Genomic DNA, 63,454 nt, shown 5'->3' with positions numbered 1-63,454 from the left:
CTGGCGTATGTGACACTTGCTGAAGTTCAGCTTGAGGTTATAGCTTGTAGCTCTCGCCACTACTTTGCGCAGTATCACGTCATGCTCCTGCATCGTGGGTGCTGCTATTAGGATGTCATCCATCACGCCCGTGGCGCCATCAATGTTCTCCAGCATTTGGTCCATGATGCGCTGAAAAATTTCAGGGGCGCATTTTATACCGAACGGCAGTCTCAGCCATCTAAACCTGCCTATTGGTGTGTTAAAGGTTGTAAGCAGGGACGATGCTTCATCTAACTCTATCTGCAGGAAGCCTGATTTTGCATCCAAAACTGAGAATACTTTTGCACCAGGCATGGTGGATATGACCACTTCTATGGTGCGCTTAGGGTAATGCTCCCTCTTTATGGCCTTGTTTAAATCACTTGGATCGATGCAAATCCTAATTTTGTCATTACGTGTGACAACGACCATAGAGCTAACCCACTCTGTCGGTTGGTCTACTTTGACAATGTGACTGTCCTTGATCATCTCATGAAGTTTCTCAATTATCTTAGCTCTGAGTGCTACTGGTTGTCGGCGCACTGGATGCACAACACCTTTCGCATCTGGATCAATCTTTATGCTGTATTTGCCTGGTAAAGTGCCTGTGGTGCATGTCAGTTCAGGAAACTCCTTCCGTCCAGCTGGTGCATGTGTGTTGAGGTTCAGAGCAGCTTCAGTGTTAGTGCTCACCTTATTTCCATTAGCAACATCCTGCAACGAGTCCAGCCGAACAATCAGACCAAGGGCCTCAGCTGTAGTGCCACTGAGCACGTTTTCCTGAACAATGTCCACAATTTCCAGCTCTGCTTCTGTTTCACGTTCCTTGTATTTCAGGGGAAGGTCAACTGCAGCAACTGGCTTCACCTTGTGGTTTGAATAGGAGCGCAGCACCTTGTTCGAGCGCTTCAGTTCACCTGAGTGCATTAATAACTGAAAACAGTCCAGTGTCAGTGTATTACACTTTGCACCTGTGTCTATTCTAAACTGCACTTCCTGGGACAGAACACTAATGTCTACAATCCACTTGTCATCTGCCACAATTGCCATTGGAACATCATCTAATGTCAGGTTTATTTCCAGTATTTCTTCTTTCAGCGTGTCCTCTGGCTCCACACTCACTGTGCTCACGCCACGGCTGCGGCAAACTGCTGCCCAGTGGTTTGGCTTGTGACAGCAGGAACATACAGAGCCTTTAGCTGGGCACTGTCCTTGATTCCATGCGTGTTGTGGGTGTTTCCCGCATTTTGGACAATTTTTGAATTTGCTACCTGTCTGTTTTTGAGCGGCCTTTGTCGGTGCATTGTGACCATGTGATTTTTTATTAGCATACGCTGTGTGTTTTGTTCTTATAGCCACTGCTGTCACTTGTGAGTCCTCCTCTCTAACAATTCTCATTTGCTTTTGTGACATTTCGAACTGCTGGGAAATTTCAATAGCTTTAGCCAGAGTCAGATCCTCACCTTTGTCCAACAGCCTTTCTTGGACACGTTTTTCTTTAACTCCTGCTATTATAGCATCAATCAACATGTCATCTGAGTCAGCATACTCACAGTCCATTAGGAGTAGCTTAAGATCCTTCAAAAAGCGGTCAAAGCTCTCAGTTGCACCTTGTTTCCTCTGCTTGAAACGATGCCTGGCTATTCTTTTATTCTTTCTTGGCCTGATGTAGTTGGCAAACTTATCCAAAACTTTAGTCGGGTCTTCTCTCTCACCCTCCGCCCACGTCAGTGTCTTGTAAATTTCTCTGCCTTGTTCGCCGATCCACGTTCCCAGCCAGCCGGCTTTCTGTTTAGCTTCAAGCGCCGAGAGTGGACCGTCAAAAACGAAACTCACGTGGCAGCGCGTGGTCGGGTGGTCAAACTGCGTGTTCATGGCTGCGTGTACTGTTCTTGACAGACTTCTGACACCATGTGATATACTCACTTTGAGTATATAATGTGGAGACACAATAACGAGGCAGTAATGCAGAGAACTTGAGTTTTACTACTCACGAGTTGGCGCGCACACACACGACAATACAGTATGCAGCGAGGGACACACAGGTAAAACAGTACGGAAGCTCAAAGGCAAATGCGAACTCGCAACAATACATTACAGTGATAAGCTCCGCCTCCGGACGTTCGGCAGCGTTACCTCGGCCTGTCCTGATGAAATGATCCCTTGGCTCAGACGTCGCTGTCATTAGATGCTCGGTGTGATCCATAGATTTGTTGTTGACGTGTTATTTTGTTTTAAATGGAAACGTTTTGACCTGACAGTTTGAAAGTTTGTATATTATTGTTTTTTTTATTTTAACCTGGAATTTTAGATTTATATTAAGGTCACACGGTCATTGTATCTGTATTTAAATATAATATGTATATATTAGATATGTAGAGTTACACATTATATATTTATTGAGTAGTATATGTAAACATATATATGTATATATATATATATATATATATATATATATACTGTATATACTACTCTACAATGCTGTAATATATCTATTTTCCACATTGTATTATCTGCATTGTATATTTTAATAGAAATAAATTAATAAATGAAGTTAAATATTTAAAATGTAAAATAATATATATATATATATATATATATATATATATATATATATATATATATATATATATATATATATATATATATATATACATATGTATATATATATATATTAGCTGATAGCACAGTAACATCCAAAGCTCTCTCTATGTGCTCCGGTCGCCGTCTCCACCATTCATTCACCCGCACGCACGCATGTAAAAACAAACACGAGGGCGGACCCGTCTCCACTCCGCCCCTCGCTCGTGCTCACTCACTCATGTTCACACGCTGAGTGTTAGACGGGTTGATGCACATTCTTACTCTGGACGAACACTTTGTCGGAAGTCGGGTTTGGTTTGAGCTATCTTGCGCGAACTGTTAGCATTGCACGGAACGATGAGAACGCTCGTGTTTGTCTTCTGTTCTCTGGGTTATTTTGGAGCGACACAACAGGACGAGACTAAAGGTAAGGAAACAGCGTGTGAGAAGTTAAGTCAATTATTTTTTACAGTAAAGCAGGTTACATTGCAGAGATTTAAAGGCACATATGTCCACTGTGGTGTTTAAGCCTGGTGTGTATGACGTGTGTGTGTGTGTGTGTGAGAGACTTGTGTGACAGTATGTAGGAGTATGACGTAAGACGCATTTCCACCGGCTCTACTCGCCTCGCGTTGCGTTGGGATTCGTGCACAGAGGCGGTCCTGGCGAGATTTACCCCCAAAAATGTGGTTTCTGTATTAAGATATGACATATTTATAGTTGGCAGCGACGGTATCGGAGGTGATCAGTGCGCGGAGCAGAGCAGCGTTACCTCGGCCTGTGCTGATGAAATGATCCGCTGACATCGCTGTCATTAGATGCTTGGTGTGATCGATAGATTTGTTGTTGACCCGTTATTTTGTTTTTAATGTAAACGTTTCGACCTGACAGTTTGAAAGTTTGGATATTATTAATGTTTTATTTATTTTGACTTTGAATGTCAGCTGAGATTGGCACAGCGTAACTCACATCAACATTCTCATTGGCCCAAGAGGCTCAGGTGACCTTCACTGAACATACAACTTCAAAATAAAAGCACAGAATAATAATAACAGTACTGTATATTTCTATAAAAATAAATTAATAAATTAAGTTAAATATTTAAAATGAGAAAATAATATATACATATTTATTAAAAGTATTTATTATTATTTATTTATTGTTCATTTATCAACACTCTTGATGAGGCTTAATCTAATGACTGCGATGTCTGAGCCAGCGGATCATTTCGTCAGGACAGGCCGAGGTAACGCTGCTCTGCCCCACGCACTGTACGCAGCGAGCGTCCGCTGAGGCAGGGCTGATCACCTTGGGGACATCACGCGCGCATACAATACTTTCTGGTGCGCACGAGAAACGTTTAGTTTTTGGGTTTTTTTCGATGTCCCTTTAGGGGCTCCGTAAAAAAGATTCCTGCAGTAAACTATTTCATATTTTACATACGAGTTTTGTTTTGCATCATGCTATTACCACCAGTGTTGGGCATCTTACTTTAAAAAAGTAATTAGTTATAGTTACAAATGACTTCTCCCAAAAAGTAATTGAGTTGGTTACTCTGTATGTGTATATATATATATATATATATATATATATATATATACACATATATATATATATATACATATATATGTATATATACACATATATACATATATATACATATATATACATACATATATATATATATATATATATATGTGTGTGTATATATGTGTATATATACATATATATGTATGTATATATATGTGTATATATATATATATATATACATATATTAAAAAGGAGATAAGGGCTTTCTCCAGGAATTAACTGGTTGTTGATAGAGCAGCAAGGTGTATGGGGTGTCTCCCCGTTAAAAGACATGGATGCAGATGTCCAGTTTAGTGGTGGATTTATTTGAACTGTGGTTCTATAATAAAGATAAAAGTATCAATCAGTACAGAACACCATGAATAATAATATAACATAATATTATAACCATAGACACAAAGGACTGTATCCAGTAATCAATAATATGATAAACATTCATTGTACACAATTACCTCACACGAGGCACAAAGCAACTGTGAGAGCACAATAAACCCAGGATGTGCAGGTGAAAGTTGAGAAACAATCAAGGGAAAATCACGAGCCATCCACCGCTACATCAGTTGGAAAAACGAAACCTAAACAGGATGGAGAAAAAGGTGAATCTAAAAAGCCTTCCCTGAACAAGGGAAGGCTGCTTACTTCGTCGGAGGTCGAGCCTTTGCCAACGGGTCTGAACTGTTTCCAGCTACATGGCATTGGTAAACGTCACACTGGTCAACATGTGCCTTAAGCTATAATAACCAATGTGCTTCTCTTTTTCTATCTGTTCTGAGAAACACATTCATTTTCTTTTATGTTTTTGAGGGCTGTTGAGCACATGAATGACACTCAGTTGAATGTTTACAAGACAATATTACATCCAGTCAAGTTTTTTGCAATGTCCCAGAGGCTAGCATTTTGTATTTATTTATAGCAACTAAGTGGTATGTGTTAATTTGTCAGCTGAGAACATAGGTATCTCCATAGTTATACTGTTTGTTTCACTATGTACTTTTTATTGAAGTTAAACTACCGAGCTCCTTACAGTAAGGATAAAGTCTAGTTTTTTCTATACTTTACTTTTTTCATTGTTCTATTTGTTGTTGTTAGTATGTCTTTATCTATCATTACTCTCAATGCCAGGGGGTTAAGAAATATTGTTAAGAGTAAAGCGTTGTTTTTGTTTGCCAAGCAGCACAAATCTGATTTCTGTTTCATTCAAGAGTCACACTCTGTTCCGGATGATGGTAGATTATGGAGATCCCAGTGGGGTAATGATCTGTGGCAGGCTCATGGATCTGATGATGGTAGATTATGGAGATCCCAGTGGGGTAATGATCTGTGGCGAGGCTCATGGATCTGATGATTGTAGATTATGGAATCCCAGTGGGGTAATGGTGCAGATTAGGCTCATGGATCTGATGATGTAATATGGAGATCCCAGTGGGGTAATGATCTGTGGCAGGCTCATGGATCTGATGATGGTGATTATGGAATCCAGTGGGTAATGGTCCAGGCTCATGGATGGCAGTGGGTAATGATCTGCAGCTCATGGATCTGATGATGGTAGATTATGGAATCCCAGTGGGGTAATGATCTGTGGCAGGCTCATGGATCTGATGATGGTAGATTATGGAGATCCCAGTGGGGTAATGTCTGGCAGGCTCATGGATCTGATGATGGTAGATTATGGAATCCCAGTGGGGTAATGGTCTGTGGCAGGCTCATGGATCTCAGTGGGTCTGATGATGGATCTGATGATGGTAGATTATGGAGATCCCAGTGGGTAATGATCTGTGGCTCAGGCTCATGGATCTGATGATGTGTAGATTATGGAATCCCCAGTGGGGTAATGGTCTGTGGCAGGCTCATGGATCTGATGATGGTAGATTATGGAGATCCCAGTGGGGTAATGATCTGTGAGCGGAGCTGGATCATGGATCCTGATGATGGAGATTCAGATCCCAGTGGGGTAATGGTCTGTGGCAGGCTCATGGATCTGATGATGGTAGATTATGGAATCCCAGTGGGGTAATGATCATGGATCTGATGATGGTAGATTAGATCCCAGTCTGTGGCAGGCTCATGGATCTGATGATGGTAGATTATGGAGATCCCAGTGGGGTAATTATCTATGGCAGGCTCATGGATCTGATGATGGTAGATTATGAATCCCAGTGGGGTAATGATCTCTGGCAGGCTCATGGATCTGATGATGGTAGATTATGGAGATCCCAGTGGGGTAATGATCTCTGGCAGGCTCATGGATCTGAACATTCTGCTGGTGTTGCAACTCTAAAATATAATTTTCCTGGGACTATTCTATTATCTGTCAGTGATACATCAAGTCATTTTATTTTTCAAGGGTTAACCATTGAAAACTTTACTTTGATAGTTATTAACATATATGGCTATAACTCTAACCATGAGAATGACATAGTACTTGAAACATTAGAGTAACATGTACAAAATACCCTGAATAACTTTCCAAATTCATGGATAGTAATAGGGATTTCAATATGATATTAGATCACAACATTGACTGTTGGCCTCCACGTGATTCCACTGCAGTAAATGAGAACTTAAAATGATTTATACAAAAATTTAACCTAATTGATGTATAGCGATTTAACAATCCTAACTTAAATGCTTTTACTTGGAGTAATAGAAGTGCCACCAGATGTTCATGACTACACTATTGGTTAGTTTCTGATCATTTGAATATTGATAAAATTTCAGTTAATATAATCACAACCCCATTAACGGATCATAATGCAGTCTCTATCTTTATCCCCCTGCACTGGAAATTAAACAGTTGCTTTTACATCACGAGGTGGTAAAATCAGACAAAAAAAACTAATAGTGGAATTTTGGAACAAAGCAAAGTCTGAGGATGCTTTTGGTTGCAACTGGGAACTCCTAAAATTTAAAACTGGCCAATATTTCAGGAATTTTGGTAGTATTTTATCCAAAAATCGTAAATTGGAAAAAGGGTGGTCTCTAACATAATCTCCTTGTACCAGAGGAACCCTGCAGATATATCAGAAGAGGAAAGACTTATTTTAATTTCAGAACAATTTGGAGAGATTTACTCCAGTAAAGCAAAAGGTGCCTTTATAATGTCAAGAAAAAGGTGGATTGAAGAGGGGGAACAGAACTCTTTTTTTTTTGGTATAGAAAGATATCATGGGAAGCTTAATTTAATCCAGCAATTTAATATCAACAATACTGTAACTGACAATCCAAAAAGCATAGCCGATTTCTGTTCGGACTTCTATAGAAATTTATACAAATTGAAATATTGCCAGCATTCATTCTTGAACTCTCTTATCGTCTCACCAGTCTCTCAAGATGATCGGAAACTCTGCGATGATCCCATAACCTTGCAGGAAGTTACATTTGCAATTGAACATTGTAAAACTAACAAATCTCCCGGAGTTGATGGCCTCTCTGCAGAGTTTTTTTCAGGCTTTTACGCAAGATTTAGCTCCCTTTCTACTTGAAGTAATATTTGAAAGTGTTGAAAAAGGTTCTCTACCTCCCTCACTTACCCAAGGCTTAATTACATTAATCCTCAAACCCAAAAAGGATCCACTATTTATTGATAATTGGCGACCTATTTCATTGCTAAACACTGACTACAAAATTTTTGCCTCAATAATTGCAAAACGATTAAAAAGTGTTTTCGACCCTATTATTGATGAAGTCCAATCAGGATTCATGAGAAAAACATATTTTAAATAATATTTGGCTTGTTTAAGATATAATTGATTATTTATATAATGTCCTGATGATATTTTTATCTTTTTCTTGGACTTCTATAAAGCCTTTGACACAGTAGAACATAACTTCATATTTCAAACTATTGAGAAATTTGGATTTGGTGATTTTTTTTTTGTAAAGCTGTGAGAACAATGTACTCCAAAGGCAATAGCTCTATCAGATTAAAGAATGGGACATCACCGAGATTTGACCTGCAAAGGGGCATCCGGCAGGGCTGCCCTGCCTCTCCCTACTTATTCATTTTATGTGCACAACTTCTTGCCACCCATATAAAAAATAGTGGTTTAAAAGGAATTTCAATCGCAGAAAGAGAAGTTATCTTCACCCAACTAGCAGACGATACTACATTATTAAAAAAAAATGCCAGCCAAGTGCCAATTGCTATCAAAACAATAGAATTATTTTCCACAGCTTCTGGACAAATGTGAACTTTTTCCCTTAAAGAAAGCGACATCTCCCAGGTCTGTAATATACCAATCAAAGATAAGATTACTTATCTAGGGATAACTATAATGAAAAATGAGGAGGAAAGATGTTCTGTAAACTTTAATTTGATTAGTGATAAGACAAAGCTTAATCAGTGGCTTCAGAGAGATTTATCGTTAAAAGGTCGAGTATTGTTGACAAAGGCAGAAGGTTTGTCCCGTCTTACATATGCAGCTATCGCCTTGTTTGTCAACAAAAAGCACTGAGCAGGCTCACCATTGATAAATTACTCTTCAATTGTATTTGTAAAAACATAAAATCTTATATAAGGCACCACATGAGTTAGGGCCGCGACTCTCCGACATTAATGCTGGCCCCACGTTCGGCTTTTTAAAAACACTGATTTACATAGTGACTCAAAGCGCACGAGTGTATGGCTGCTGGCTGGACTTCTGAAGGGACCATTGGCCCCCGGCTATCTTTACGTGATCAAATCTGACCCTCTTTAAAACAAACTTTGGGCACCCCTGATCTACAAATTCACAATTTAAGGATCAACACATCTGCCTAAAATATATATGAATATCAACATAAGTAATAATCAGCCAATACGATTATAAAGAATTGCCAAACATCGACCCAATTAATCTGAGACACTATTAATCTGTCTACCTCTAATTGTTATTTTAATAAAAAGACCTTCACTAACAGTAATGATGATAATTATAATCATAATGATATGATCTTGGAGGAATTGGAATCACTGGTTTTTGACATCACTGTTGAGCTCTCAGGCTAAAGTCAATAGAATGAAGTAGAAACATTTGTGTTCAGTAGTTTTCTATAGATGCATACAGTATAGCAGAGCAGTAAATATTGAACCTTTTAGAAATGATTTAACTGCTGCTTGAGAGTAAAAGACGTGTCATGTAAATGTTACCTGATTGCTCTGTTCAAATGTAACCATTCAAATATATTATGTTTTCTTTCAAACCCAGGTGTCTCCAGAACGTACGTCACAGAGGGGGAAGATGCCGTCCTTCACTGTTCTTCTGTAGAAAGCCTTGAGAACACGGTGGTAGACTGGAAGAACCAAAATAAAGAAGAGGTGTGCCTCTACGACAGAGGCCGGCACTGTGAGGACAGGCGGGACAATCAGGACGAGCAGTACAAAGGACGAGTGTCACTTTTCTACGACAAGCTGAAGAATGGAAACGCATCCTTGATCCTCAACAACACAAGGATTGAAGACACGGGGAATTACACCTGTATATTTCCACTTTTGAGTTCTGGAATCCAAAGCTCCACGATTGAGCTCATCGTCGGTGAGTCGTCGTCTTTTGACTTCTCCCTTCAGGGGTCACCACAGCAGGTCACCTCCACCTTCACCTTGTCCTCTTTCTTGTGTCCATCTTCTGTTCCACCATGTCCTCCTTCAAAATTTTCCTCCTGCCCTGCAGCTCAATCTTCTATACAGTAATCACTGTCCCTCCTCAAACCATCTCAACCTGGACTCTCCGCTGAAGCGCAGAGCTCTGTCTGCTCTGAGGTTGTGAGGTTATTAAAATGAATACATTATTGTGCATATTACTAACACACACACACACAAATCGTTTTTTTAGTCCACCTTTAAAAGTATTAAGCTGTTTATCACCAACACCTCTGTGACTGAGACAAGATCTCCAGAGTTACCTTGGTTTTGATTTGATGGAATCACAGGACAGTTTTTATCCATATAAACTGTGAGAATAGGAACACAAACCTACAGCTGCTGCCTCTTTTTGCATCAGTGTTTGCAATATTCACTTTATTCTTTAGGTGTGTGTGGACAGAGCTTTGATCTCACAAATAAAAGCGAGACATGGCTCCAACACTGTGAACAAATCTTTTAAATCGACTGATTCTAATGATTCAGTTACGCTGAAAACAACTGCTTTACACGTCACTAGTTTGTGTGATTGTCACGGCAGTTTCATGCAGCCATGACTCCGCCCACATCGAGGAGGAGCTATGAAGTCATAGAAAACGATACAAACCGGGTAGAGTTGAGCCGTGCAGGAACTGGATAAGTTGAAAAGTGACTCATTGTGTGAATTGTTGGGATTCCCTAATCTCTAATGTTGTTAAAAGTCAGCGCTGTCCCTTTACAGTCATCGTCCCTACATGTAAAGTTCCATCTCTCACCTCCTCGCTCCTCCTTTTCCTTCTGTTTCACTGACATGTGTCTCTCTCCTCTTCTGCCTTCAGCCAGCTCATTGTCGGTGAGTAGTTTGATAAAAACGGTAAAAACAAACATAATGGAGCTGTTGTGGTTGTTGCAATATACTGAGTATGTGCAATATACACACACAACAACAGCTCGAGTGAGTGTGAGCACTTGGCGCCATCTAGTGGACTGAAACATGAATTGTTTTTTTATGCTCAGTTAAAAGTTAAAACAAAATGTGATACCTGGTTTCTCAAAGACACACAAAATATTGCGATATGTCACTGAATTGATTTTACGATATAAAACGGTATTATCATTAGGTTTACGTTCTTGTTACACTGTTAGTTGGTGGAGTAACAACCACAGTTAAGCCGTTAGCTGAGCATGTGTGACATAACTTCTGTTAAAGTGGACATATTATACCCTATTTCCCCCATTAAAATAGTTCCCTGGTGTCCTAATGAACATGTCAGTGACATGCTTTGGTCAAAATACCATAAGGATGAAGCATCATAGCAGTTCAATAACCCTGCTAAACCCGCCCCTTTCAGAATGCTCGGTGTTCGTGCATGGTCCCTTTATATGCAAATGAGACACAGGCAAACACACACCCACTTCTTCCAGGGCGTTTCTGATTTGTCCTCTTTACAGCGCTTTACAGCTCTATTCGTCTCCCCCTCCCTCCACTAGTTCTCTGACAATATCAACATGGCAGCGTGCGCAGAAAACACCGAGAGTGCCGTCACAGGAAGAGACATCCTACATAAGGATTGAGCCGAACACTGCCCAACTGTAAATCAGTTAAAAACACTTAGGGACAGCACCGCTGATCGCCAGTGGCACACGGCGAGCTGAATAAACTGCATGTTGCTGTATCAGACTGGTGACTGTGCTCCGGGGACCTCGCCACTGCTGATCGCCACCGCTGACCAGCTCCGGTGATCCGGCGAGCTGGCGATCAGCGGTGCTGGCCCTATGCCCCTAACTGATTTTCACAGAGAGTGCAGCACCGCTGATCACCACTGCTGACCTGCTCCGGGCGGTTTAGGCAGATCGCCGCTCGCCGCTGGCGATCAGCGGTGACACAGAGAGTGTAGCTCCGCTGAACAGAGAGGGCAGCACGGCTGATCGCCACCGCTGATCGTCAGCGGCGAGCTGCATAAACAGCTGCTGTATATGACTGTATCAGACTGAGTCTGTGCTCCGGTCATGGAGAACGTACTGAACAAATATTTTTAATTAGGACGTGTCAGAATGGTCAGTTATGAGCTCTGGGTGACCTTTTCTTAACAATGTGTGTGTTTGTACGTCGCTGACTAAATACGGCGACCGCTGGCCACAGTCTGATGCGAGGTGGCGCAAACACACGTTTGCTGACTTTATCCGGCACATTAGCTTCATATATAAAATCCTCTGTAAAACACTGTGCTCCACTGTGCAGCCACCAACAGCACACTTGTCCCTCCGCGTTGACATAATACCGCTCTTCCTCCCTCGCCTGCACTCTCGCAGGGACAAGGTGGAGCTAAGGTGGAGCTCTCCAAGTAAACTTATTGGTGGGGCGGTAACATTCGTGGTGAAATGCGCATGCTGCCGTCATAAGCGCAGGGAATTCAACATCAAGTGTTTTATCGCCTATACTTACACTAAGGGGGACCACGAAAACATGACTGAGTATTCTTTTTCCACACTTTGGCAACTGGTAGGGCCTCCAGAGTCCCAAATATCAGTATTACAATGGTTAAAAAGTTGATTTTGCATAATATGTCCCCTTTAAAAGGAAGTTGTTTTTGTTTGTCTCCACTGCCACCTAGTGTTTGCTCATTGTGTCAACTCTTTAGTGTCAGCACTGTAAGTTACCATGGTGATCTAACCTGGTTAAAAGTTGCACTCGGCAAACACTGCTCACTCACTCTTACTTAGACACTAAAGTGACTTGTGTTGATTGTGTTGTGCTCGTCAATGTGTGGAATTGGGCTGCAACAGTGAATGGATGAATGGATTTTTATCAATAGTTATCAAAAACTAAAATTGTGTTCTCATTTTTTACAGCTTTTCACGTTTCTTTGATCCTCTGTGACTTTTTTTGAGGATGTTGTCAAATATTCCACCAGTTTCTGACATTCTATTCACCAAACAACTAATCGATTAATCAAGAAAATAACCATTTGTTGCAGCCCTACTCTGGCATGTGTTTATCCCTTTACGAGTTCAGTTACCAAATTAATATTTAACAAAAAAATAGATAGTGTAGCTAGTGTTCACTGTAAAAACATTAATTTTCGTTTCTTCCTTTTAGAGCGGGTCTACAAAAACCGATTTGGACTTAAAAAAGGTGAGTGATTAACTTAGTGACATTTCTTTATCACACGAAGATTGACCGGGCAGAAGATATTGTTGATCACTTAAAGAAACAACAACAACAACAACAACAACAACAACGTAGGGCTGCAACTATTGATTTGTTTTATATTATAATCAAGAGATTAATCTCTTGATTATTTTCTGGATTATTCGGTTACTTGGTCCATACAATGTCAGAAAATGTTGACCAGAGTTTTAAAAAGATACATTTTTTTGTCCACAAACCAAAATAAATCGTCTGTATCGGGTCAGATGAAGGTGAAGAAGCTGAAAACTCAAACCAACTAATCGACGATGAAAGTAGTAATAATAATAATTTGAGCGATCGATTTTTAATCGATTAATCGTTGCGTCAGTGACCTCATGAAAACCCAGGCTCATGTTACCTTATTCAGTGACACAATGTTTCCTGTAATTTTAATTCAGTTTTAGTTCTGTTGAACTTCTGCGATGTAGGGTTTCTATTTTTAGTTTGATGAGCTGACCCACAGAAAATGGTTCAACGTGTCTGGATGATGGATAACGACAGGAATATTACATTTCTCCTGCTGTTTGTAGGAGCCGTTCAGGCGCCATTCCTTGGAATATCTGACGTGACAGAGGCCGGCGTGGAGCTCCAGTGTGTGGTCAGAGGTTCTTCATCAAAGCCGAGTGTAGAGTGGCAGACGTGTGAAGGAACCTCTCTTAATTCAGAGGAGCCACTGGTCTCTGAGACACGAGGCCGTTACGACACCACGCTCCTCGTCACTGTGACGGAGACCAAGACCAACTGCTTCCGCTGCGTGGTCAAACAGGAGGACATTTACCACAGGATTGATGATGACATCACTGTGTCAGGTGAGACTCTCCTTAAACACATGTCAGGTCTTCATGTATGATGTTGTTGGTCTTTACCTCGTTGTTATGACCACTGTTCTGCTCATGCTGTCGTCTGTACATTTACATCCTGTTTGTTTTCTCTTTTCTTCAGAGAAACTCTTTGAGAAAAAGTCCTCCCACGATACTCAGTCCTCCCACAGCACAGTTGTTCTCGTAAGCATTACTGCAGTTGTCATAGGTGTGTTACTTCTGCTGGTTCTGGTTCTGGCTCTGATCTTCACAAGACGCAGAATTCGACGTAAGTTATTCAATATTTGATGGCATTTAAATATTAATTGAGCTGCATCTAACGATTCTTTTCATAATCAATCAGTAAATAATTTTCTACTATTAATCAATGAGTTGTTTGATCCAGAGAATGTCAGAAGATGTTGATCAGTGTTTTCCAAACCTTGATATTGTGACGTCCTCAAATGTCTTATTATGTCCACAAAGCAGCATGTTTCACTTTGAATGGTTTTGTTGTTTTGTTTATATGGAGCAGGGCTGCCGACATTAATCAACTATTAATTGATGACTGGACTCTCTGTCCGTCTGGAACTCGTTCCCCAAGTTTTCACCGTCGACATCCGACAAAATAACTGCAATTATCTAAAGTTTGTCAGATTCTAAATGTTAGATACTTAGAATTATAACTATACTTGTCACATGAAATGGTTGATGTTTATACTCCTGAGTCACTTTGTTGTTGCTTTGATGTGATTTGAGTTTGTGTGTGAATGTCATTAATGTGGAAAACTCTAACTGTAACACAACAGGGAACATGGAGAGAAACATACAGGACATGATATTGGACATCATATCCAGTAACATGACCTCAGGTAAATATAATGAACGTTTTATGTTTCATTCACTCATTTCACTCACTTTCCTGCTGGTTTGATGTGATTCTGTTTATGAGACGGAATATTTGCTGCTTCTTTTAGATCAAAACATTGGAAACGGAAGCACTGACACCAAGAACATGAGGAATGACACAGTGAAGACAGAGGAGGAGACAGAGAAGGAGACAGAGAAGGAGACCGAGGAGGAGACAGGGAGGAGACAGAGAAGGAGACAGAGGAAGACAGAGACAGAGGAGAAGACAGAGAGGAGACAGAGGAGAAGACAGCAGGAGAGACAGAGGAGGACAGAGGAGGAGACAGAGGAGAAGACAGAGAAGGAGACAGAGGGAGAGAGAAGGCAGAGGAGAAGACAGAGAAGGAGACAGAGGAGAAGACAGAGGAGGAGACAGGAGGAGAGAGAGACAGAAGGAGACAGAGAGGACAGAGGAGGAGACAGAGAAGGAGACAGAGGAGGAGGCAGAGGAGGAGACAGAGAAGGAGACCGAGGAGGAGAGGCTCTTGTCCAGTCACAGCTCAGGTAAACATGAGCAGGTGTTTCCTGCTTCATCAGTGTTTTTTTTAGTCAGAGAGTGTCGTCACTGAAGAGTCATGAGCGCGACGTCTGACACGAGAATCAAAGCCAACAAAAGTGAAAAAGACTTAAATATCCTGAAAACATACGTTCATCTGCAACATTTAGCAAAGCTAATGTGTAAAATGACGATCGTGACCACGTTCACTGGTATTTCACTTCAGTGAACAAATCTTTCTCATGATTCAGTTTCAGTGAAAACAACTGCTTTACAAGTCACTAGTTTGTGTTTGCGTCGCGTTATAAAACCACGTCACGACTGTTTCACGCAGCCGTTGCTATGACGACTCCGCCTACTTTGAGGAGGAGCTATGAAGCCGTGGAAAACAACGTGACTGATCTACTAGAACTTTTTTACTGAACACAAGCATGAGTTTAAAAACACATTGTCATATCATGTCTCTACTTTTGCACCTAATTATAGAGAATAGCATCAATAAGAGTGTCAATAATTCTCCGTATCAATAATGGTAAAGATACTTTCTGTCGTCTAACTTCAGCAGAACAGAAAATCACTTTCTACTTTCAAATGTTTTCCATACCGCTGTCATGACACACACACAGATGCTGATGCTCAGGCTCAGTGACTGCAGTATTTAATCAAATGTCCTGATGATCCGCTCACATCTGGACATCTGGACGTCCCCGTGTGTCACTACCACAGTGATGTATGTACACTGTAAACATTTATTTGTTGTTGTTAATGTCTATGTTTTATTTTCTCCTTTTTCTACAGGTTCAGCTTCTGACCCCGGGGCCAAAAGGAAAATAAAAATCCCACTTTGAATGTAAAAATAACCCAAACGATATGAAGTTAGTCATATGAGCTTCAAATGTTATCAGGTTTGTGTCTGTAGACGTGTTCAAAGTCGGTCTCTTGTGTCACGTACAAAGTTAAGAGGCGAATAATAAGGAACGCCCACTTCCTTATTACGAGTTCCCACCAAGTTTCGTGAAATTTGGTGGAACTTAATTTTGGCTTGCTCCATCCACCTTTGGCCTTAGGGGGAGCTATAGAGCTGTTATCTGTTCTTCCTTCAGATTATTATAATCTCTGGATTTGCAATCATTTTTGAGCGTTTTTTAACGTGCATAAAAACTCTTGAAATTTAGCATGGAGGTCAGGTCTGGTGAAAATGTGATATTGGCATAGTTCCCCGACCTGTGTGTTGCTCAAGGGCTCTATAGCGCCCCCTATAGTGAAAACAGAGGCTAAATTGAGTTGAGAATTGGGTGGAAAGATGTCACAGACCAAGACGAACAAAGCAGTTGACCGTAACCATGGCCTCAACTCAACAGGAAGTGGGCCATTTTGGCAATTTGCTCCCTACGAGTCAGAAAGTCGTCCGAGCTCGTTTGTTGCACCGACACAAAAACACACCATTTAGTCGACCATTTTGCCACAAAACAGGAAGTGCCCTACGACTTTGTCATACATTGACCGACACAACACACCGACCCTGAACATGTATACGTTAAGTATTATGATGCATATTTTATGTCTGTAGTGTTTCCTGTGTAACAGACGATCGATTCTAGAGCCGATGGAACAGCAATGAATCGTCCAAAGAGAATTTTATATAGATATATATATTTTATAACTCCAGCTGTCAAAGAGAGAAGCTAAAAGCTGCGTCGATCGCTGTGAATTTTTATTTTTTGTTGTTAATGAAATAATTTTTACATTTTTAAATCTGTTTTTAAACAGGTCAGTTTCTTTCAGTGTCAGTGAAAACACATTTCCTTTGATGCAATATTCTATATTACCTGTGTGTAAGCTCTTATTAGTCATAATTTAGTGCAATAATTAAAGTGAAGATGTAGATGAATGTCATGTTTCTGACGTCATTTAAAACACTGTGTCTCTTATGCTTCAATGCCCTTAAATCTACACACTGGTGCTTTAAAGACAATGTGTTTGCACTGTTACCCTTTATGTATTTAAGGAACATTTTTATGTAAAAAGAAAGCTGTGCCTTCTTTATGAACTGTATGTACATGAGTTACTTTAATAATGTAAAATGAATGTTTGTTTACTTCCTCTGTGTTGTTTCTTGAAAACTGAGCGCCAGGAAAACACAAACAATCACAATAACTATTTCACTGTCTCTTTCTTCAGCGTTTTCCTGAATTAAAGGTGCGTTAAACGATAATTGATGGTTGGTTCATTGATGTTCGGACATTGTTGTTTTTACTGTGACATCAGAAAATGTCCTTCAAACATCGAAAGAGCAAAAATACTTTAAAAAGAAACATGTGTCACATACTGAACACGAGAAATTGAAGACGTTTGCATTTAAAAATACTTATTACGGTGGCCCTGAAGTACAAATCACAACAACAAATCAGAGCCGACAACAACAAAAGAGAAACGACGTTAACGGTCCGTGTATCTTCTGGTCATTTGATTTTCACTCACAAGCTTTACAGTCCCGGCCTGTTCTGAGTAGTAATGCAGCAAACGTATATAAATTCAGATGATGGGACTCACAGTAATATGTTTATGGATACCAGCACACATTACAGGGGTTAAAGGGAACTATAGCGAACCGTGCTTAAAAGCAGCAACCTGCGACATAATGTATAAGTTGCTTAATAAAATTAAGCAAAACGAAATAAACAGCATCATTAAACAAAATAAGGAGAGATGGCAGAAACAATGGGAGGAGATGAAGTAGGGAAAGATGAACTTTACAGTATCCAAAGGAAAGTGAAGTGGCTAGGTACTGAGAGAGAGCAGAAAGAGAGAAAATATCAAGTGGTCATACAGGATTAAAACAACACATTATTTCTCATCAATAAACACAATACAGACAGATGTGATCACTGTCCATTCATCATGTTATTACACAATGTCAAATATCAAAGGCAGAGAAGTGATTAAGCTGAGAGACAGTTGGTAGATCGAGTGAGTGTTACAAGGAAATATCACTGCGTTTCTTAAAACACAAAAGTTGATTGGGGAGGACATAGGATGTGTGAGTATTGATGACATGAATGGGGTGTGAATGTATATGTTATTATATATTTTTTGTGTTTTGTAGTGTGTATGTCTGTATATATATATATATATATATATATATATATATATATATATATATATATGTATATATATATATATATAATTATTAGTATTATATTATATGATATTTTTTTCTTGTTTATTTATTTATTTTTCACTTTTAAGTAATAGTTCAGTTGGATTAACATTTTGATCCACACTTCATACCAGATGGTGGCGGTAATGCACCAAATCGTTGTTTGCCAACCGCCATTAAACCTCAAAAAAGAAGTCAGTGTGTTTTGTGTGTGTGAGCGACGGTGCACAGAGTGAGTTTAAATATACAGCGGGAGAAACGAGATAGATTAGCCGACAAAAGCTTATAACTGTACCAGAAGTGTTCGGGTTGCTTGTTGTGCCTGTTGAACCACTGTTCAGCCCTGGAGAACAACAGTGTCCTCCCCTACTCTCTCTAACTATGGTCGGGGAGCCGAGTAGGAAAGTTTAACACTAAATACAGAGTAAATTATCAGTTGCATCGATTTATTAGTGTTAGACGAGCGTCAGTTGTGTCTGTTTAACTGCTCACTTTTTCACTCTGGACTAACACTTTGTCGAAAGTCGGATTTGGTTTGAGCTAACTGTTAGCATTGCACTCTGATGCCTGATACGATGAAAACGCTCGTGTTTGTCCTCTGTTCTCTGGGTTGTTTTGGAGCAACACAACAGGACGGAACTAACGGTAAGAAAACGGTGTGGCACATTTTGTTATCAGAGAAGTTAAGTCAGTTATTTTTTTTACAGTAAAGCAAGTTTCATTGCAGAGATTTGTTTTTATTTTTTAAAAATGCCGGCGCGCATGAGTGCAGCGGCTTCTCCAGCTCCCGCAGTTATGCCCACATTAGTTGGTTTCACAGCCGACTGCGGTCAAGGGAGCCGTCATTCGTTTTTAACTCATTTTCAGAGCAGAGAGCTGCATGCTGCCAGCCGTTTTAGAGCATTTTGACCAATCTTTCAAGACCCACAGAATATTGTGTATGTATGAATACTATGACTATGTAAACTCTGAAAATGTAAATCATCTGAAAAAAAAAGGTTTGTTTCTACCTTTATCCGTTCACTAGTAATCGGCATTAGAACATGGGCTGATTTCACCAAAACCACAGTTTTTGACCAAAAAGCTGAGAAAATGAGCTTGTTGTGAAAAGAACCACGTCAGTGACTTTGGGGCAAAAAGTTTTTGCTTTAGTGTCACCTCAAACATCTGAACAGTGTTTTCCTTCTATAAAACAACAAATACAACACTGAAAAAGAGCTTTTGATGGGAAAACAATAATTTATTTACATATATACATATAAAACAATACATTAACAATTTCAACATCTGACAAAAATGTATGAACTTTTTACATGCTGACGCAGCTAAAGTGAATCACGTGTGTGTGTGTTTCAGTATTCCACAGAATAATTCAGCCTATTGTCATTAGTAGTGAAACACTCTCCTGCTTGCAAGACTACAAGACTTGCACCACATTTTTGTTTCACTGCGCTGGCCCCTGCGTGCGCAGACCCTACACCTCCTTGCCGGTCTGGACTTTTTACTGGTGTGCATAAGCCGTTCCAGTGTGTGTTTGGCTATATTGCCATCTAGCCTAGTATCTGGGTCACTTTTGTATGGGGCCCTTGGAGTACGTCGGCCTTCCTCCAAGGGCCCCATCCACCTGCAACTTCCTCCTCCTCTACCTGCTCCTCCACCTCATCTTCCTCCCCCACAAGTCGCTTTGCAGTCCAGGACTTCACAACACTGCGCATGAACTCCAAGAGGGTTTTACTCTCCCCTGGGTTCTTGGCTCTGTATAGGACATATGCATTGAACATACAGAGTTGGAACAGGTAGGCGACAAATTTCTTCGACCAGTTCAGTGACCTTCGGATGAAGGGGTAGTAGGCAATGTTTTGATCCAACTTATCCACCCCATTCATGGACAAGTTGTACGCAACAACACACTCCAGCTTAAACTGAGGAACCTTCTATTTGTGTCCCTTCTGCCACACGTCAACCCTCTGCATCTTGGTGGCAGGTTGTCACCATCTTCACCAACCGTTTGTCCTGCCACGCTACAGCCATCACCTTCTCATTGTGGCGCACAATTTTCCCCCCCGCCCCCAGGTCAGTTTTTGTCAGCTCTGTGATGAGCTTAGGTTCCCCCCTGTTCTTCCTCAATGTCCCACATACATTAGTTTCTGCTCCCAGTAAACGTTCACAGAGCGCTACAGAATTGTAGAAGTTATCCATAAAAAGGCAGATTACTTAGATCAAAAGTGATCCGCCCTCCCCCTAAAAAAAAAAAGTTGGCTAGTTAGCACGTTCGTACCTCCTTCATTTCTCTCTGGAGCATCTGGGGACGAGGCTCTGCTGCTCCTGCCTGATCCAGACGGCAACCACTCATCTGACGAATCCGGGTCAGGTTCGCTGAATTCATCTGACGCGGATTCGTCAGATGAGGTTGCCGTTAGTGACACGCGGCGCAAGAAAGGCTTCTCACCGCTGGGTCCCGGTTGATTGTCAGAGGCAGAAATGATTTAACTGCTGCTTTAGAGTAAAAGACGTGTCATGTAAATGTTACCTGATTGCTCTGTTCAAATGTAACCATTCAAATATATTATGTTTTCTTTCAAACCCAGGTGTCTCCAGAACGTACGTCAAGGAGGGGGAAGATGCCGTCCTTCACTGTTCTTCTGTAGAAAGCCTTGAGAACACGGTGGTAGACTGGAAGAACCAAAATAAAGAAGTGTTCCTCTACGACAGAGGCTGGCACTACGAGAACGGGCTGTGCTGTCAAGATGAGCAGTACATGGGACGAGCATCACTTTTCTACGACGAGCTGAAGAACGGAAACGCATCCTTGATCCTCAACAACACAAGGATTGAAGACACGGGGAATTACACCTGCATATTTCCACGTTCTGGAATCCAAAGCTCCACGATGGAGCTCATCGTCGGTGAGTCGTCGTCTTTTGACTTCTCCCTTCAGGGGTCACCACAGCAGGTCACCTCCACCTCCACCTTTTCCTCTTTCTTGTGTCTGTCTTCTGTTCCACCATGTCCTCCTTCAAAATTAATCTTAATTAATCTTCTCTGTGGTCTTCCTGTTTTTTCCTCCTGCCCTGCAGCTCAATCTTCTATACAATAATCACTGTCCCTCCTCAAACCATCTCAACCTGGACTCTCTGCTGAAGCACAGAGCTCTGTCTGCTCTGAGGTTGTGAGGTTATTAAAATGAATACTGTGCATATTATTTACACACACACACACAAATCGTTTTTTTTAGTTAGATCTCCAGAGTTACCTTGGTTTTGATTTGATGGAATCACAGGACAGTTTTTATCCATATAAACTGTGAGAATAGGAACACAAACCTACAGCTGCTGCTTCTTTTTGCATCAGTGTTTGCAATATTCACTTTATTCTTTAGGTGTGTGTGGACAGGACTTTGATCTCACAAATAAAAGCGAGACATGGCTCCAACACTGTGAACAAATCTTTTAAATCGAATGATCCTAATGATTCAGTTACGCTGAAAACAACTGCTTTACACGTCACTAGTTTGTGTGATTGTGTTATAAAAGCACGTCATGGCAGTTTCATGCAGCCGTGCTGTGATTCAATTCAATTCAATTTTATTTGTATAGCGCCAAATCATAACATACATTATCTCAAGGCACTGTACATAGACAACATCAAAGAGAGCAGAGAACCCAACAGTTCACACAATGAGCAAACACTAGGCATCAGTGGAGAGAAAAAACTCCCTCTTAACAGGAAGAAATCTCTGACAGAACCAGGCTCAGAGATGTGCGGTCATCTGCCTCGACCGGTTGGGGTGAAAGGAAAAATGGGGGACAGTGGAGAGGTGGGGGACAGAAAATGGGGGGAGAGAAAGGACAAGAGAGAGATGAGGTAGAGACAGAAGAGAGAGAGGGAGACCAGGAGCAGATACACAACAACTGTATCAAGTTACAAGTTTATACAGTTACTGATATCGACATTTTAATTATAACATAATAATAATGGTGACGATAAGCGTAGCCTCGAAAACTGGATCTTGATCCTGCAACCTGCATGATGAGAATACAGAGAGAGAGAGGGAAGGAAGGAAGGACATAAACTAGGGAGAGAAAGAGATAAGGTTAATGATATATAAGAAGTCATATTCATACCCTGAGTGTGAGAGAGTGAATGTGCGTGCACCACAGGAAAATCCCCCAGCAGTCTAGGTCTATAGCAGCATAACTAAGAGCTGGTCCAGGTTTCCCTGAACCAGCTCTAACTATACGCTTTATCAAAAAGGAAAGTTTTAAGTTTAACTTTAAATACAGAGAGAGTGTCCACCTCCCGAACTGTCATTGGGAGCTGGTTCCACAGGAGAGGAGGAGCCTGGTAACTGAAGGCTCTGCCTCCCATTCTACTCTTACAGACTCTGGGAACCACAAGTAAACCTGTATTTTGTGACCTATGTGGTCTGTTAGGGTGATAGGGTAAGACTAGGTCTTTCATGTATGAAGGGGCCTGACCATTAAGTGCTTTGTACGTGAGGAGGAGGATGATTTTAAATTGAATTCTGAACTGTACGAGGAGCCAGTGTAGAGAAGCTAACACTGGAGTTATATGGTCTCTCTTTCTAGTTCCTGTCAGAAAATTCCTGTTTGAATTCCTGTTTGAATTAACTGAAGGGTTCTAACGGAACATCCTGATAATAAGGAGTTACAGTAATCTAATCTAGATGTAACAAAAGCATGAACTAGTTTTTCAGCATCCTGTAAAGACAGAATGTTTCTAATTTTCATAATGTTCCGCAGGTGGAAGAAGGCTGTTCTGGAAATGAGTTTTATGTGTGAATCAAATGACATTTCCTGGTCAAAAGTAACTCCAAGGTTCCTCACAGTGGAACTGGAAGCCATGGTGATATCATCTAAAGTGACAATGTGATCAGAAAGTTTTTCTCTGAGGTGTTTAGGGCCGAGTATAAAAGTTTAAAAGTAGAAAGTTACAGGTCATAAACGACTTAATGTCTCTGAGACATTCCTAGAGTTGAACAACCTGATTTATTTCATCCGGCCTCATTGATAAATATAGCTGCGTGTCATCTGCATAACAATGAAAGTGTATATTGTGCTTTCTAATAATGTTCCCTAGAGGAAGCATATATAAGGTAAAAAGTATAGGCCCAAGCACTGAGCCCTGTGGAACTCCACAATTAACTTTTGTTTGTAGTGAGGCTTTATCATTGATATGAACAAACTGGAATCTATCAGATAAGTATGATTTAAACCAGCAGAGGGCAGCACCTGTGATCCCAAGAGTCTGCTCCAATCTCTGCAGTATAATATCATGATCAATGGTGTCAAATGCAGCACTAAGATCTAACAGGACAAGTAAAGAAACTAGACCATTATCTGACGCCAAGAGAAGATCATTACTAACTTTAACTAGTGCTGTTTCTGTGCTATGGTTTAATCTGACTGAAAATCTTCAAACAGGCCATTAATGCGCAAATATTCACATAGTTGATTAGCAACTGCCTTTTCTAAGATTTTAGAGACAAGAAATAATCTGGGTCAGGGGTCGCTTTTTTTTAAAAGGGGTTTAATAACTGCTACTTTAAACATCTGGGGCACATATCCAGTTAATAAGGATAGATTAATTTGAGTTAATATAGAGTTGTTAATTAAAGGAAACACATCTTTAAACAGTTTGGTGGGGATAGGATCTAACTGACAGGTTGATGGTTTGAATGATGAAACTAATGATGCTAACTCAGGGAGATCTATAGGGGAGAAACTGTCTAACTGTGCACCTGGTGCTTCTAAAGCTCTTGTGCTAGAAGATGAGTCAGTCCCAATATGAGGGAGGAGATGATCAATTTTTTCTGTAATTGATGTTATTTTATTCAAAAAAAAGTTCATAAAGTCATCACTGCTCAGTGTTAAAGGAATAGATGGTTCAGTGGAGCTGTGGCTCTGTGTCATCCTGGTTACAGTGCTGAAAAGAAATCTATGATTATTCTTATTTTCTTCAATTATAGAAGAATAATAGGCAACTCTAGCTTTGTGTAGGGCTTTTTTGTAAGCTCCAAAACCATCTTTCCAGGCTATATGAAGTTCCTCTAGGTTACTGGAACGTCATTTTCTTTCTAATCTACGTAACGTCTGTTTAAGAGCACAAGTATCAGAGTTAAACCATGGTGCTCGTCTCATCTGATTCACCACTTTCTTTTTCAGAGGGGCAACACAATCTAATGTAGTACACAGTGAGGCTGCTGTACTGTCAACAAGGTTATCTATGAGGATGGGAGTAAAATCACAAAAGGTACCTTCAGATATACTGACATATGGCACTGAGTTAAATAAAGGTTGCACTGTCTCTTTGAATGTATTATATTATTATCAGACAGTATTTCTTATTTATGTTATTGTAGTTCATTATTGTACAATTAAATGTGAGTAAATAATGGTCAGTAAGGAGAGGGTTTTGAGGAACTATGTTTAAATTATCAATATCAATACCATAAGTTAAAACAAGGTCGAGGGTGTGATTAAGGCAATGAGTTGGTTTATTAACGTGTTGAATAAAAGCTATTGATATCAACAGCGAGTTAAATGCGCAGCTAAGACTATCACGGTCAACATCTACATGGATGTTGATATCCCCTACAATTATGATTTTATTTGTCTTAAGCACTAACTCAGATAAGAACTCAGAGAACTCTGATAGAAACTCTGAATAAGGTGCAGGTGGACGATAAACTGTGATTATCATAATTGGTTTCTGTGATTTCCAACTAGGATGAGATAGATTAAGAATAAGGCTTTCAAACGATGAATATCCTGGTTTGGGCATGGGATTGATTAATAATCTAGTATTAAAAATGGCTGCTACACCTCCTCCTCGGCCTGAGCTTCTAGGAATATGGGTATTAGCATGAGTGGGTGGAGTTGATTCATTTAGACTAACGTAGTCTTCTTCATGTAACCAAGTTTCAGTTACACAGAATAAATCAATACAATTGTCAGAAATTAGATCATTTATTAAAACAGATTTTGAGGAGAGTGACCTAATATTTAATAGTCCTAGTCATTTGAAAGTGGTATTATTTGACTCTATTTTATTGTTGGTATTATAGCAGCTCATCCTAAAACTTCCGCTACTGAGGTTTCTAATTCCGGATAACCTGGTTGACGCGCTTCACATTGGCGATCGCTCTTTTTCTCCCTTTGAATGAATGTCCACGCTGTTCGTTGAGTTGCAATATATTGGCTTTATTGCTGTGCATGTATGTTTTCCATACATAAGGAAATTCCTTCAAACAATGCAAAACAGTCATGAGAAGCGCCTCCGCGGTACAGCGGTCGAAAACCGTTTGCCCTTCCGGGTCAAAAACCTAACAAGGACAGTGATAATGCCACCTAGAGAGGAGAAAATAAGTATTGAACGCGTCAACATTTTTCTTAGTAAATATATTTCCGATGGGGCTATTGGAATGAAATTTTCACCAGATGTCAGTAACAACCCAAGTTATCACACATACAAAGAAATAAAAACAAAGGAGTCCATAAATGAAGTTGTGTGTAATAAAGTGAAATGACACAGGGAGAAAGTATTGAATACACTTGCTGAAATTAATTTAATACTTAGTAGAAAAGCCTTTGTTGGTAATGACAGCTTCAAGACGCCTCCTGTATGGAGAAACTAGTCGCACACATTGATCAGCTGTGATTTTTGCCCATTCTTCCACACAAACTATCTTCAAATCTTGAAGGTTCCGGTGGCATCTTCTATGAACTCTGATCTTCAGTTCTTTCCAGAGGTTTTCAATTGGATTCAAGTCGTGTGATTGACTGTGCCACTCTGGTGGATGGCAGCAGATTCTTATCAAGAATATCTTGATACATTTCTCCATTCATCCTTCCTTCAATTACATGAAGTCTGCCAGTGCCAGATGCTGAAAAACAGCCCCACACCATGATGCTCCCACCTCCAAACTTCACTGTTGGTATGGTGTTTTTAGGGTGATGTGCAGCGCCTTTTCTCCTCCAAACGTATGACAGCCAAAGAGTTCAAATTTGGTCTCATCTGACCAGATTATATTTTCCCAGTATAACATTGGCTTGTCCAAATGTTGTGCAGCAAACTTTAACCGAGCTTCCACATGCCTTTTCTTGAGCAGTGGTGTCTTGCGTGGTGAGCGTGCATAGAGGCCATGGCAGTGGAGTGCATTACTAATTGTTTTTTTTGAAACAACTGTACCTGCTTCTTCAAGGTCTTTCTGAAGATCTCTGCGAGTGGTCCTTGGTTCTTGGACAACTCTACTAATTATTCTATGGACACCTCTGTCAGTAATCTTGCGAGGAGCACCTGGTCGTGGTCGGTTAATGGTGTAACGATGTTCTTTCCACTTCCGAATAATGGCTCCAACAGTGCTCACTGGAACATTCAGAAGTTTAGAAATATGTCTGTAACCGATGCCATTCGTATGTTTGTCTACAATAAGCTTGCGAAGGTCTTGGGACAGCTCTTTGCTTTTACCCATCTTGAAATGCTTCTTGAGTGTCACCTTGGTAATGAGAAACCTTTATAGGCCACCAATTAGGACTTATCCAGCTGATATTAATTTGCACTGATAGGGGGCAGGATTGCTTCCTAAATACTGACAGATTTCAGCTGGTTTATTGGCTTCCTGTGCCTTCTTGCACCTGTTTTTCTTCACGTGTTCAATACTTTTTCCCTGTGTCATTTCATGTACTTACACATAACTTTTGTCATGGACATTCATGTTTTTATTTCTTTGTATGTGTGGATAACGTGGGTTGTTACTGACATCTGGTGAAAATTTCATCCCAATAGCCCCATCGGAAATATATTTACTGAGAAAAATGTTGACGCGTTCAATACTTATTTTCTCCGCTGTATATACACCTGAGCTCCCCTTCTGAGAGCACAGCGACACCACACACACATTGAGTGAATTACACCAACCCTCATACCGCAATCAAACACATTCGGCTCCTATAGTTGGTATTAATCTTTATTAAGTTAGAATGTCTAACTCCTCTTCTGTTTGTTATTGATTTATTTACTTAGTTTTTACTTTAGTAGGTCGAGGGACAGACACAGTCTCTATGGGGTTTTTAATTCAAACTCGAAAAGAAGCACAGAGAAGCATAAAAGATTGCAACTCTGGTCTCAGCTCTGGATTGTCATGGGTTTCTAATAAAATGTCCTAAGCTGCTAGATAAGAGAGCTGCTCCATCCAAAGTGGGATGGACGCCGTCTCTCTTAGCCAGTTATCTAAAAACCCAATGACCCAATGTTGTTTTCTGGACACCACCTCGACAGCCAGCGATTGAATGACGACATGCGGCTATACATGTCATCACTGGTTACATTGGGCAAAGGACCAGAGAAGATTACGTTGTCAGACATAGATTGTGCGTACCTACACACAGACTTAACATTAACTTTAGTGACCTCCAATTGGCGTAATCGGGTGTCATTACTGCCGACGTGAATAATGACTTTACTGAATTTACGATTATCTGTAGCCAGCAGTTTCAGATAAGACTCTATGGCGCCCGCTCTGGCCCCGGGAAAACACCTGACTGTGGTCGCTGGCGTCACTATTTTCACTTTCCTCAGGATGGAGTCACCAATTACCAGAGTTGGTTTCACAGTCTGTGTGTGTGTGTGTGTGGTGCTGAGAGGGGAAAACTTGTTTGAGATGTGAACAGGTTGGTGGTGGACAGGACTCTTAGGCTTAACACTATGCCTCTTACTGCGGACAGTCACCCAGCTGCCTTGTTTGTCTCCCGGCTGCACGGGAGCTGCTGGGGGAGCTAATGCTATGTGGTCCGCACCGACTACTGGGGACTTGCTAACTGATTTAGCTTCTATGGTGCGGAGCCGAGTTTCTACTTCACTAAGCCTCGCCTCCACCCTAGCCAGCAAGCTACATTTTTTACAAGTACTTTTATCACTAAAGGAGGCAGAGGAGTAACTAAACATGTGGCACACAACACAGGACAGAGCAGGAGAAGGAGATGGAGAGAGAGAAGCCATCGCTGCGAAGCTAACTTTACGCTAGCAAAAAAAGAAACACCGTACGTGATCTACGTAAACGATAGAGTTTAAGCAAAAGTAGCGGGTGAAAGTATTAGTCTTAGTACTAGTATTAGTAATAAAACGAGTGTTTGTTCAGTGAAACGATAGTTCCAGTAGATATACAACTGCAGAGAGCGCAGGAGACACACAGCGTAACACCAGTGAAGCACAGGAAGTGACACAATACGTTACCGCCCACGTCGAGGAGGAGCTATGAAGTCATGGAAAACAATACCAAACCTGGTGGAGTTGAGCTGTGCAGGAACTGAATAAGTGGAAAAGTGACTCATTGTGTGAATTGTTGGGATTCTCTTATCTCTAATGTTGTTAAAAGTCAGCTCTGTCCCTTTACAGTCATCGTCCCTACATGTAAAGTTCCATCTCTCAAAATATCTCCTCACTGACGCTCTCGTCAGCCGCACTGTTTCATACCAAAACCACACCCCCAGAACGTGGACTGTGTTGTGATTGGCCAGCCAACGAGAGCTTTCCCACTGTCCTGTGATTGGCCAGGTACCTGGAAGTGACGTAATAGATAGGCCAGCTCTCAGATACACAGCTCCCCCTCTGGCACGGTGGATGCTCTAAATCTCAGCAGCTACAACGAGAGTAGTTCTTCTTCTTCTGCTGAATGTACGCAACCGGATGTGCCCGGACTAGTGCCTGCACCAGGAGGCGCTACAGTGGTGAGAGGAGTGGTGAGGATTTCTGATGACAATATCAACATACGGAAGTGCCGATCCGCTTCACAGAGCCCAGGAAAACAATAAAACCGTATTTTCTCAGCAGTGGCTGAACTGTTTGTTCTGAAACTTTAGGGTTTCATAAACAAGGTAATGACGCAGATACACACACACAAACGCAGCGTTAATTGGAGCTTCCGGTTTATGTCGCCTTTAATGGATTTTTTTTATCAATAGTTATAGTAACTAAAATTGTGTTATCATTTTTTTCAGCTTTTCATGTTTCTTTGATCCTCTGTGACCTTTTTTTGAGGATGTTGTCAAATATTCCACCATTTTCTGACATTCTATTCACCAAACAACTAATCGATTAATCAAGAAAATAATCATTTGTTGCAGCCCTACTCTGGCATGTGTTTATCCCTTTACGAGTTCAGTTACCAAAATTAATATTTTAAAAAAATAGATAGTGTAGCTAGTGTTCACTGTAAAAACATTAAAGGAGACATATTATACCCTATTTCCCCCATTAAAATAGTTCCCTGGTGTCCTAATGAACATGTCAGTGACATGCTTTGGTCAAAATACCATAAGGATGAAGCATCATAGTAGTTCAATAACCGTGCCAAAACCGCCCCTTTCAGAACGCTCGGTTTTGTGCATGTTCCCTTTATGCAAATGAGACACAGGCAAACACACACCCACTTCTTCCAGGGGGTTTCTGATTTGTCCTATTTTACAGCGCTCACTCGCTCAGCTCCTGTTCCCTCAGCTCCATTCCTCTCCCCCTCCCTCCACTAGTTCTCTGACAATATCAACATGGCAGCGTGCGCGGAAAACAGCGAGAGTGGCGTCACAGGAAGAGACGTCCAACACAAGGATCAAGCCGAACACTGACGAACTGTAAATCAGTTAAAAACACTTAGGGACAGCACCACTGATCCATCGCTGATCGCCAGTTAGGACGTGTCAGAATGGTCAGTTATGAGCTTTATTTGACCTTTTCTTAAAAATGTGTGTGTTTGTACCTCGCCTGCACTCTCGCATTTTATAGGGACAAGGTGGAGCTAAGGTGGAGCTCTCGAAGTAAACGTTAACATTTGCAGTGAAATGCGCATGCTGTCATCATAATGTGCAGGGAACTCAACATCGAGTGTTTTATCGCCTATACTTACACTAAGGGGGACCACGAAAACATGACTGAGTATTCTTTTTCCACACTTTGGCGACTGGTAGGGCCTCCAGAGTCCCAAATATACTGAAATGGTTAAAAAGTTGATTTTGCATAATATGTCCCCTTGAATTTTCGTTTCTTCCTTTTAGAGCGGGTCTACAAAAACCGATTTGGACTTAAAAAAGGTGAGTGATTATCTTAGTGACATTTCTTTATCACACAAAGATTGACCGGGCAGAAGATATTGTTGATTGCTTAAACAAACAACAACAACAACAACAACGTAGGGCTGCAACTAATGATTTGTTTTATATTATAATCAAGAGATTAATCTCTTGATTATTTTCTGGATTATTCGGTTACTTGGTCCATACAATGTCAGAAAATGTTGACCAGAGTTTTAAAAAGATTCATTTTTTTGTCCACAAACCAAAATAAATCGTCTGTATCGGGTCAGATGAAGGCGGAAAAGCTAAAAACTCAAACCAACTAATCGTCGATGAAAGTAGTTGGCGAATAATTTGAGCGATCGATTTTTAATCGATTAATCGTTGAGTCAGTGACCTCATGAAAACCCAGGCTCATGTCTGGTTTGTTACCTTATTCAGTGACACAATGTTTCCTGTAATTTTAATTCCGTTTTAGTTCTGTTGAACTTCTGCGATGTAGGGTTTCTATTTTTAGTTTGATGAGCTGACCCACAGAAAATGGTTCAACGTGTCTGGATGATGGATAACCACAGTGCTGCAGTGCTTTATCATCATGTTATTGTTTTTACTGTGTTTGTAGGAGCCGTTCAGGCGCCAGTCCTCAAGATGGTGAACGTGACAGAGGCCGGCGTGGAGCTCCAGTGTGTGGTCAGAGGTTCTTCATCAAAGCCGAGTGTAGAGTGGCAGACGTGTGAAGGAACCTCTCTTAATTCAGAGGAGCCACTGGTCTCTGAGACACGAGGCCGTTACGACACCACGCTCCTCGTCACTGTGAACGAGACGAAGACCAACTGCTTCCGCTGCGTGGTCAAACAGGAGGACATTTACCACAGGATTGATGATAACATCACTGTGTCAGGTGAGACTCTCCTTAAACACATGTCAGGTCTTCATGTATGATGTTGTTGGTCTTTACCTCGTTGTTATGACCACTGTTCTGCTCATGCTGTCGTCTGTACATTTACATCCTGTTTGTTTTCTCTTTTCTTCAGAGAAACTCTTTGAGAAAAAGTCCTCCCACGATACTCAGTCCTCCCACAGCACAGTTGTTCTCGTAGGCGTTGCCGGATTTGTCATAGGTGTGTTACTTCTGCTGGTTCTGTATCTGATCTTCACAAGACACAGAAGTCGACGTAAGTTATGAAATATTTGATGGCATTTAAATATTAATTGAGCTGCATCTAACGATTCTTTTCATAATCAATCAGTGAATAATTTTCTACTATTAATCAATGAGTTGTTTGATCCAGAGAATGTCAGAAGATGTTGATCAGTGTTTCCTAAACGTTGATATTGTGACGTCCTCAAATGTCTTATTATGTCCACAAAGCAGCATGTTTCACTTTGACTGATTGTGTTGTTTTGTTTATATAGAGCAGGGCTGCCAACATTAATTATACAGTATTATATATGTATATATATATATATATATATATATTAATTATACTCTTGAGTCACTTTGTTGTTGCTTTGATGTGATTTGAGTTTGTGTCAGAACACAATGTGCTGCTTCTTTCAGGCCAAAACGGTAACCAACGAGAGAACAGGGATGATTCAGTGGAGGTGAACGAGATTGAGATGGGGCACATGACCTCAGGTAAATATAATGAACGTTTTATGTTTCATTCACTCATTTCACTCACTTTCCTGCTGGTTTGATGTGATTCTGTTTATGAGACGGAACATTTGCTGCTTCTTTTAGATCAAAACATTGGAAACGGAAGCACTGACACCAAGAACATGAGGAATGACACAGTGAAGACAGAGGAGGAGAAGCTCATGTCCAGTCACAGCTCAGGTAAACATGAGCAGGTGTTTCCTGCTTCATCAGTGTTTTTTTAGTCCCTGTGACGTCATCAGACTGCCGGCCTCTGATTGGTCAGAGAGTGTCGTCACTGAAGAGTCATGAGCGCGACGTCTGACACGAGAATCAAAGCCAACAAAAGTGAAAAAGACTTAAATGTGTCAAATAGCGATCGTGACCACGTTCACTGGTATTTCACTTCAGTGAACAAATCTTTCTCATGATTCAGTTTCAGTGAAAACAACTGCTTTACAAGTCACTAATTTGTGTTTGCGTCGCGTTATAAAACCACGTCACCACAGTTTCACGCAGCCGTTGCTATGACGACTCCGCCCACTTTGAGGAGGAGCTATGAAGCCGTGGAAAACAACGTGACTGATCTACTAGAACTTTTTTACTGAACACAAGCATGAGTTTAAAAACACATTGTCATATCATGTCTCTACTTTTGCACCTAATTATAGAGAATAGCATCAATAAGAGTGTCAATAATTCTCCGTATCAATAATGGTAAAGATACTTTCTGTCGTCTAACTTCAGCAGAACAGAAAATCACTTTCTACTTTCAAATGTTTTCCACACCGCTGTCATGACACACACACAGATGCTGATGCTCAGGCTCAGTGACTGCAGTATTTAATCAAATGTCCTGATGATCCGCTCACATCTGGACATCTGGACGTCCCCGTGTGTCACTACCACAGTGATGTATGTACACTGTAAACATTTATTTGTTGTTGTTAATGTCTATGTTTTATTTTCTCCTTTTTCTACAGCTTCAGCTTCTGACCCTGGGGCCAAAAGGAAAAAAAAAATCCCACTTTGAATGTAACAACCTTGCCTCTCCCTACCTGTCTGATCTCCTGCACATCATCATCCCCACTCGTTCCCTCAGATCCTCCTCCTCCATCCACCTCTCTGTGCCCCCTGCCCGCCTCAGCACTATGGGGGGCAGAGCCTTCAGCCACTCTGCTCCCCAGCTCTGGAACTCACTACCACCTGACCTCCGACTGTAACTGAAAACTCACCTGTTCCGGATCGCCTACCCCTCTAAAACCCCCCTGCTATCACCACCACTCCCCCTAAGTTATTGTGTTGATTTTATGTGCTCCTTTTTTTATTTTTTTACGAAATTGTGTGATTTTAATTTTATCGTGTTGTAAAGTGTCCTTGAGTGACCTGAAAGGCGCTTTTAAATTAAATGTATTATTATTATTATTATTATAATAAAAATAACCCAAACGATATGAAGTTAGTCATATGAGCTTCAAATGTTATCAGGTTTGTGTCTGTAGACGTGTTCGGGGTCGGTCTCTTGTGTCACGTACGAAGTTTCGAGGTGATTGTTCAATGTATGTTGAAGTTACAGGGCACTTCCTGTTTCGTGGCAAATGGTCTCCCCATGTTTGCCATAGCCGCGCCAGTATGTTTTTTTATGTTGGTACGATAAACGCCCACTTCCTTATTATGAGTTCCCACCAAGTTTCGTGAAATTTGGTGGAACTTAATTTTGGCGCTATACTTAATTTATACTTTAATTTAATTTAAAATTAAAAAACTATTCATTTAATTTTGGGCGCTATAGAGCTGTTATCTGTTCTTTCTTCAGATTATTATAATCTCCATGGCTTTGCGATAATTTTTTTTTTTCGCCCCTAAGGCGAAAACACGGCACCCCTCTGCGATAGTCGACCATTTCACCACACAACAGGAAGTGCCCTATGACTTTGTCATACAATGACTGATCGCCTCGAAACATCATACGGGACGCAACACACTGATCGATTCTAGAGCCGATGGAACAGCAATGAATCGTCCAAAGAGAAATTTATGTACAGTCCCTGACAAAAGTCTTGTCGCCTGGGTACAAGTTGACCTTAAGTGCCCCTTAAATATATGTCTAATCAATTTTTTTTTACAAGAAATGGCTAATTTTAATCCCAACAGTTTTTGAAGTAATGTTTTGGTGCCAAATGAAACTTCTGAAAAGCATTCTAACGTTCACAGCTTGGTAAAGCCCATTTAATCAGTTTTTGCAAAGACAAAAGTCTTGTCGCCTTGTCATATGATGCACCCAATCCTAGATTACAGCCTCTCCTGTGATCAATAATTGATCAATCAATTAGCGGGTGTGTATAAAAAGAACCCCATCACACCAGACATTCACTTCAACTGCAACTTGACCTCTGACAACATGCCTAAGATTCACCCTGAGACCAAAGCGTTGATTATCAAGAGGCTGAAGACCAGATCCACTGCTGAGGTGGCTGACACCTTCAATGTGTCTCAGCCTCTAATACAAAGTGTAAGAAAAAGATTAGAAAAGACTGGAGATGTTTTTGACAAGCCCAGGTCCGGCAGACCCTGCAAGACAACTGCTCGAAAATCCAAGGCCAGTCCCTTTTCCACTGCAGCAGAGCTTCACCAGGCCTGGTCACCTCAAGTCCCCATGTCAACCAGAACAGTTCGTAGAATTCTGTCTCGAAATGGCCTCTGTGCCCAGAAACCATCACTAAACAAAAGGCAATTAAAAAAACGTGTGGCATTTGCCAAGGCCCACAGCCTGCTAAAAGGATGGACGCTGGAAAAGTGGCAGAAGGTGGATTTCTCAGATGAATCTTCGGTTGAATTACATCACAGCCGCCGTAAATATTGCAGGAGACCTAGTGGAGCCCGCATAGATCCGAGATTCACCCAGAAAATAGTTAAGTTTGGTGGTGGAGAAATCATGGTCTGGGGTTACATCCAGTAAAGGGGTGTGTGAGAGATTTGCAGGGTGGAAGGCAATATCAATAGCCTAAAATTTCAAGAAGTATTAGCTACCTCTTACATTCCCAAACATAAAAGGGGTCAAATTTTGCAGCAGGATGGTGCTCCATCGCATACTTCCACCTCTACGTCAAAGTTCCTCAAGGCGATGAAGATCAAGGTGCTCCAGGACTGGCCAGCCCAGTCACCAGACATGAACATCATTGAGCATGTCTGGGGTAGAATGAAAGAGGAAGCATGGAAGACAATACCAAAGAATCTTGATGAACTCTGGGAGGCATGTAAGACTGCTTTCTTTGCTATTCCTGATGACTTGTATGAATCATTACCGAACCGCATGGATGCAGTCCTTCAAGCTCATGGAAGTCATACAAGATATTAAATATGGATCTCACAGCACCACTGCTTAATTTGCTGATGTTATGCAGCATATTTTTGTATTTGAAGTAAATTATTTGTTCAATTTTCACATTACTCTCTGTAGGCGACAAAACTTTTGTCTTGCCAAAATCTGACCTTTCTGTGTTCATTAAATGATCAATCTTTCTTCAGTGAAGCAAATTTATTTTAGTATATTGAACATGATTTGGGAGGGTTTTAGCTTTCATATGAGCCATTTCTAAAACCAATGGATTAATTTAAAGGTAGGTTATGAGCTGTTTTTTCTACAAAATGGATAAGTGACAATACTTTTGTCAGGCACTGTATATATTTTTATATATCTTCCTACCTCGCCTGCACTCTCGCAGGGACACGGTGGAGCTAAGGCGGAGCTCTCCAAGTAAATTTACTGGTGGGGCGGTAACATTTGCGGTGAAATGCTGCCGTCATAAGTGCAGGGAATTCAACACCGAGCGTTTTATCGCCTATACTTACACTAAGGGGGACCACGAAAACATGACTGAGTATTCTTTTTCCACACTTTGGCGACTGGTAGGGCCTCCAGAGTCCCAAATATAAGTATTAAAATGGTTAAAAATTTGATTTTGCATAATATGTCCCCTTTAAAGCACTGTGTCTCTTATGCTTCAATGCCCTTAAATCTACACACTGGTGCTTTAAAGACAATGTGTTTGCACTGTTACCCTTAATGTATTTAAGGAACATTTTTATGTAAAAAGAAAGCTGTGCCTTCTTTATGTACTGTATGTACATGAGTTACTTTAATAATGTAAATAAATGTTTATTTACTTCCTCTGTGTTGTTTCTTGAAAACTGAGCGCCAGGAAAACACAAACAATCACAATAACTATTTCACTGTCTCTTTCTTCAGCGTTTTTCTGAATTAAAGGTGCGTTAAACGATAATTGATGGTTGGTTCATTGATGTTCGGACATTGTTGTTTTTACTGATACATCAGAAAATGTCCTTCAAACATCGAAAGAGCAAAAATACTTTAAAAAGAAACATGTGTCACATACTGAACACGAGAAATTGAAGACGTTTGCATTTAAAAATACTTATTACGGTGGCCCTGAAGTACAAATCACAACAACAAATCAGAACCGACAACAACAAAAGAGAAGCGACGTTAACGGTCCGTGTATCTTCTGGTCATTTGATTTTTGATTTGAAAAACATAAAATGAGTGGTTATTTAATTTTGTTTTAAAATACAAACTGTTCAGACTCAAGTTCATCACTCACAAGCTTTACAGTCCAGCCATTCTGAAATGATAGAAATACAACAAACATTATATAGAATTCAGATGATGGGACTCACAGTAATATGTTTATGGATACCAGCACACATTACAGGGGTTAAAGGGAACCAAATAGCAGACACGGGGGCAAAAGCAGCAACACGACATAATAATATAGATTTAGCAATAAAATTAAGCAAAACAGAAATAAACAGCATCATTAAACAAAAACTAAAGGAGAGATGGCAGAAACAATGGGAGGAGGAGAGGAAAGGAAGATGGTTTTACAGTATCCAAAGGAAAGTGGGTGTGGCTAGGCGAGAGAAGAATATCAGAATTGGTCATACAGGATTAAACAACACATTATTTCTCATCAATAAACACAATACAGACAGATGTGATCACTGTCCATTCATCATGTTATTACACAATGTCAGAAATATCAAAGGCAGAGAGAAGTGATGATTAGAAAGCTGAGAGACAGTTGGTAGATCCCGAGTGAGTGTTACAAGATATCACTGCAGTTTCTTAAAACCACAAAGTTGATTGGGAGGATATAGTGTCAGGATTAGTACCACAGAACTTGGATCCAAAACTCACGAGACAGAGTCAGATACGTAAACTAAAAAAAATGAGGCTTTATTGCGCTCTCAAAAACTAGATCAACTTGATTCTAATCTGTCGAAGCACGAGCAATGTAACGAGGAACATGGAGACAAAATAACGCACTAACAAAAGGAAGTGAGTGACTTAAGAAGGGGAAAGGGAAAAGGGACCAGGTGCTGACAATCAGGGGGTGATACCAGGTGCAAACACTCAAGGTAATCAGACAAGACAAGGACAAGGTAGACAAAGTGCAGACAAACAGGAAAACCTAAAACCTCACCAAAATAAAACAGGAAATGACAAAAAACGTGACTCCCAGAAAAAAACAAATTTGCCCATGTGTAACATATAGGATGTGTGTGTGTGTGTATGAATAGGTGTATGTAGGTTTTTTTGTGTTTGTAGTATGTATATCTGTATATATAGATATAGATATAATTATGATTTATTTTTTATTATTTTCACCTTTCAGTAATAGTTCAGTTGGATTAACATTTCGATCCACACTCCATACCAGATGGTGGCAGTAATGCACCAAATTGTTGTTTGAAGAAGAAGAAGGACCATCCCCCGTGTACCGGGAAATCCAAACGGAGGGTGTTTGGCGGTCGGTTGGAGAGAGAATGCGAGTTTTTTGGAATAACGAGTGATTTAACAACATATCAAAGTAGTTTGAAGGAGTGTGGGAGCAGGAGGAGTTGGATTGAGTGGTCGGGTGGATATCGGCCGATGACCTGTAAGCTCCGGTATATACGATATCTGTGTACGACTCTGGATCAAACTCTTTCTGTCAGAAATGGCAGAAAATGGGAAATTACTGGGCGAATTTGAAGGGACACTGTGATTCTCACCCGACGAAAGTGGTACTGCAGGAGTGCTGGGAGAATGGGAAGAGTCAGAGGGAACATTTTGGGAGAGTGGGAAAGGAATTGGCAAATGAACTGGGAGTCTTAGCGGTGAGAATAAGCCCCACAATAGTCTGTAGTCCAGCAACACCGTTATGGATGCTTGAGGGCCAGAAAATAGACTGGCATCTGTTAGAAATTAAAAAAAAGAGGAAAGGGTCAAATAGATTTGGTAGGTGCGTTTGAACGTCATATAATGGGAGAGTATGGGGACTTTGTGCTGATGTATACAGATAGGGCTAGGGAACCTGAAACAGGAGTGACAGGATTTGGGGTGGCTGTGCCAGAGAGCAGGATTGGGCTAAGTAGGAGAACATCGAATATGTTGGGGGTCTACACGGTGGAGATGCTGCCAGTGTTGGTAGCTCTAACATGGGTGGAAGAGGCCAGACACAACAGGGTACTGATTTCATTTCTAATAGCCGGCAGGACATGTTGTATGAAATATTGCAGTCATTTTCTAGAGTAATGAACAGAGGAGGTCAGGTTGGATTTATGTGGGTACCAGCGCATGTAGGAGTGAGGGGGAATGAGAGGGCAGATAAATTGGCAAAGAGGGCATTAAACTAACCCTGAAAACTATAGGCCAATCGCCCTCACATCCAACATGTGTAAAATAATGGAAAAAATGATAAATGAAAGACTAACTTATTATATAGAAAGTAAAGGTTATATAACTAAATACCAGAGCGGCTTTAGGAAAGGAAGATGTACTATGGACCCAGTCATCTGCTTAGAACATGACATTAGAAAAGCACAAATAAACTGTTTTTATGATATGATATGATGTGGGGAGGGGGACTTTTAATTCAACTGCCTAAATTAGGGGTCAAGGGAAGAATGTATCAGTGGATTAAGGATTCTTTGAGAGGAAGAACAATACAGGTTAGAGTAGGGGAAAAACTTTCAAGGAAGTATGTGGTAGAAAATGGAACACCTCAGGGAAGCATAATAAGTCCGTTATTGTTCTCAAATAATGATAAATGACATTTAGAATGAAATAGAAAAGGATTCTGGATGTTCTTTATTCACAGATGATGGGGCAATTTGGAAGAGGGGAAGAAACATAGATTTCATTGTAAAAAAAAAAAGTGCAAGGGGATATTACGAAAATAGAAGAATGGGCATATAAATGGGGATTCAAATTCTCAGTGAATAAAACAAAGACGATGATATTTACAAATAAAAGAATAGAAGAAACTATTAGGGATATGGTTTGATGAGAAACATACATATTCAGAAATGAATGGACAAATGTAAGAAAATATTGAATATAATGAGATGTTTAGTTGGTAGGGAATGGGGAGCAGATAGGAATGCTTTAAGGGTTATATATAATGGGTTACTTAGATCAGTGCTAGATTATGGCTGTGTGGTGTATGGATCTGCAGCATCTGGTGATAAGGTACTCGAGGACATTTTGGCTTTGTTTCTTTCTGTGTGGGCAGAGGGTTGCTTGCCAAAGGAATGGAAACACGTGGTTGTGGTCCCTATCATGAAGCCAGGCAAAGAGGCATCTGACCCTAGCTCATACCGGCCTATCGCACTCACAGCAGTGCTATGTAAAATTATGGAGAGAATCGTTACTAATAGATTAGTGTACTTTTTAGAGACCAAAGGACTCTTTGTTGGTTTTCAGAATGGCTTCTGAAATTGGAGGTCCACAATGGATTGAGTTGCAATCTTAGATCAGGACATAAAAAGGACATTTAACAATAAGGAAAGTGTAGTTAGTGTATTTGTAGATATTGAGAAGGCGTATGATTCTTTGTGGAAGGAGGGTTTAATGATTAAAATGTTTGACTTAGGAGTGAGGGGGCGGATGTTTAATTGGATTAAGAATTGTTTAATGAATAGAACTATACAGGTTATGGTGGGTGGTGTCAGCTCAAAGAGTGTAGAAATAGAGAACGGAACCCCACTATATCTGTTCTGGCAAGGCTAGATGTGTTGCAGGCCAGGGCTTTGAGACTTTGCTGTGGGGCCTTCAGAACGTCCCCAGTCCCTGCCCTGCTTATTGAAATGGGAGAAATGCCCTTTTGGTTAAGGCGCATTAAGTTAGGGTTACAGTACTGGGTAAAACTGAGTGGGTGCCATCAAACTTTTCCAGCAAAGTGCCTGTTACAAGAGTCTGACGGAGACAATAAGTATAAAACATTCTTTGCACATATAAATCAGTGGGCTGTGAGTCTGGGCTTGGAACAGGTTAGTGTAGCGGAACATACAAGCTGGCTACCTATGTCATATTGGGTTCTGCCCGAGCTGAACCATGAACTGGTCTTTCTACAGGAAAAAGATATAAAGCTGGTAAATCCAAAACATAGTAGAATATCTAAATTCAATTAGAGATAACATTTTGATTATTTTTACAGATGGATCTAGCGTTCCAGTTAGTGGGAGAGCTGGGTTTGGGATGTATGTGGAGCAGCCTGGGCTGAAGATTGGCCGGCGCATCTCTAATGGGAGCTCTGCTTTTACATCAGAGTTAATGGCAATCTTATGGGCTGTAAAATGGATTGACCTAGAGAGGTTATCATCTGTTCTGACTCTGCAGCTGCTCTGGAAGCCTTAAGAAGGGGGAAGTCGAAGGCACGACCTGATATCGTTATTGACATACCAACTGTGTTTTTTACAATTGGGTTTAGATCTAACATCACCTTTTGCTGGGTTCCGGGACACGCGGGGGTTGGGGGGAATGAGCAGGTGGATCAGATTGCAAAACAGAGTAGAGTAGAGAGGTAGATGTCCATATAGCCTGGGGGAGAGTGGAGTTGAGAGAAATAATTAAAGAGGGCTTAATGAAGGAATGGCAGAAAGGGTGGGAAAAAGAAAGCAGGGGTAGACACTACTCCTCTTTACAACCTCAAGTCAAAAAAAAGATGTACCTGCACTTTTCAGTCCCGTAGCGACTCAGTTAATCTGTGTAGATTAAGTCTGGGTCACTGTGGGCTAAATTACTATTTGTTTATTGTAGGAAAACAGGTGTCTGCTTTATGTGAGTGTGGGAGTCCTGAGACAGTAAAACATGTTTTTCTGGAGTGTAGAAAATACAGAACAGAAAGACAAACATTGCTTGACATACTGTTAGGACTTGGAGTTCAGGCTTTTTCTGTTTTTTCTTTGCTTGGTCACTGTGGGAACCATAAACTGATCTCCAAGGCAAATTTGCAATTCCTGCACAATACAGACAGGACTATATGTAAAAATGTAGTTCATCATCGGACCTGTGGAGGGCAGTAATACGCTAAACAGCGTCTAAACTGCCAATTGCACAAGAAGAAGAAGAAGGAGAAGTGGGCCACAGTAGTGATGGTGAGATGAAGCCTCATGAGGCATTGAACCACTTGAGCCAATTGGTTCGAGAAAGGGTTCATTTCTCGAAGCTTCATGTGCACACGAAACTACGGAGCCCCTAAAGGGACATCGAAAAAAAACAAAAAACTAAACGTTTCTGGTGTGCACAAGAAACTTTCTCGTGCGCACCAGAAAGTATTTCATGAGCACCAGAAAGTATCTCGTGCTCACAAGAAAGTATCTCGTGCGGTTTTTTTTAATTTTTTTTTTCGATGTCCCTTTAGGGGCTCCGTACGAAACCACCTACTGGCCAAGTGTATAATCACAGGCAGCTGTATCTGAACCACATAATGTGTGATGCATTGAATTTTTGTGTCTGTTATGTTTGTTATAAATGACTATGAATTACAAAAAATGTATGACCAAATAATTTCTGTACATATGTGTTTAATACATTTTTGTATGTTTTCTGTGTGTAAATCTTTCCAAAATGGTAATATCATAATATGGCAGGTTGTGCAATGTTTTTCTGAAAATGGCATGGGCGTAATCAGGCAGAGGACAGTGAAAGTGCTTGTGGAACTCGGAAAAGGGCACAGATTATGCTTGTGTAACTTGGACAATGATGAGCCTCGCTGGCTCCATCCTATATCACCTATCCTACTCTCCTAAATCTCTCTCTCTCTCCCTAAACTCTCCAAACTATCTCCAAACTATATAAACGCTATTCAAACTCTAGTATCCAAACTCTCCAAACTATCCCAACTCTATCCAAACTCTCAACTGACCGCAACACTCCTTCAAAAACCCACATTTTGAATGGAGCCTGAGGGGTCCACTTCACGAAGCAATCACGTGGTACAGCCGGGCAGCGAGGCTTCGGACGTCATCATTCTTAACGCCCCCTATTCTACTCGGCCCACGCCTCGAAGCCTCATACGGAACGTCACATCACTACACTACGGCCACAGTGATGCAAGTGTCCTGACAGTTCACGTCTGCAGCCAGACCCCTCTCAAATTATCATTAGACGAGCGTCAGTTGTGTCTGTTTAACTGCTCACATTCTCACTCTGGACTAACACTTTGTCGGAAGTCGGGTTTGGTTTGCGCTAACTGTTAGAATTGGACTCGGATACTTGTGACGGGACGATGAAAACGCTCGTGTTTCTCCTCTGTTCTCTGGGTTGTTTTGGAGCAACACAACAGGACGAAACTAAAGGTAAGAAAACGGTGTGGCACATTTTGTCATCAGAGAAGTTAAGTCAGTTATTTTTACAGTAAAGCAAGTTTCATTGCAGAGATTTGTTTTTATTTTTTTTAAATGCCAGCGCGCATGAGTACAGCGGCCTCTCTAGCCGGGAGCTATGCCCAAATTAGTTGGTTTCACAGCCGACTGTAATTATTCTGCTTGTGCGAACGAGCGTGTGAACCTGCGGATTATATACAGCCGAACAGTACTTATCGAGATAAGGAACTGTTCGGCATCAACTACAACCTCAGAGCTGGTGTTCGTCAAGGGCGTCAGCAAACGATGCGCTAGCGGAGCTGCACATTAGCTTGCTACAGGCTAAGGCTAAAGAGTCATGAGCCTGGAGGGATAGCTCAGGGCCTCTGCCCCTTTCTATCCATAGTTCTTAACATCATGAGGGGCCGGAAAGATGACTGCAGTCACGCCAGCCGTGGTTCGCGAGTGCCTGGTCAAATCAGCCGCACGTTATTTTCTAGTGCGCGAATTTACAAACGTTTACGGTAATCGTAAATGAAACGGCATTGAGAAGCTGGGAGGGACTGTGAGGAGTTCAAGATTCATGCTGCTGGGACTGAGTATCGTCCAGCTGCATCCCCGGAGAGCAATAACAACACTCCGGCGTTATGGAAGTTATTTATTTAGTTATTTACTTAAACTCTGTTTACACACACCGAAACAGACGATTCCGTCAGAAAACTCACAAAAAAGAAGAAGAAACGAAGTGAAAACTTGAAAGTAGTGAACTAAATACGTCCCAGACTACCTGCAAGCGTAATATGAAGTATTTTTGGAGTAATCCTCTGTCAAAATCCCTAACAGAGGACATGATTAAGTCAATTTCGACCTACTTCAACATGGTATAAAAGCCTTATTTTAAATAAGTAGTCCAAGAGTCATAAACTACTGCACTAAGTACTTCCTAGACTACACGTATGAATATTATGAAGTACTTTTACTGTGTACTTTTGGAGTAATCCTCTGTCAAAATACCCAACAGAGGACATGATTAAGTCAATGTTGTCGTACTTTGACATGGAATAAAAACCTTATTTTAAATAGGTAGTCCAAGAGTCATACACTACTGCACTGAGTACTTCCCAGACTACCTGTGTGAATATTATGAAGTACTTTTACTGTGTACTTTTGGAGTAATCCTCTGTCAAAATACCCAACAGAGGACATGATTAAGTCAATTTCGACCTACTTCAACATGGAATAAAAACCTTATTTTAAATAAGTAGTCCAAGAGTCATACACTACTGCACTGAGTACTTCCTAGTCTACCTGTGTGAATATTATGAAGTACTTTTACTGTGTACTTTTGGAGTAATCCTCTGTCAAAATCCTTAACATTTAAAATAAGGTTTTTATTCCATGTCGAAGTAGGTCGAAATTGACTTAATCATGTCCTCTGTTGGGTATTTTGACAGAGGATTACTCCAAAAGTACACAGTAAAAGTACTTCATAATATTCACACAGGTAGTCTGGGAAGTACTCAGTGCAGTAGTGTATGACTCTTGGACTACCTATTTAAAATAAGGTTTTTATTCCATGTCAAAGTACGACAACATTGACTTAATCATGTCCTCTGTTGGGTATTTTGACAGAGGATTACTCCAAAAGTACACAGTAAAAGTACTTCATAATATTCACACAGGTAGTCTGGGAAGTACTTAGTGCAGTAGTGTATGACTCTTGGACTACTTATTTAAAATAAGGTTTTTATTCCATGTAAAAGTAGGTCGAACTTGACTTAATCATGTCCTCTGTTGGGTATTTTGACAGAGTATTACTCCAAAAGTACACAGTAAAAGTACTTCATAATATTCACACAGGTAGTCTGTGAAGTACTTAGTCCAGTAGTGTATGACTCTTGGACTACTTATTTAAAATAAGGTTTTTATACCATGTTGAAGTAGGTCGAAATTGACTTAATCATGTCCTCTGTTAGCTATTTTGACAGGGGATTACTCCAAAAGTACACAGTAAAAGTACTTCGTAATATTCACACAGGTAGTCTGGGAAGTACTTAGTGCAGTAGTGTATGACTCTTGGACTACTTATTTAAAATAAGGTTTTTATTTCATGTTGAAGTAGGTCGAAATTGACTTAATCATGTGCTCTGTTGGGTATTTTGACAGAGGATTACTCCAAAAGTACACAGTAAAAGTACTTCATAATATTCATACAGGTAGACTAGGAAGTACCCAGTGCAGTAGTGTATGACTCTTGGACTACTTATTTAAAATAAGGTTTTTATTCCATGTCAAAGTACGACAACATTGACTTAATCATGTCCTCTGTTTTGTATTTTGACAGAGGATTACTCCAAAAGTACACAGTAAAAGTACTTCATAATATTCATACAGGTAGACTAGGAAGTACCCAGTGCAGTAGTGTATGACTCTTGGACTACTTATTTAAAATAAGGTTTTTATTTCATGTTGAAGTAGGTCGAAATTGACTTAATCATGTCCTCTGTTGGGTATTTTGACAGAGGATTACTCCAAAAGTACACAGTAAAAGTACTTCATAATATTCACACAGGTAGTCTGGGAAGTACTTAGTGCAGTAGTGTATGACTCTTGGACTACTTATTTAAAATAAGGTTTTTATTTCATGTTGAAGTAGGTCGAAATTGACTTAATCATGACCTCTGTTGGGTATTTTGACAGAGGATTACTCCAAAAGTACACAGTAAAAGTACTTCATAATATTCATACAGGTAGACTAGGAAGTACTCAGTGCAGTAGTGTATGACTCTTGGACTACTTATTTAAAATAAGGTTTTTATTCCATGTCAAATTACGACAACATTGACTTAATCATGTCCTCTGTTGGGTATTTTGACAGAGTATTACTCCAAAAATACTTCATATTACGCTTGCAGGTAGTCTGGGACGTATTTAGTTCACTACTTTCAAGTTTTCACTTCGTTTCTTCTTCTTTTTTGTGAGTTTTCTGACGGAATCGTCTGTTTCGGTGTGTGTAAACAGAGTTTAAGTAAATAACTAAATAAATAACTTCCATAACGCCGGAGTGTTGTTATTGCTCTCCGGGGATGCAGCTTGACGATACTCAGTCCCAGCAGCATGAATCTTGAACTCCTCACAGTCCCTCCCAGCTTCTCAATGCCGTTTCATTTACGATTACCGTAAACGTTTGTAAATTCGCGCACTAGAAAACAACGTGCGGCTGATTTGACCAGGCACTCGCGAACCACGGCTGGCGTGACTGCAGTTCCATGCTCCATCTGCCACGGCCCGATGCACAAGAAGGCAACAACTACGGGATAACCAGGTTCCCAAAATGAAGGTTGCTTCAAAAAAAAGGACTTGCTAAGATTGTTTCATAAGAAAATTAGAAGAAGTGTTTAAGAGACTGTGCCTAAAAATAAGATATTTTTCGTTTATATTTGAAAAAAAAAAAGAAGAAATAATTCCTTTATTTACAGTTTTCCTGTTGAATTGTTATTCACAAGATTTTATGTTTATGTTAACTAATCTGCACATTGTAAATATCTGTGATTTTCAGTAATAGCAGATTATATTCAAGCCATACAATGATTGTTTACAACTTCATACCTGTGATTTAAGTTAAGATTCTGAAGTTACATTTTGAGAATAACTTATAACATTACGTTAAGTTATAGTGCTATAAATTGAAGGCATAACAGTAATCTTGACTAAGATTTACTAAAAGTAACTCACACATTAATTTACGATAAATTCTACGTTAAAGGCAATTAAGATAAACCAAAACAAACTATGGCAGAGTTTGAAGTTAATACAGGAGTCAATGAAGATTCTAATGAAGAACAACTCAGTGCAGATAAGCAACCACAAGCAGCTGAAAGCACAGCAGATGATTTACCAACACCCTCACAAGAGCCTCGTAAGACCCATAGAGTCCGTAAGTTAACGGAGAAGGGCCAAGAGCTACACGATGAGCAAATAAAGAAAGCTACATATCGTTTCAGTGTGAGCTATGAGAAGTGGAAAGCTATTATCAAGGATGCTCAAAAGGCTATAGATGGTCAATGCTCAAAGGATCTGCTGCAAGAACATGTTGCTGAAGTAACAAATGCTGTAAATAATGTAAATGTTGCCTATGTTGAGTTGAGACGCATTGAATCTCCTGATAATGACACAAGACGTAGAATGGACACGTGTGAGGCAGTAACAAGAAAATTCACAGATGCTGCAGAATGTTGCCCAAGCCAAGCAAAGGTGGATAGTCTAAGGTATGAACAAATATGGAAAGAGACAGACTCTGTATTCAAATCAACAGCCTCAGACAAAACAAGTGTCAAGTCACACTACTCTAAGCTTTCATCTCATTCAAAGGTCTCCTCCAGACACTCCAGCAGACACTCTGCTAAGACACAAGATGCAGCTGCTGAAGTTGCTGCCAACGAGGCCACCTTGCAAGTTCTACTAGAACAAGAAAATCACATTAAAGAAATTGAAAGACAAGAAGCAGAAATTGCACAAAAACAAAGAGAGCTAGAAGCAAAACGCAGAGAGGTAGAGCGGCTAGAAACTGTCAAAAAGCTAAACGCAGCTAAGGCACGACAGCAAGTATATGAACGGAGTGAATGTTCAGATGCTGAAATTTACAGCCTGCTTCATCACAGTTCTGACCAAGAAAAAGAAGTTAAGCCTAAAAACAATGACTCACCCACGAAAATGTGCTTCTCACCACAAGTTGTAATCCCTCCACAAGAACTTAACGCAACCGATCTGGTCAAAACATTCGCAGAGATTCTTAATGCAAGTCGTCTTCCTGTTCCAGAGCCAACTGTCTTCAGTGGAAACCCGCTTAGATACAGTGATTGGAAGATCTCCTTTCAGACACTTATTGACAGAAGAAGTATCCCTGCTGAAGAAAAAATTTATTACCTGCGAAAGTATGTTGGTGGAGCAGCGAAGAAAGCAATAGAAAGTTACTTTCTACTTGGCTCGAAGTCAGCCTACAATGCAGCATGGACAGTGCTTGAAGAGAGGTATGGCGATCCCTTCATCATAGCAAAAGCTTTCAGAGACAAACTCGCGGCATGGCCGAAGGTAAACTCCAAAAGCAGTGTAGAACTACAAGAGTTTGCTGATTTTCTTTGCAGTTGTAGAGCAGCTATGTCACAGATCAAAGGACTCCAAGTGCTTGATGATTGCAATGAAAACCGAAAGATGCTTGCAGAACTTCCAGACTGGCTGGAGGTGGAATAGAAAGGCTACAGAAGTGCAAGAAAAGAGTCACACATTTCCAAGCTTCAGCCATTTTGTAGACTTCATCTCACGTGAAGCAAAAATCGCATGTAACCCCATAACTTCCCTCTATGCTCTTAAACCAAGTGAAAGCGAAAAGACAAGGACACCAAAGGACAGAAGCCACGGTGCAAAGGTCCTGGCAACTAAGTCAAATGAAAGGGCAAATGCAAGTTGTGTCTATTGTGAGAAGGCAGGACACAGCCTATTGAAGTGCTGGAAATTCGCCAATGAGAGTATTAATGAGAGGCTAAAGTTTGCACAAGAGAAGAAATTATGCTTTGGCTGTCTGAAATCTGGCCATCGCTCCAAGGATTGTGAAAGTAGAGAAACGTGTGACACGTGAGAGGAAGCATCCAACATGTCTCCATGACAATCGAACTAAAGAAGAGAGAACTCAGAAAAGAGATTATAAATCAAAGAGCAGTGATAGGACAAAGCAAAGAAACCCAGATAGCTTACAACAAAACAACAATGCTACACCACCAACAAGCGAAGCAATGTCTAATAGAGTTATGCAGAATGTTAGAGACACTCACACATCCTCCATCATTCCAGTATGGGTGTCAGCTGAAGGTGAGCCAGAGCATGAAGTTCTTGTGTACGCACTCCTTGATACGCAGAGTGACACAACGTTCATCCTTGAAGAAACGGCAAAGGCTCTGCATACTACAGGTGAATGTGTTCAGCTAAAGCTTACCACAATGTCCTCAAGAAACCAAGTTGTGTCCTGTCGCAAGCTCTCTGGTTTACAGGTACGAGGATTTTACTCAAGCAAGATTGTTCCTCTACCAGTAACATATGCAAGAGACTTTATACCAGCAAATCGAGATCATATTCCAACACCTGGAACAGCTAAGGCATGGCCTCATCTTGAGCACATTGCAGATGAAATCACTCCACTTCAAAGTTGTGACGCTGGCCTTTTAATAGGTTACAACTGCCCTCAAGCACTCGTTCCCCGTCAAGTTGTGCCTGGTAAAGAAAATCAGCCCTTCGCACTAAAAACTGATTTGGGACGGAGCATCGTGGGATTTGGCAATCCATGTCTTGATTATGGAGATACTTTTGGAGTAAGTCACCAAGTCATTGTGAAACAAGTGGTGCCAAACATTCAAACCTCTTCAAGCCTTACCAGTGAAGTTCACTATGTCTACCGAACACAGATAAAGGAAATGGTCTCACCTGCAGATGTTATCAAATTGTTGGAGTCGGATTTCGTCGAAAGAGCAACAGAAGACACAAAGGTTTCTCAAGAAGATCTTAGATTTCTTACAAAAATGAAGGAAGGCATTAAGCACAAAGAGGATGGTCATTACGAGATGCCACTCCCGTTCAAGAGTGAAAGGCCTAACCTGCCAGATAACAAAGCATGTGCCATTCATCGTCTCAAATGCTTGGAAAGAAAGCTGAGGAGAAATGAACAGTACTATATAGACTACAAGAAGTTTATGGAAGAAATTATTGCTCATGGAGATGCAGAAAAGGTCCCAGAGCAAGACATTGACAAGACACCGGCTTGGTACATCCCACACCATGGGGTGTACCATCCTCAAAAGCCTGGGAAGATTTGTGTTGTCTTCGATGCCTCCGCCAAATTTCAAGGAACTTCATTAAATGACCATCTCCTGACTGGCCCAGAGCTGACAAATACCCTGCTCGGAGTCTTGTGTCGTTTCCGAAGAGGTCCAGTGGCATTTATGTGTGATATTGAGCGCATGTTCCACCAGTTTCACGTCTGTGTCAGTGATCAAGATTACCTAAGATTCTTATGGTGGGAGAATTGTGACCTTAACACTTCATTTGCTGTCTATCGGATAAAAGTACACCAATTTGGTGCGGCTTCCTCCCCAGGTTGTGCTAATTACGGCCTCAAGCACCTGGCAATGGAAGGAGCTAAAAGTTTCATTGCGGAAACCATCAAGTTCATTAAGACCAACTTTTATGTTGATGATGGATTGGCAAGTGTTGACACTGAAGATCAAGCGATACAGCTCGTCAGCGAAGCACGCCAACTCTGCGGTACAGGCAGACTTCGGTTGCACAAGTTCATCTCCAATAGCACCAAAGTTCTAGCCTCACTTCCAAAGGAAAAATGTGCTGTAGCTGCTAAGGATCTGAACATGGTGCTCAGTGAAGTACATATAGAGAGAGTGCTTGGCGTACAATGGTGCGTAGAATCCGATGAGCTCCAGTTTAGGGTTGTTGTTAAAGAAAATCCACTCACACGCAGAGGAGTATTGTCCACAGTCGCTTCTGTGTTTGATCCACTTGGATTTGTCTCGCCATTCATCTTGCTGGGGAAGCAGATCTTACAACAGATGTGTCAAGATAAGCTCAGCTGGGATGACACCCTACCTGACAGTCTTCGACCCCAGTGGGAATCCTGGCTGCTCAACCTGAGAAACTTGGCAGATGTAAAGATTCAAAGATGCTACACTCCTTCAGACTTCAAGGCCCAGCATTACGAGCTTCATCATTTCTCTGATGCAAGCACGTCTGGATATGGTATGTGCACCTACCTCAGAGTAGTAAGCGAGTCTGGTGAAGTTCACTGTTCCTTGGCGATGGGAAGATCAAGAGTTCCACCATCGAAAGTAACAACCATACCACGGCTTGAGTTGTCAGCGGCAGTAGTTGCTGTCCGCACCGCTGATATGCTGAAAAAGGAACTGGAAGTTGAAGTCGCACAAGAAACATATTGGACAGACTCTAAGGTTGTACTCGGATACATCAGCAATGAAGCCAGAAGATTCCATGTGTTTGTTGCAAACTGTGTAGAACGCATCAAACAAAGTACAGAGAACACACAATGGAGGTACGTGGCTTCAGAAGAAAATCCTGCAGACCACGCCTCGAGAGGTCTTACAGCTGAACAACTTCTAGCCTCAAACTGGTTTAGTGGCCCAGACCTTCTCTGGCAGAGAGTCATAACCAGCGGTGAAATCAAGGTGGGAGAGCTATCAAGCAGTGACCCAGAAGTCAAGAAAGTTCAGGTTCACAAGACACAAGCTGAAGAACAAAGGTCACTTTTAGATCGCCTACACAAGTTTTCCGACTGGTCAAGAATGATTAAAGCCATCGCCAGACTCAAGCGCCTTGTGAGAGAAGTAAATGACCAAAGATCTAAAGATCCAAAGATGCAAAGATCCAGTGAAGTAAGCGATCTACAAGAGAGAAAAGAAGCAGAGTCAACAATCATAAAAATGGTTCAAGAAAAGGCATTCGCTCAAGAAATACAATCTCTTCGGCATCACAAAGCCATTCAAGACAAAGTAAAGAAGTTACAAAAGTTCTGTCCATTCCTGGACGACCAAGGCATCCTTCGAGTCGGTGGACGTTTAACACATGCAGCTCTACATTTCAATGTCAAGTATCCTGTAATCCTGCCAAGAGACAGTCATGTGTCAGCATTACTGGTCAAGCATTATCACGAGAAAACATACCATCAAGGACGAGGAATCACCATGAATGAGCTTCGTGCTAACGGATATTGGATTCTTGGATGCAGCAAGGTTGTTTCATCTCATATCTACAAATGCACAAAATGCAGAAGGTTCAGAAGATGTCCTGAGCAGCAAAGGATGGCAGATCTTCCAGAGGAGCGTATGGAAACCACACCGCCATTCACTTACTGCGGAATGGACTGCTTTGGTCCCTTTTATGTTAAGGAAGGCAGAAAGGAGTTAAAGCGCTACGGCTTGTTAATCACATGCATGTGTTCCAGAGGAGTACACATCGAGATGCTTGATGACCTCACCACTGATGCCTTCATAAACGCCCTACGTGCATTCATCTCTATCAGAGGCGCAGTTCGCCAGATAAGATGTGATCGAGGCACAAATTTCATTGGTGCAAGAAATGAGTTTGTTGAAGCACACAAAGAAATGGATCAAGGTAAGCTTGGAAACCTGGAAATTGAGTTTCTCATGAACACTCCTTCGTCAAGTCATATGGGTGGTGTCTGGGAAAGACAAATTCGCACTATAAGAAGTGTGCTAACTTCAATCTTGGAGCAATCAGCCAAACAACTTGACAGCTCCTCGCTAAGGACATTCCTGTATGAAGTCATGGCAGTGATAAACAGCAGGCCACTGACCACAGACCAACTTTGTGATCCGTCAAGCCCGGAACCTTTGACGCTGAATCACATACTGACCATGAAATCCACAATCATTTCCCCACCCCCAGGAAAGTTTGTGCAGGAAGATCTTTATCTCCGCAAAAGGTGGCGTTGTGTTCAACTCCTCACCAATACATTCTGGACAAGGTGGAAAAGGGAGTATTTGTTGAATCTACAAGGCAGACAAAGGTGGATAAAGGAACATAGAAATGCCAAAATCAATGATATTGTCCTTCTACAAGATGAGATAGCTTCACGGAACCAGTGGAAGTTGGCAAAAATTATTGACGTGTATCCTGGAAAGGATGGAAAGGTGAGGAAAGTGAAGATGCTTGTGAGTGCTGCAAACCTGGATGAAAAGGGAAAACGGATCTCCAAACCTGTTCATCTGGAGAGACCCATTCATAAGACGGTTGTTCTGTTAGAAGCTGATTAAAGATGCCCAACTTCACTGCCAAAATATAGGAATAAATAGTTCATAATTAATTTACTCAACTTAAAGACATAAAAGGTTAATTCATAAGCCATTCACTAGTTCATAAATAATAATTTGTTCTTTAAAAATCACAAGTGATTTGGTGGAAGTGTAACAGTCTATCTTTCTTTCCTTTACTTTTGCGCTATTAAGTGTTAAGGTAGACGGAACAATTATGTTCATATTTTTTTGGTTCCGCCCGACCCTTAATTGGCTGCGCACCAAGTTAGAAGAGGCTGCAACAGCGGCACCTGTAGCAGTTCTACAGATCTAATTCAAAGCAAGGAAGAATATTTAGCCCCTCGTGGATGTCAGCTCACGAGGTTTGTCCAAGTTTATTTGTGTACTTTCTATTTTATTGTTTTATTATTTCACAATGCTATGTTTTAATATGTATTCTGTTGTGTTCGTTTTTTGTGACCAGTTCTCACGGGTTGCCAAGATCATAAGGAATAAACCCCGTTTTTTTTAACTACATCGTGTCTAAGCTAAATCCTTGAGGGTGCTACAGAGAGCATGCTAGCAACGACTTCAACTAGCGCCCTTGGAAAGCGGAATGAGGTATGCTGACTGATTTTATGTATTAATCATATTATTTTATGTATTAATCGTATTATTTTATGTATTAATCATATTATTTTATGTATTAATACAATTAGCGGTGTGTTTTTTTTTATTCACGAAAGGAAAGTGTCATTGTTTAATTTGTGTGCACGTCAGGCTCAAAAGCAGTATGTATTTTATTTGTGAACTTGGATTTGTTTATTTCATTTGGTAATTCTTTTAAAGCCTGTTCAAAATGCCTTGTACTTGGTTAATGTGATTCATGTGTGAATACGATTTAATGGTGAAACTACATTCTGTTTTTAATCTGTAGTTTTCACGGTGTTTATGGTGCGTGAGAAGAACGAGAGGGAAATAAAAGGACACCCGTTTGAAACTCGCTGCATCTCGTATTCATTCAAGTCCAATTACTTCAGTTTCTTAAAACCACAAAGTTGATTGGGAGGATATAGGTTGTGTATATGTGTGTGTGTATACATATATACTATATATTATATGCATCTTATATTCATATTTTATATTATATTTTATTTATTTGTGTCCTGACTAGGCAGTCCAGTACTATGTTTCTGCATTGATTTGTAAAATATGTAAATATTAGCATTTTAGCAGTAGCTTCCAGGTCATGTGGCCTAAAGAGACCAAATGAGTGTACAAACGTAGTACTAGACTTCCTAGTCAGGACACACCTCTTTTTATTCCATTCCACTCCATAAATGATACCTCGGAAGTCAAGAGCGATGTGTTGGACTTTGAACAAGGTGTGTTCGTGCACCTATCTCAGAAGTGTGCCCTTTGATCTGGACTGAATGTTGAATTTCCAACCAGAAACCGTTTTCACCGCGGTGGACGGAACGATGAAAACGCTCGTGTTTTTCTTCTTTTCTCTGGGTTGTTTTGGAGCAACACAACAGGATGAGACTAAAGGTAAGGAAACAGCTATAACTGGGAACATGAATGTCTACTAAAACTAGACCATCTATGTAGTATATAATATTCCAAGTAAGATTTACACAAGTTACACACACAGTTGTCATCAGTAAACAAAGTAGCTCTCATTCTTTAGTGTTTATCAACTGTTTCCTCCAAAAGAAGTCACTTTTCATCTCATAATACTCTAATGCAGGGGTCACTAACTACATTTGTCTGAGGGCCAGAATTATATTGGACAGTCACATTGGGGGCCGTACCCTTAAATAAAATGAAATAAAAATAGAGATATTTTGCCTCAACTCAATTCAAGTAAACTTTATTTATAGAGCACTTGAAAATCACAGCATCATAGCATATTAGATCAAATGTTTTCCAGAGGCAAACCCTTTAAAAAATAAACGAACAGTCCGTTATAAGTTTAAGCTTCATGCCAAAGGTCAGAGGTCAATGAAATAAAATGCTCTTTGAAAAAAAATAAAACAAATCTCTTTCCTGCATGACAATAATATACAGGAATTCATTCAAAAATACAATACTGTTAGAATTTTAACAGAAATAAAAGTGGACTTAATAAAATTGGAACAAACATGACTAAGCGAGCACCGAAAGAGAAAGTGTAGTGAGGAGAAACTGCAGATAAAGTGTCCGTGTTGAACCCTCTCACCATGAAGAGTGTGCCACGCCCTGGTGTGTGTGTGTGTAGGGACACAGGGAGAGGGAGAGGAGAAATAAGTGCGAACTTGTGGCTCATGTATTTTTTTTATATTTTATTTTATTCGGATTCGGCCCACGGACCGCCAGTTGGTGATCACTGCTCTACTGGCTAGAAAAGAAACCACAACCAATATGAATTTAAATTTTTATTGATAATACTACAACCATAATAATAATAATAGAAAGAAAAATCTGACTTCTATTATAGCTCATTGTGAGCATCAACAGTCTCTTCATAGTGCTGCTCTTCAGGATGTCCTGACCAACACAGACAGGTAAAACAAGACCATCGTCTTTCCCCAGTCTCTCAGATCCACTCCACAAAGTGAGGTACGCTCTACAAAACAATGAGCACAACGTTAGCGATGCAAAGTATCTGTGCTTACAGTACCATAGATGTAAATAAACTGTAAAGATGCTAAAGTTAGCTCAGCTGGCGCTACATGTCAACAGGGACAAACGTCGCTCACAGGTGGCGGGGGCACCGGCACCGGCCGCCGCCATCAGCCGGCTTCTTGTTTTTACAGACATGCAGGTATTTTCCCTTGCAGCTTCCCTAACGAGCTTCCCTCGTTACTCTGCAGAGCAAGAGCCGGTTAGCGTAACTGTTAGCAAAGATGGCGGACACCGTGTTTACATTCTGGGAATGAAAGTGCAGAACTGGCGTTGTAGTTTCAAATCTTGAACGACGTTTCGCGTCATTTGACTCAGCGGAGGGCAACATTGGAAAGGGAAAAACCGATTTTTTACAACACAGTAGAAAACTGAGGGAGGGAAACACATTAGTAAAGAAAATACTACTGCTATTCTAGCAATACAAAGCCACATGCAAATGTGTGGACTATCCCTTTAAGTCAATTATTTTTACAGTAAAGCAAGTTTCATTGCAGAGATTTAAAGGCACACGTGTCCACTGTGGTGTTTAAGATGTGTTAGATGTGTTTTTCACAAATAGAATAAAGGTTTCACAAATCAGAGACTGTTTTTATGAATCTTCAGGGTCTGTAGGATAATCAAGGCCAGGTCCAAAGTGGTCTATTATGCTCTATTACGTTCGGCTTTTTAAAAACACTGATTTACATAGTGACTCAAAGCGCACAAGTGTATGGCTGCTGGCTGGACTTCTGAAGGGACCATTGGCCCCAGAACTCTAAATCCTAGTTTAAGGGTAATCCTCTGTCGGCTGTTAACATTAAACAAAATGAATATTTTAAAATCCATGGTGTAGCTAACGTTCACTGTAAAAACATTCACTTTTGTGTTTTTTCCTTTTAGAACGGGTCCTCAGAAACAGAATTGTACTTGAAAAAGGTGAGTGATTATGGTAAATGGTAAATAATAAAAAATATATATATATACTTGCCCTTAATTGTAATTTGACCATTTTAAATGTATGTAATGACTTATTTTTTAAATGGACCTTTTGTCATGTATGTGTTAAATGAACAGTTTTTGCTTCACGGTCAATTTAAAATAGTTTGACTGATGAGCTGACCCACAGAAAATGGTTCAACGTGTCTGGATGATGGATAACCACAGTGCTGCAGTGGTTTATCATCATGTTCTTGTTTTTACTGTGTTTGTAGGAGCCGTTCAGGCGCCAGTCCTCAAGATGGTGAACGTGACAGAGGCCGGCGTGGAGCTCCAGTGTGTGGTCAGAGGTTCTTCATCAAAGCCGAGTGTAGAGTGGCAGACGTGTGAAGGAACCTCTCTTAATTCAGAGGAGCCACTGGTCTCTGAGACACGAGGCCGTTACGACACCACGCTCCTCGTCACTGTGACGGAGACGAAGACCAACTGCTTCCGCTGCGTGGTCAAACAGGAGGACATTTACCACAGGATTGACACTAACATCATTGTGTCAGGTGAGACTCTCCTTAAACACATGTCAGGTCTTCATGTATGATGTTGTTGGTCTTTACCTCGTTGTTATGACCACTGTTCTGCTCATGCTGTCGTCTGTACATTTACATCCTGTTTGTTTTCTCTTTTCTTCAGAGAAACTCTATGAGAAAAAGTCCTGTCACAGCACAGGTGTTCTCGTAGGCATGTTTTTTGCTGGAGTTTTCACACTTGTGTTACTTCTGCTGCCTGTGGTTCTGGTTCTGTATCTGATCTTCAGAAGACGCAGAATTCGACGTAAGTTATGAAATATTTGATGGCATTTAAATATTAATTGAGCTGCATCTAACGATTCTTTTCATAATCAATCAGTAAATAATTTTCTACTATTAATCAATGAGTTGTTTGATCCAGAGAATGTCAGAAGATGTTGATCAGTGTTTCCTAAACGTTGATATTGTGACGTCCTCAAATGTCTTATTATGTCCACAAAGCAGCATGTTTCACTTTGAATGATTTTGTTGTTTTGTTTATATGGAGCAGAGCTGCCGACATTAATTATACAGTATTATATATATATATATATATATGTGTATATATATATATATATATATATATATACATATATATTAATTATACTCTTGAGTCACTTTGTTGTTGCTTTGAAGTGATTTGAGTTTGTGTCAGAACACAATGTGCTGCTTCTTTCAGGACAAAATGTCAAGAATGTGGAAAACGGAAACCAACGAGAGAACAGGGATGATTCAGTGAAGGTGAACGAGATGGAGATGGGGCACATGACCTCAGGTAAATATAATGAACGTTTTATGTTTCATTCACTCATTTCACTCACTTTCCTGCTGGTTTGATGTGATTCTGTTTATGAGACGGAACATTTGCTGCTTCTTTTAGATCAAAACATTGGAAACGGAAGAACTGACACCAAGAACATGAGGAATGACACAGTGAAGACAGAGAAGAAGACAGAGAAGAAGACAAAGAAGAAGACAGAGAAGAAGACAGAGAAGAAGACAAAGAAGAAGACAGAGAAGAAGACAAAGAAGAAGACAGAGAAGAAGACAGAGAAGAAGAAGACAGAGGAGAAGACAGAGGAGGAGACAGGGGAGGGAGACAGAGAAGGGGAGACAGAGGAGGAGACAGGGGAGGGAGCAGAGGGAGGAGACAGAGGAGGGAGACAGGGGAGGAGACAGAGGGAGGGAGACAGAGGAGGGAGAGGAGACAGAGGGAGGGAGACAGGGGAGGGAGACAGAGGAGGAGGAGACAGAGAAGGAGACAGAGGAGGAGACAGAGGAGGAGAGGGAGGGAGACGGGGAGGAGACAGAGGAGGGAGACAGAGAGAGGAGACAGAGGGAGAAGACAGGGGAGGGAGGGGAGAGACAGAGGGAGACAGAGGAGAGAGAGGGAGGAGAGGAGGAGACAGAGGAGGTGACAGAGGAGGAGAGAGGAGGGGAGGGGAGGAGATAGAGGAGGAGAGGAGGAGACAGAAGAGGAGGAGGCGGAGGAGATAGAGGAGAGAGGAGGAGACAGAAGAGGAGGAGGCGGAGGAGATAGAGGGAGGAGGCGGAGGGAGACAGAGGAGGAGGAGGAGGAGACAGAGTAGGAGGAGAAGCTCATGTCCAGTGACAGCTCAGGTAAACATGAGCAGGTGTTTCCTGCTTCATCAGTGTTTTTTTTAGTCCCTGTGACGTCATCAGACTGCCGGCCTCTGATTGGTCAGAGAGTGTCGTCACTGAAGAGTCATGAGCGCGACGTCTGACACGAGAATCAAAGCCAACAAAAGTGAAAAAGACTTAAATGTGTCAAATAGCGATCGTGACCATGTTCACTGGTATTTCACTTCAGTGAACAAATCTTTCTCATGATTCAGTTTCAGTGAAAACAACTGCTTTACAAGTCACTCGTTTGTGTTTGCGTCGCGTTATAAAACCACGTCACGACAGTTTCTATGACGACTCCGCCCACTTTGAGGAGGAGCTATGAAGTCGTAGAAAACAACGTGACTGATCTACTAGAACTTTTTTACTGAACACAAGCATGAGTTTAAAAACACATTGTCATATCATGTCTCTACTTTTGCACCTAATTATAGAGAATAGCATCAATAAGAGTGTCAATAATTCTCCGTATCAATAATGGTAAAGATACTTTCTGTCGTCTAACTTCAGCAGAACAGAAAATCACTTTCTACTTTCAAATGTTTTCCACAACGCTGTCATGACACACACACAGATGCTGATGCTCAGGCTCAGTGACTGCAGTATTTAATCAAATGTCCTGATGATCCGCTCACATCTGGACATCTGGACGTCCCCGTGTGTCACTACCACAGTGATGTATGTACACTGTAAACATTTATTTGTTGTTGTTAATGTCTATGTTTTATTTTCTCCTTTTTCTACAGCTTCAGCTCCATCAACGTGAAGTGAAAAATACACTGACTATAGTCGATGTTCAGAGTTGTCAAACTCGAATGACCCCGGAGCCAAAAGGAGAAAAAATCCCACTGTGAATGTAAAAATAACCCAAACGTTATGAAGTTAGTCACATGAGCTTCAAGGTTTTGTGTCTGTAGATGTGTTTGGGGTCGGTCTCTTGTGTCACATACGAAGTTTGGAGGCGATCGGTCAATGTATGTCGAAGTTGCAGGGCACTTCCTGTTTCGTGGCAAATGGTTGAAATTCGCCAAACTCCCCATGTTTGCCGTAGCCGCGCCATTATGTTTTTTTATGTTGGTACGATAAACGCCCACTTCCTTCTTACGAGTTCCCACCAAGTTTCGTGAAATTTGGTGGAACTTAATTTTGGCGCTGTACTTAATTTATACTTTAATTTCATTTAAAATGAAAAAACTATAGAGCTGTTATCTGTTCTTTCTTCAGATTATTATAATCTCTGTGGTTTTGTGATCATTTTTGAGCGGGTTAACGTGCATAAAAACTCTTTAAACTTAGCATGGAGGTCAGGTCTGGTGAAAATGTGATATTGGCATAGTTCCCTGACCTGTGTGTTGCTCAAGGGCTCTATAGCGCCCCCTAAGGTGAAAAAAAGGCAAAATTTAGTTCCACCGAAATTAGGTGGAAAGTTGTAACAGACCAAGACGAAGAAAAAAGTCGACTGTAACCATGGCCTCAACTCAACAGGAAGTCGGCCATTTTGAATTTTGGCGTCCATTTTGCCGATTTGCGCCCTACGTAAATTAACAAAGTCGTCCGAGTGCGTTTGTCGCACCGACACAAAAAACACGCCAATTTGCGCTAGACGCATCAAAGGTGAAAAGTTGCTGAATAAGGTTTTGCGGATTCTACGCAGCGTGGCCACGGCAACCCTCTGCGATAGTCGACCATTTCCAAAACAGGAAGTGCCCTATGACTTTGTCATACATTGACTGATCGCCTCGAAACATCATACGGGACACAACACACCGATCGATTCTAGAGCCGATGGAACGGCAATGAATCGTCCAAAGAGAAATTGATATATATATTTTTAACTCCAGCTGTCAAACAGAGAAGCTAAATGCTGCGCCGATCGCTGTCTATAGAATGTTTTACTTTATTTTATATTTTTACCGCTTTAATGAAAGAATTTTAACATTTTTAAATCTGTTCTAAACAGGTCAGTTTCTTTCATCATGTTTCCAGTGTCAGTGAAAACACATTTCCTCTGATGCAATATTCTATATTACCTGTGTGTGAGCTCACAGGTAATATAGTCATAATAAATAAATAAATGTTTGTTTACTTCCTCTGTGTTGTTTCTTGAAAACTGAGCGCCAGGAAAACACAATCACAATAACTATTTCACTGTCTCTTTCTTCAGCGTTTTTCTGAATTAAAGGTGCGTTAAACGATAATTGATGGTTGGTTCATTGATGTTCGGACATTGTTGTTTTTACTGTGACATCAGAAAATGTCCTTCAAACATCAAAAGAGCAAAAATACTTTAAAAGGAAACTTGTGTCACATACTGAACACGAGAAATTTAAGACATTTGGATTTAAAAATACTTATTACGGTGGCCCTGAAGTGCAAATCACAACAACAAATCAGAACCGACAACAACAAAAGAGAAACGACGTTAACGGTCCGTGTATCTTCTGGTCATTTGATTTTTAATTCACAAACAATATTTAAAAACAAAAAATGAGTGGTTATTTAATTTTCGTTTTAAAATACAAACATTAAAATTTAACATACGGGAGGAGGCGAGGTGTCCTTCAACATCCTCCCTCCGTATGTAGGTCCCGTCTAAAAAATAAAAACCATGACTTTAACATTCCAAAATCATCCCAGCTGATATGTTTATTAATTTAATGTTGTTATTCTAACTAGGAAATATGAAACAAATTGTGTTTTTAAGTTAGTCCATCCCTTTCTGAAATTGACAAAGAAAAAAACCTTGTCATTCAATTTTAATGTTTGTATTTTAAAACAAAAATTAAATAACCACTCACTTTTTGTTTTTAAATATCATTTATGAAGTGAAAATCGAATGACCAAAAGATACACGGACCACGTTTCATGAAGTCTGCGTTTAATTGGTAAATTCCTGGAATGCACACGATGTGGGCGTGGCGCACACGTCAACAAACGAGCCGGGACAGGAAGTTTCAAGATTTGGCTTCAAAGTAAAAGTCTGTCGCAGATTTCTCAGAAAAGAAATGTAAAATCTAAAAATAAAGAAGCACAAATATTCATGTACTTTACTTTGTTATTTATATTTCATTTAACTCTCTCAGAAATATAAGAGCTGGTATTACGGTCTGAGCTGCTTTACACTACAGTTTCACCCATTCACTCGCTGCAACATGGGGTTCAGTGTCTTTGCTCAAGGACACAGATGAGCAGAGCCAGGAATTTAACCCACCCCCACGTTTGATACTTAAGTACAGTAAATGTCATAAACTTCAAGACTTTTACTTAAGTAATATTATAAAATATAAAAGTGACTTCAACTTGTACTAAAGTCATTTTCTGGTCACATACTTTTAGGTGCTTCTTAATACAAGACTGCGATTGACATACTGTTGTAAAAAAAGTAAAACTGTTGTCATTCTGCGAGCAAAGTCACAAATCTGCTACCGTTGATGCTACATTCCATTTACATCAAAAACGGAACCTTGTTCCCCGTCGACATCTTACAAAATAATTGTAAGTATCTAAAGTTACAATTATTTTGTCAGATGTCAACGGGGAAAAAATTGGGAACGAGTTCCAGACGGACAGCGACCGCAAGCCTTGTATGACTTCCTGTCTGAGCTCTCATTCTATCACTCAATAGCCAATCAGCAGGCAGCTTCTTAAGGCCCACCCACAAACAAAAAACCATGGCACAAATAACATGTGAAGGAGCACAAAGAACAAGTGTATTTCAAAACATTGAAATACATTAATTTTGAACGAATAAAACAATTTGTTTTGCATTTTAAAAGTGTTGTTTGAAAGTATTGAGACAAATCAAGTTCCATAGACTTTCCATGGTCAAAGTTATGCGTAGAACCTACTCGCTGTGAAACAAAGTCGGAATGGTAAAAGTAGCATCTTTGAAAATAAGCATTTTTAGTTAACTTGGTTTACCTTGTGTGGTCACTTTGTGTCACTGAGGTCTGTCTAAATTAAAAAATGTTCATAATTACAAACATAAACATTTAAACTTAGTGATGGAGGCTGCAGAGGATTAACAACTCCTGTGTGCTGTGATGATAAAACACTGATTTTCTCTATGGACTTTGGTGTGGGAGAGTGAGCGGTTTACAAACTTGGAGACTGAATATCCCACAGTGAGATAAATACACAGAGTGGAGAAAGTCGTGGAAATCGTGGAACTATAGTGTTGGGCTTTTATTTTTAAAAACTCAAACCGGAAATCACGCGAGATCCTAGTTTGTTTTTTGTTTTTTCTACGTCTCGGGACTTCGTGAGCGTGGATTCTCGGTCAGTCAGGAAGAAGAAGAAGAAGGAGAAGAAGAAGAAGAAGGAGGAATATGGAGCCCAAAGACGAAGAATGCGGTGAGTGTGTATAAAAACTTGAGGGGTGTTTGTTTTGTTCACCACGGAGATGAAAGTTCTCGTTAATGTCGGAGGTGGAGGTGGTTTGAAGCGGACTGTTGCATCGAGGCGTCGGTTAAATCGCCGAGACCCACGCCCACCCACCCTTGTTTTCTTGGACTAACTAACTAACTATCTAAGTAATTTACTAACTTACTAACTAACTGGCTAACTGGTTAAACTTAGTAAGTCCGGTTCATCGCGGTTTATCTGTGTTTTTCCTGCTGGTTTAGATGTGAAACCGCCTGTCGTTGTTACGCCAAGTGTCAAATTCCACTGGGAACCGTTTTCCCGATTAATTAATCGATCATTCGCATTATTGTCCACCATATACAGGCCACTTTATTAGGCACACCTGCTTCACAGTCAGCCAATCACGTGGCAGCCACTTAAAAAGTTCCAATGTGTAAAATTATTTTCAAATTGAAAATATTTTTCATTTTTTGCCGAAAATTTCTCTGATTTTTTAGCCAATTAAATGTAAATATTCTGTGGTTTATTTGGTCCAAATAACAGGATTAGAGTTTCATGTGGAAACAAAAATAAATGAACAAAAAAAGAATTCTGATATTAAAGTCAGAGATTTAAGTCTATAAATAGTTTATCATAATTCTGAGATTGAAGTAAATTTTTTGAGTAAAACAGACACATTTTGATTGACGTTTGTCTCAGAATTCAGTTTTTTTCCGCTCATAATTCTTTAGATCGAATTTCTGAGTAAAT

At 40.5% G+C, this 63,454-nt stretch overlaps 3 protein-coding genes and 2 long non-coding RNA genes across 6 annotated transcripts in view; all 5 read left to right on the top strand.

Moving 5' to 3' along the window:
* Positions 1-2,961: 2,961 nt before the first annotated feature.
* On the top strand, positions 2,962-14,092 carry LOC122767909 (butyrophilin-like protein 3). Its single transcript, XM_044023479.1, has 5 exons — positions 2,962-3,031; positions 9,381-9,707; positions 12,891-12,926; positions 13,514-13,792; positions 13,926-14,092. Exons 1-5 carry the CDS (start codon positions 2,962-2,964, stop codon positions 14,090-14,092), a joined length of 879 nt encoding a protein of 292 aa, XP_043879414.1.
* A 1,032-nt stretch (positions 14,093-15,124) lies between these two features.
* LOC122768361 lies at positions 15,125-16,019 on the top strand. The gene is made up of 2 exons (XR_006360297.1): positions 15,125-15,196; positions 15,987-16,019. It is a non-coding gene; the product is annotated as an uncharacterized LOC122768361 (long non-coding RNA).
* Positions 16,020-31,545: 15,526 nt separating this feature from the next.
* Positions 31,546-33,112, top strand: LOC122768360. The gene is made up of 4 exons (XR_006360296.1): positions 31,546-31,609; positions 31,996-32,073; positions 32,179-32,274; positions 33,057-33,112. It is a non-coding gene; the product is annotated as an uncharacterized LOC122768360 (long non-coding RNA).
* Positions 33,113-46,512: 13,400 nt separating this feature from the next.
* On the top strand, positions 46,513-53,550 carry LOC122768344. 2 transcript variants are annotated; one of them, XM_044024274.1, is made up of 2 exons: positions 46,513-53,171; positions 53,488-53,550. In XM_044024274.1, the coding sequence occupies exon 1, from the start codon at positions 48,513-48,515 to the stop codon at positions 52,569-52,571; it is 4,059 nt and encodes a 1,352-aa protein (XP_043880209.1). In that variant the 5' UTR covers positions 46,513-48,512; the 3' UTR covers positions 52,572-53,171; positions 53,488-53,550. The 2 variants fall into 2 exon arrangements, with proteins under 2 accessions (XP_043880209.1, XP_043880210.1); XM_044024275.1 differs by lacking the exon at positions 53,488-53,550 and having other exon boundaries at positions 46,513-52,933; positions 53,035-53,234.
* A 9,033-nt stretch (positions 53,551-62,583) lies between these two features.
* Positions 62,584-63,454, top strand: part of ssuh2.1 (ssu-2 homolog, tandem duplicate 1) — a 13,708-nt gene continuing 12,837 nt past the window's right edge. The window contains exon 1 of the mRNA XM_044024282.1: positions 62,584-62,692. Coding sequence (XP_043880217.1) covers positions 62,668-62,692 — 25 coding nt within the window. The 5' untranslated portion in view covers positions 62,584-62,667. The remainder of the gene's footprint in view (positions 62,693-63,454) is intronic.

The sequence above is a fragment of the Solea senegalensis genome, linkage group LG4 (assembly GCF_019176455.1).
Source record: "Solea senegalensis isolate Sse05_10M linkage group LG4, IFAPA_SoseM_1, whole genome shotgun sequence".
In the NCBI taxonomy this organism is placed as follows: domain Eukaryota; kingdom Metazoa; phylum Chordata; class Actinopteri; order Pleuronectiformes; family Soleidae; genus Solea; species Solea senegalensis.
The sequence above is the reverse complement of the archived record's forward strand: the minus strand, read 5'-3'. Positions and strand labels throughout refer to the sequence as shown.

What these genes read in the sequence shown, in the direction of transcription:
- LOC122768344 (XM_044024274.1), top strand. Translation starts at nt 48,513, where the DNA reads ATGTCTAATAGAGTTATGCAGAATGTTAGAGACACTCACACATCCTCC.
- LOC122767909 (XM_044023479.1), top strand. Translation starts at nt 2,962, where the DNA reads ATGAGAACGCTCGTGTTTGTCTTCTGTTCTCTGGGTTATTTTGGAGCG. An exon ending in CACGATTGAGCTCATCGTCG is followed by an intron (nt 9,708 to 12,890) that starts GTGAGTCGTCGT and finishes TCTTCCTTTTAG; the next exon opens with AGCGGGTCTACAAAAACCGA. An exon ending in TGATGACATCACTGTGTCAG is followed by an intron (nt 13,793 to 13,925) that starts GTGAGACTCTCC and finishes TCTTTTCTTCAG; the next exon opens with AGAAACTCTTTGAGAAAAAG.